This window comes from Anguilla rostrata, chromosome 12 (assembly GCF_018555375.3).
Source record: "Anguilla rostrata isolate EN2019 chromosome 12, ASM1855537v3, whole genome shotgun sequence".
Taxonomy (NCBI): Eukaryota; Metazoa; Chordata; class Actinopteri; order Anguilliformes; family Anguillidae; genus Anguilla; species Anguilla rostrata.
Window position 1 is genome coordinate 39200195 of NC_057944.1, and position 72089 is coordinate 39272283.

Sequence of the window (72089 nt, forward strand, 5' to 3'; positions counted from 1 at the left end):
AATGTTAGCAGAGGCTTTGATACAAAGCCACTTTGATTATGCTGCTTGTTTGCAGCATTAAAGGTCCCGAAGCACAGAGTTGCCTCCATCATTCTTCAATGGAAGAAGTTTTGAACCGCCAGGACTCTTCCTATAGTTGGGTGCCTGGCCAAACTGAGCAATCGAGGGAGAAGGGCCTTAGTCAGGGAGGTGACCAAGAACCCGATAGCCACTCTGACAGAGCTCCAGAGTTCCTATGTGGAGATGGGAGAATCTTCCAGAAGAACAACCATCTCTGCAGCACTCCACCAATCAGGCCTTTATGGTAGAGTGGCCAGATGAAAGCCACTCCTCAGTAAAAGGCACATGACAGGCCGCTTGGAGTTTGCCAAAAGGCACTTAAAGTACTCTCAGACCATGAGAAACAACATTCTCTGGTCTGATGAAACTAAGATTGAACTCTTTGGCCACAATGGCAAGCGTCACGTCTGGAGGAAACCAGCCACCGCTGTGACACCATCCCTACGCTGAAGCATGGTGGTGGCAGCATCAGGCTGTGGGGATGTTTTTCAGCAGCAGGAACTGGGAGACTAGTCAGGACCGAGGGAAAGATGAACGGAGCAGAGTACAGAGAGATCCTTGATGAAAGCCTGCGCCAGAGCGCTCAGGACCTCAGACTGGGGCGAAGCTTCGCCTTCCAACAGGACAACGACCATAAGCACACAGCTAAGACAACACAGGAGTGCCTTTGGGGCAAGTCTGTGAATGTTCTTGAGTGGCCCAGCCAGACCCTGGACTTGAACTCGATCAAACATCATTGGAGAGACATGAAAATAGCTGTGCAGCAACGCTCCCCATCCAACCTGACAGAGCTTGATACGATCTGTAGAGAAGAATGGGAGAAATACCCCAAATACATGTGTGCCAAGCCTGTAGCGTCATACCCAAGAAGACTCAAAGCTGTAATCGCTGCCAAAGGTGCCTCAACAAAGTGCTGAGTAAAGGTTCTGAATACTTATGTAAATGTTATGTTTCAGTTTTTATTTTTAATAAATTTGCAAAAATTTCTAAACCTGTTTACGCTTTGTCATTGTGGAGTATAGTGTGTAGATTGATGAAAATAAAAATTAATGTAATCCATTTTATAATAAGGTTGTAACGTAACAGTGTGGAAAATTGAAGGGGTCTGAATACTTCCCGAAGGCACTATACATTGCACAAAAATCTTGTATGGAGTATCCACATCATAGAGCCATGTCAATACAACATACCATTGCTTTATAATGCACAGAAATATCAGTAGAGTGCTTGGTGGATATATGCTCTGAGAACTGAAATGGTTAAATAAAACTGTTTTCTTTTAGTGTGATGACACCGGAACCAATTCAACCAATAAATAACCGTTTAACAACAACAAAATATTAAATAAAAATACATTTATATTATAAATATATATAACTATGAGATAAAACGACTACTACTTATATATTTTTGCCCCTGCCAACAGAATTTCAATGTTTCAAACACAGTTTCAGAATAACTGTAGGCTTTGTAATGCCTGTAAAACAATGGTTATATTCCCATAGTTATAATCGTCAATGTAATAGTGGAATGTATACATAGTAACATTTGTACATCATCACACAAACCGTAAAAACAACATGTAACCCGTTAAAATAGCGTCAATTCATTAGTTTCACTTTGCCCTCAGTTTTACGTCGTCTTTCATGGAAATAAACATCCCCAGTGCACTTTTACCTCCAGACCATCATCGTTGTCCTTAGAATGAAGTATAGCATTAAGTGGTACTTCTACTAATAACATTTATTTTTGAAACATGTTTCTGAAGTATTAGAACTGCAAGCTCTGTGCTTTGTGTGTGTTTTCACCAGCTAGTATTGCTGGTGACGGAACAGCCAACATTTTCCAAAATGTAGTCGTAGTTTTCAAATGTAAATTTGGTTTTATTGTGGGTCAATTCGACATATTTGACAGACACAAGTCTCCACTGCATAACAACAAAAATAAAAAACGGAGGGAGTGTTTTACGATGCTAATTGTCGTCATCCGGGTTTAATGAGTTCATATTTTTAGCGCCACAAAAAACTTCTCTTATGGACTTTAGACAATTTCTCGAAAGTTTGAAAAACAAGACCACTCTTAATGAGAGATGGGAATAGGTTGGATACCTCACAGGTATTGATTGGTCAGAGCTGTAACGTCACACGTTGGTGTCTATTTTTTTACATGGTTGTGTTGTTATAAAAGACTCAATGGGAGAAATATCACTTTCAGTCACCCAGATGTGGTGTACGACTACACAACTGCACGGACCCAAGTCTTTTCTCTGAAGGCAAAAAACCCATTCAAAAGAAACAGGTATTTACCTAAATATTTGTCGGACTTAGAATGTTTATTATCCATATTTTTCTAAACCATTCTTAGTCACGTTCATCAGTGATATTGTATCAAGCTTTGTTCATTCTAAAAGATGTTTTAAAACAAGAAAATCAATTATAATCATGTAATGGTATATAAGAAATTATTTTTCTGTTACAGTTAAATTGAAATATCTGATTTCTTCATGACTACATTTTAATGAAGCAAGGTACTGTATGCTCTTTTTTTCCACCTGAAATTGTAAAATGCATCCTTGATTACATGAACAGTGTAAAGAAAACATAAGCCGCGTTTCCACCGCAGGAACTTTACCCCGCAACTAGGAACCTTTTGAGGAACTCAGTGCGTTAACATTTCTGATTGGTCGAGTACTCGCAGCATTTTTTTGTGTTTGTTTTCAGCCGCCATGTTTAAAAATATGCAGCCGCAAACCAATTTATTTTCATAATAACGCCAACGTCTTGGAATTATAACGTGTGCTCTTCTGTTCTTTTCTTGCTTTAATAGCCTATTCGTTTTATAAATTTTTTTTATAAAAAGCATTCGTGCTGGGACAGCATATTACGTACCAAAACATTCAAACGGATTAATTCGGTTGCTGAATATTTTCTTCTGGATTTTCTTTGTTAGCCTGTTGTAATTGACTTAACGTAACGTTTGATACAGTTATGTGAGGTATGTGGTAGTTCTGCGTAATTCACATTGGTGATACAATAAAAGCAAACTGGAAATCACCTTCCGCACTTTTTGTCAGGGTAAAATGACAGGTTAATTCTAGTAATCGTACCTTTAGCTTTTTCAGACTGCTGTAATTTTACTCTGCCATTCTTCAATTCCACAAAAAGACCAGGAAGACTATGGACTAATTTTTGGTGCATGGTTCGCATCTGGAGGGCACACTTCGCTGCTCGGCTAGCAGTAACTTCGAAGGAAAGCAAACGGTGGCTGTACCACTACTAATTTAAATTTTCACGCAAGTCCGAGTTTTCATTCTGTTCTTGTCATTTTGCAATTTGCGATATGGAATTGACGATGAGAAAGTAATCAAACAGCAAAATGTTTACAACGTGTGCATGTTTTCTGCTGTTGTTGCCAGTTAAATTGAAATATCTGATTTCTTGATGACTACATTTTAATGAAGCAAGGTACTGTATGCTCTTTTTTTCCACTTGAAATTGTTCATTTAATCAAGGATGCATTTTACAGTGTAAAGAAAACATATTAAGATCATTCATCCATCCATCCATCCATTATCTATACCCGCTTCTCCTGAGCAGGGTCGCAGGGGATGCTGGAGCCTATCACTGCGTGCATTGGGCGAGAGGCAGGAGTACACCCTGGACAGGCTGCCAATCTATTGAGGGGCACACACACCATTTAGAGTCTCCAATCAGCCTATCTGCATGTCTGCATGTCTTTGGATTGTGGGAGGAAACCGGAGTACACGGAGGAAACCCACGTGGACACGGGGAGAACATGCAAACTCCGCACAGAAAGGCCCCAAGTCGAAATTCGAACCCACAACCTTCTTGCTTGCTTGACAGTGCTACCCACTGCACCACCGTGCTGCCCAAGATCATTCATGTCCTTCCTAAATAATTTGCAAGGGATGTTCTCACTAAAGAACAAAATGAAACAGAGGCTTTACAAATAGGTATAAAATATAAAAAATATGGAGGACATGACCCTGGTGGGGGTGGCTTGATGGTGCGATAGGTAGCACTGTTATAAGAAGGTCCTTGGTTCGAATCCCAGTCGGGGCCCCCCTGTGAGAAGCCTGCGTGCTTTCCCCGTACCCATGTCGGCCTTCTCTGGGTAACACAGCTTCCTCCCCCAGCCCAAATGACATGCAGTTTTAGGTGAATTGGAGAGTCTAAATTGCCTCTAGTTGTGTGAGTGTGTGTTTGTGAGTGAATAGTGTGTGTGTGTGTGTTCTGCGATGAACTGGCAAACTGTCCAGGGTGGATTCCTGCCACTTGAACATTTTGAGTGCAGCAACTGCAAAATGCAACTCTCCAAGCTGATTTTGTGAAGGAAAAAGTATAAACTTTACATGGCCTCCTAAGCTAAATTTAAAAGGATGGCATGCTAATTTCATTCTTATCAGTACAATTTCAAGCTTGTTTCCAAATTATGTTCTTATGTAAACGGTGTATAAATGAAAAGCTCTTCAGTGTAAGTGCATCTCCAACACCATATGTTGATTTAATTCAGTGTCAGTAGGATGCAAGTTCTCAGTTCAAAACCCTCATATTCTTCTCCACAGCACTGACTCTACATCCAGGTGACCATGGCAAATGTATCAGCAGTGACGTCATTCATTTTGACGGCCTACACTGAACTGGAAGCTCACAGATATTTATACTTCGCAGGTTTCCTTTTTTTGTACATTGTGATATTATTGGTCAATTTAGTCCTTATTGTAGTAATATTGTCTGAGAAAAGTCTGCATGGGCCTATGTATTTGTTTATATGTAACTTATCAGTTAATGGGGTGTGTGGTAGTACATTTATATTACCATCTGTGCTTAGCCATTTGCTATCTCATAATTATGAAATATCTCTGTCCTTTTGTCTATTACAGATATACTGCATATTCCTGTATGGTATAGTTGAATTTACTATTTTAGCACTGATGAGCTATGACCGTTATGTTGCTATCTGTCACCCGTTACACTATCACCTCCTCATGTCCCCTAGAAAGGTTACTGCAGCCATTGTATTATCCTGGGTTGTTCCCTGTGTTTACTTTGCCCTTTATTTAATATTAACAACTGTCCGATTGTCATTCTGTGACAGGTATATAGAAAAAATGTATTGTATGAATTTCGAATTAGTTAAACTGTCTTGCCGTGAGACAAGCTTCATACGATTTTTAGGAGCAGTATTACTTCTTGTTTGCCCTAGTCCTCAGATCGTCATGATATTATTTTCCTATGCATGTATACTCAGAGTATGCCTGACTGCTTCTAAGGAATCTCAAGCCAAAGGTATTCAAACATGCACCCCACACTTACTGTCTGTGATTAATCTTTCTGTGGGATGCTTATATGAGGTCGTTCAGGGTCGTTTCAACATGAGTCATATACCTCTTCAAGCTCGCATATTCCTTTCCCTACACACGAGCATAGTTCCCCCATTGTTTAATCCTCTTGTTTATGGAATTAGCATTCAAGCAATTAAAGTTCAGATTATCAAATTTCTTAGTAGTAAAAAAAGTGAAACCCACTAATGGTGATGATTAAAAAATATATTCTCTTTCTGTTATTTAAATATAGTTAGTAAAGCTGAACCCTGTATCACTAGGGTTGCCAGATTCCAGATTTGGGCACAAATGTCTAGTTTTTTTATTATTTGTTTAGGTTTGGTTTTTGGTTCCAACTGGACAATATAAATACCCGGTCTGAATGACTGAAATTAGACAGTCTGCCCACTTCATGATCAAGCATCAAGATATACCCCCGCCGCCCCGGTCAGCGAACCCGAACCTCGTCTGTGTGTACATGTTTGATATCCAGTTTTGACAAATTCTAAATCCGGCAACCTTATGTATCACAGAGTAATATAAAAGGACCTGTAATATTAAAAATCACTGAAATATTGAAAATGTCCCCCTGGGTATTGCTTGGTTTGTACATATTTAAATAAATATACGGACTGCAAGCACTAACACTGACATTTGCATTTTTTTGTTTTTGTGAAATTGGGAAACCATCTTTTTCATGTGTGGCCTCCCCAAATACATTTCCTTGGCCCATTACTGGAAGTGTCTATCTGGTCAGGACTATTCATTCTCTCCCCTACAAATAAGTAAAAAGAATGAATTCAAACAAGTATGTGTGCCGAGTGTCATCAAGTGAAAAAACTGCAACAATACCAAGATATCGCTGTAAGGCATTGTAAGGCTGTGGATGTCTTGCACAGTAAGAAATGGACTATATAATTATTCATATGTATTTGTCTGCAGTAGCAGTGTCTTTGAAATAGGGCCCCAATTCTGATCAGTCTCAAAGAAACAAAGTAGGATTTAAATGCAGTTCTCATGGTTTTTTAAAGATAAAAAAAACCCGTAATACAGCATCTATTTCAGGCTGAGTACTGCCTGAACTCGGGGACAGAGATGGAATTTAGAGTAAATTTTACCCTCACATATATTTTGTTGGACACTCATGCCCTACACAGTGAACTGTGAAGTTGAAATGGAGATCACTCAGGGGCTGAAAAACAAATTTAACAGTGTCTAAGCCATGAGCAGTCTTTGTATTCTGTTTGATATGGCACAAAATAGGGGAGAGCAGGGAAATAACAGTAAATTTCTGGGACATGCTATTCACTACCGAACTGACCGAAAAAAACCCAGAAAGTGAAATGTTACATTTAACCCTGAGATTGGGATAAAAACTAACACGGTGGGTGGGGGGTACACCTAACATTCTGAATAGCTTTAAAAGTCAACACAAAATAAGGCAATTCAATTCAGTTCCATGTTGTATGATGCAAACCGTCTTTAATTTATTTTTTGATTACATTTATATATTTTTTATGGGGTACCTATATTGGTGAAAATCTATCACAAGCCTGTACATTATTCTCAGGTTCCCATCTAATCAGTCGATGTCACATCACCACGTAAAATAAAGTTAAAGGTGAGTTATATATATTTACGAAGATCCGGTCTGAGTTGAACAAATCCAATTGTTTAGAATAGCCTACTGACAACAGGCTTATAAACCCATTCGACTTCAGCCCGCAGGGGGGGAGAGGGGGGTGTCTGCACTTTTGCCTGGCTAGTAATCCCAGCAAGCTAGCATGTCATATCAAAACTATGCGATCTGTTAGTCACTGATCGACTGTTTATGATTTCATACATTTGGATTCTTGACATACGCGAAAAATAAAGTAGCCAAAAAGCAATTCCGGTAAAAAAATAAATAAATAAAATAAAATAAAAATCACTTGAATATAACCAAAACAGATCCCCCAAAATATTAACTGAACTTTCCCATCGTTCATTAAATACAGACAGATGGTAATTCTGCATGCTTGACCTGAAATATGTAGTTTAAGCTTGATGCATTTACCTAAAAAGTCCATATTAGGTTTTCCCTGCTCTCCCCAACATGTTGTGTGATTGAGGTTAGCCCCTCTCCTTCAGATCACACAGAAACTCTGAAGCACACGTTTTTTTTTTTTTGCATTAAACATCACCCAAAAGGTTTCTCATACGTATGAGAACACGTACATACGAGATATTAACTCATGCGTACAAGGTGAATTTAGTTTTCTGCTGACTTTTAAAGCATTTTTAAAGAAAGATTTTTTTTTAAACCTAGCCTTTCAGGGCCTCTACCGCAGTGGCGTCACTAGGGTTGGTGACCCCCGGTGCGGTCGACTGTCTGTTGGTGTCACCCGATATTGTGCTGCTGGAAGTTCGTTGACGGGGGGGGGGGGGGCTGGGGTTGGGGGTGCTGGCGGGTGTGGGCTCAAGGAATTGCATGTTATGCATTCAAACGACAAAGTGCTTCTCGTCACATTAACAACGCTAATTAAATCAACCAGCAGTAAACTGCTTTGGAGAAATTCAACTCGTCGCTACACAAAACATTGCACAAAAAAATTACTGGCAGTCATTTCGGTGTCACCCGCCTCTGATGGTGTCACCCGGTGCGTTCCGCACCCCCCGCACCCCCCTAGTGATGCCTCTGCTCTGCCGGTCAAGTCGTAGCTATGACATAGCGCAAGCATTGGAAGAGATGTCCGCAGCCTAAAACAATTTAATGAATACAACCCAAATTGGCTTCCTTTGCAAAAGAACACTGAACTAGGCCATGCCTATCATGAAATCGAATTAGTGTGAGAAATTAATCTACAATTTGATTTATTATGAGCAGCCTGCAGTGGTCACTTGGAGTATTGTGTGCAGTTCTGGGGACTGTACTACAAGAAAGATATAGAGGCACTGGAAAAGGTTCAATGAAAAGCAACCAAACTGATTCCTGGTATGAAAGTTAAAAGCTATGAGGAGAGACTTAAGATGCTCAATCTCTTCAAGCTTAGTAAAAGGAGACTCAGGGGTGATTTGATTGAGGCTTTTAAATTCATAAATGGCATCAACAAACTACAAGAGATTCTTCAGGTTCAATTCTGTTAGTAGAATGACGTCACATAAATGGAAATTAGCAAAAGGTAAATTCTGTACAGACATTAGGAAGAATTTTTTTCACTCAGAGAGTAGTCAATATGTGGAATAGCCTGCCAGGTCATATAGTAGAGGCAGAAACTGGGGATTTTCAAGACTAGGCTTGATACGATGTTAGATATTATCTAATCTGTAGGTAATCAGAGCACTAATTTAGTCAGGAAAATGGCGAGCATTGTTGGGCTGAATGGCCTGTTCTCATCATTATGTTATGTTATGTTATGTTAATGTGTTTATCTTGACAACACCATCTTTGCTTACAAACTTTTCTATAACATGTTTAAGTCACCGCTATAGTAGTATTTGTTTTACCTTTTAATTAGAGAAAGTTATTTCAGATAAGAGTGCAGATTGGAAATATAGTCAGCTATTAGCCCAGTTTCTAACTCGGAACATCTGTAAGGAATTGGAGAATTGACTTTTAGAAAAGAGGACTATCTTCAGCTCTGGCAGGGGTTACATCTACCTGCCCAATGAGATCCTGAAACCTGCACTGAGTCTGTATATATGCTTAAAACATATTATGGCAAATAGATCAAACTTCTGCTTTGCTATATAATGAATGCCTGCTTGCCTTTTATATATCACTTTGTGCTCATCTGGGTGGGTTGTGGTTATTGTTGAGGTGGCTTTGTGTCCGATAGTGTACACCTGGTTATTGTAAGGCAGGTGGGTTTCAGGTCGCAACCCAATCTTAAATTTTGGTTAAATATTCAATGGCCTTTGTGTCATGTACTCTGTACCATTCTTATTCTCACATGAATTAGATCTCATGATAGGCATGGCCTACTCCAGTGTTGTTTTGCAAATGAAGCAAATTTGGGTTGCTTCTATGGATTTGTTTTAGGCTATGGACATCCTTTTCCAATGCCAGCACAACGTTGTACATACAACTTAACTGGTGGAGGCCCTGAAAGGTAAAAAGGTAAAAAGGTAAAGGCATTCGCCGACCGCCGCAGAGACCCGTGTTCAGTCCCCGGCAGCGGTACTTCCGGCTTGGTCAGACGTTCCTAGAAAGTTGGCAGTGTTCGCCGGTGGGAAGCCGTTGAGGGTATGAGTCCTGATCGTTGCATTAGCGACTCCTACGGGTTGGTCGGGGCGCCTGTTCAGCAGGGAGGGGATCTGGGGGAGACAGCATGAACCGCTGCACGCGTTGCGCTCTCCCAGTGAAACTCCTCGCTGTCAGGTGAAAAGAAGCAGCGGGCGACTCCTCATGTATCGGAGGAGGCATGTGGTAGCCTACAGCCTCCCCAGACCAACCGAGGATAGCGCATCGACCAGGACCGTGATACACACGGGGAATTGGTATAACGACTAAAGCCCTATTCACACAGGACTAGTATTACCTGGGGACATCATGTGATTTAGAAATTACCGTAACAGTAAAATACAACCCCAAATCACCGAGATGCCGATGCGCACAGGACTAATATTATCACATGACCTCTGTGTTTGGCGAAATATGGTAGGCAATTTGCGGTGGAATTTTTCATTTACAAATTACGGACATAGCAGATTCGCACGGGATTAAGATCACAGACGACCTCCGCAATTATTACAAGTTACTAGAGGTCCCCAGGTAATACTAGTCCCATGCAAATAGGGCTAAAATTGAGGAGAAAATGTCAAAAAAATAAATAAAAATAAATAAATAAACAATAAAATTAATCTTGCATTTCAGGGCTTCCATAGGATCATGACAAGGGTGTGCCAGCTTTTCCTGCTTGTTGATGAGTGCCTACTTAAACTGAATTATATTTTATTGGGGTTTGGCACCACAACAGCTTTTTCTCATGGACGCATGCAGCTTTTCTGAACAGTCTCAAAAAGAAGACCACTCATAATGAGAGATGGGAATATGTTGGATACCTCACAGGTGTTGATTGGTCTGAGCTGTAACGTCACATGCTGGTGTGTATTTTTACATGCTTCTGTTATTATAAAAGAGTCAAAGGTATAAGCATCTCTCTCAGTCACCCAGATGTGGTGTATGACTACACAACTGCAAGGACTCAAATCTTTTCTCTGAAGGCAAAAAACCTTTCAAAAGAAACAGGTATTTAAATATTTATTTATTTTACATATTTTTATTTAAATATTATTATATTTATTCTCTGTCATGTGCATCAGTGATATTGTATAGATCTTGTTATTTTTTCATGCTCTAAGGGATGCAGCTTTTTTTAAAACAACAACAACAATGACAACAACAATAACAATCATGTTATGGTATACAATAGATTCTGTTGTTGTTATGGTCAAGTTGAAGTATCACCATAAATGTGATCATTGATTTCTTGATGAGTACATTTTTATATACTGTACAGACGTGTTAAAAAGACTTGTAAAAATGCCGGAATCGAAAACTGAATTGGTTCCTGGTATGAAATGGAAAATATTTGAAAAATTGATTAAATTTTAATCAGAAAACTCATAAAAATGATCAACAAAAGGAGCTAAGAAACTATTTTCAGGTTGAGTCAGCAGTGCAGGAGGGTGTAGGTGGAAATTAGTCTGAGGTGAAGTCGCCACTAATATCAGGAAGCATGTTTTTGCACAGACAGTTGTCAATGTGTGGAACAGCCTGCCAGGTCATGTAGTAGAAGCAGAGCCTCTCTGGGTGCTCACTGCTATGCTGGATTTTCTCCAGACTGGAGGCAAATCATGAGGCTGGCTGAGATTAATAGGACGTTCTCCTCATCCTTATGTTCTCATGTAAATTGTGTATAAATGAAAAATTGAAATCTTAGTGCTTCACCAGCACCACACTGTATGTTGATTTAATTCACAGGGCTCGAAAATAACCTTTTTTACTTGGTAGCACTGGTGCTCCCAACTTCAAAAAGTTAGGAGCACCCACCAAAATGTAAGGAGCACCAACAATATATGCAATAGATTTTTTATTGATAAAAAACGACAATATAACAGTACGGTTTACAAGTAACAGTTAAACTGTCACGCTTAAAATGTGTCGACTCTTCAAGGAATTGCGTGTTATGCATTCAAACGACAAAGCGCTTCTCGTCACATTAATACTGCTAATCAAATCAACCGCCAGTAAACTGCATCGGAGAATTTAGCTGTTTCAACCGGGTCGCTACACAAAACACTACGTTAACGTTTCTAAAAGAAATGCCATAATCGTTCGCTTCAACTTTTCAGCTTTCGATAACGCTAATAAATTGAACATAAACTTTTGTCTTCAGGTAACATTAGTTAACGCGTTAGCTCTCTGTCTCGCGTGACAGTGGAGTGCAGCGAAAGGGAGTGATTGAAGGCTAATATTAACAAATTTAAAATCAGCATTAAAGTTAAGAATGTCAAGCTCACGATTGGTTAGAAGGGTCACTGTCAGCTCACAAGGCACACTGAGTGTACTAACTAGCGAATGTACAGAGAAAGAGATGTTCGACTGGAAAAATAAATAAAAAATTTAAAAAGTTGCACCAGAACAATTATTTGCACTCGCACAAATGCTCCCAATTATATTTTGAGGTGGCACAGATTACATTTCGGGAGCATAGCCGACCAAAATGGTTGCAATTTCAAGCCCTGATTCAGTGTCAGTAGGATGCAAGTACTCAGTTTTAAAATATGTTCCCAAACCCTCACATTCTTCTCCACAGCACTGACTCCACATCCAGGTGATCATGGAGAATGTATCAGCAGTGACGTCCTTCATATTGACGGCATACACTGAACTGGAAGATCATAGATACTTATACTTCATATGTTTCCTTCTTTCATATCTTCTGATATTTTTGGGTAATTTGGTTCTAATAGCAGTAATATCCATTGAAAGAAGCCTGCATGAGCCCATGTATTGGTTCATATGCAGCTTAGCAGTAAATGGATTGTATGGTAGCACATGTTTATTCCCATCACTACTGGGTCATTTGTTATCTCATAATTATGAAGTATCTCTGACCCAATGTCTATTGCAGATATATTGTTTACACACATATGGTACTATTGAATTTACTATTTTAGCAGCGATGAGTTATGACCGGTATGTTGCTATTTGTCACCCGTTACACTATCACCTCCTCATGTCTCCTAAGAAGCTATATGCAGCTATTACATTATCCTGGGTGATTCCCTTAATTTATTTTGCCCTTCTTTTCATATTCACAGTACAGCGCACATTTTGTGACAAGATCATAGAAAAAGTCTATTGTAGCAATTTTCCTTTAGTTAAACTGTCTTGTTTTGATACGACCATTCAGAGCTTTGTTGGCCTGGCATCACTTTTTGTTTCACCTTGTTCTCAAATTGCCATGATACTGTTTTCCTATGTGCAGATACTCAGAATTTGCCTGTCTGCTTCAAAGGAGTCTCAAATCAAAGCTATTCAAACATGCACCCCACACTTACTGGCTGTGATTAACTATGCAGTGGGAAGCTTATTTGAGCTCATTCAAAGTCGCTTTAACATGAGTAACGTACCTTATAAAGCCCGTATATTTATGACCCTTTACTTTCTGATATTTCCCCCAATGTTTAATCCTGTCATTTATGGAATTAGTATTCAAGCCATCAGAGTTCAGATTTTCAAACTGTTTAGTGGCAAGAAGCTAAGAGAAGCCCACTGAAGGTAATGAAATAATTTTCTGTGTCTGTTATTTTCATATTCTTAATACTGCATGTGGTACCACTGAGTAATCTAATACATGGTGTAGTATTAAGAGTAACTGAAATATTGAAAATGTGTTGTCTAAATACTGATTGGTATATATGTTAAATAAATGTCTGTACTATAAAGTATCTCTTTGACCAGTTTTTGTTGTATGGCAGACAATTGACAAATTAAAGGAAATATCTGAATAAGTGAGTGGAGAAACATAATGAATGCAGATGCTTCCATACAGATGTACTGCATGATACAATAAAATAATTAACATCCTATTATGCTCTATGGAATGTATAAAAATGTTGAGTTGGTGCAGTTGACGTCAAGATGTCAAGAGTAAATGATCTAAGTGACTTTGAAAGAGGGTGCATTACTGGGGCATGGAGAGCAGGAGCATCAGCCACAAAGACTGCTAACTGGCTAGTGTCAATTGGAACAATGACTAAAGTGACATCTGCTTTTAGATCTATGGGAAAGACATCAGTAAATAGGGTCAAAATTGTGACTCAAATAGTCGGGTTGCAGTGCATAAACCCCTCATTACAAAAACAAATGCACATTTGAGAGTTCAGTGGTGCAAAAACCATAGGCACTGGTCTACAGAGATGTGGAAAAAGTGATATGGTCAGATGAGTCCTCCTTCACCATATTCTCAACAAGTGGGCGAGTGCAAGTGTGCCGTACACCAAGAGAATGGTACAGGCCTGAATGCTTGACCCCTACAGTGAGGGGGTCCAGTGGCACTGTTACGCAGTGGGGGAATTTACCTGGCATGGCATGGGTCCATTTATCCCCTTAAAGGGAAGGGTCACTGCAAATCAACACAACGCTATTATGAATGATCACCTTTATTCTATGATGGAACATTTCTCTCCTGGTGGGAATGATATGGATGAATGGTGTTCCATCCCTCCAGTAGAGTTCTAGAGACTTGTAGAATCTATGCCAAGTGGCACTGAAGCTGTTCTGGTGGCTTGTGGTGGCCCAACACCTAAGAATCTTTATGTTGGGTTTTCCTTTAACCACTTTGCAAAATGCCCCTAGTGGTCGGCACGCCGGCGTGCCTAGATTGCTCAATTCAGACATTCGGTGCTCCTGCAACCAAATTATGAGTTGAAAACACAAACTCGGTGTGCTAGCTTTATTAGTAGATGATTCAGGAAAACTTTGCCAAATACGGAGTTTCCAATGGTCGTGCATTTACCAAGCACCCCCTCCCTGCAGTCTCATCTGTAACTACACCCCCCACGCATAGCACACTGGACAATAATGTCTATCCGAGCATACATGAAAACATTCTTTCACCACTAAAAATTTGTATTCCATCGTTGCTAACAATAAAAAAAAAAGCTAACAATAGCCGAAGGTATGACAGTACAGCTGTAAAAAACGCTGCTCACCGAACACTGAAACAAACAACAAGAGGCATTTTTTCAAAAATTATACCATGTAATTCTACTGTCAATATCTGTGACTAAATCTGGAATAAATATACAACCTTACCAATGGTTTTATGCGTAGAGATGTCCTTTTTGAGACTGAGTGGTCATTCACTGTCTTGGACAATCCGTTTGTGACATATATGCTCATTTGTGACGCCTGGGTACCTTCCAAATTAGCTGTGTGTAATACCACACGTTGGTTACGGTGTTGTCAATTGGCTTAATGGACAATTAATCGATCCAGTAGGTGACAGTATAAGCTTTCTAACGATGTATAATATGTCTAATTTTATCTTTGGAATAACGTTTTATAGCTCAGCGTAGGTTTTGTATTATTATAGCTGCATTACGTATTCAGTCAGTGGTAGCAGTAAAAGACACTGCACCTGGCAAAATATTATCGATGACTTTCATCATTTCTTGGAAAATATTAATATTCTTGAAAAATTCTGAGCATGGTTAAGGCATATGTTTGCTGATAGACCTAGCTGTTTTCTGGACTAAGTTACAACTGGAGAACGACAGCATTCATTCAGTCTCTATCTATATCTACTGAACACCGATAAGGTTTCATCGTCCGAATGTAAGTGTTACTGCTGAAAATATTTTGGTTATATTCATTCTTTTTGAAATTGCGTGTCTTTAATTAGGTTAGCGGTATTTTATAATGAGGATATTTCGCACTGTAATGTAAGCGTTCATTGGTTTGCTAAGTAGTGTTTGTGTATAATGCACTGGATGTGACCTCAACTGGAACATTGCCAAAATGTGGTGGACCGTTGAATATTGTTTTAATGTCGACCCATCCCCATACAAGAAAACATCACATACTGTAGAATACAGAAAAACATACGAGAGTTAATGATTACACATTTAGGTACTCTACCACATAGTGTGATAATGTTTTTGCATTATTTAAAAAAAATCTGATATCAATGTTTCACATTAAACCTTCAAAAGGGGTACATGTATATGCTTTATAATGGACAAAAAGCATTTTATTCATTTTTGGAGAGATTTTGGATATGTTTCAGGACTCCTAGATTTTAGGCCACTATACTGACAGAAAGCTTGTAATTCCCACTTGAAAATAATGCAACAGTGAGTTTCTTGAGATAAAACAGTTTATTTGTAGTGAAATACATGATTATGTTGTGATTTACAGTAATGAATAATATGTGACGGGTGCTGGAGGAAAGGTCCGCAAGTCGCAAATCGCGCTAGGAGGCAAAAAAGGTTTTTTAAATTTTTTTTTACTGTTTTCCTTTTTTTCATATTACGAAAGTTAAAGTGTTGAAGAAGTCACTCAATAGAATAAACAACATTTTTAGGGTCACTAAATACTTTGTAATAATTATAATAATAATAATTGTTTTAGTGATTCTTACAGCCGGGTTTTGGAGGCGTGATGGGGGTGCAGTTTAATTAGCATGTTTGATTTCGTTGGCTATTGTCACTTTGTTTCGGTCAAGCCACCGCCCATAAATAAAGCCGTGTGGTAGTAGCCTATGTTTGTTTACTGTGTGAGGTAGCTACAATGGCGGACGCTCAATCAGTAGGTGAGAGTATAAGCTTTCTAATGATGTATAACATGTCTAATTTTGCTTTTGGAATAGCGTTTTATAGGTTAGCATAACCGAACATTTTCTTACCATGGCATTCGCTCTATGTATGGTAGCATTAAAAGACGTTGCACCTAACGAAACGTTGTCAACGATTTTTTGTAATTCCTTGGAAAATACTATTATTATTCAGGACTTCTGGGCATAGCTAAGCCATATGTTTGCTGATAGACCTAGCTGACATCGTTTTCTGGAGCAAAACAGAAGTGGATAGAACAGTCATTGATTTACTTCATCATTGCTATGTAAGTATTACTGCTCAAAATATTTCGGTTATATATGTTATTTTAGAAATTGAGGTTAGTGGTATTATGTAACATGGATATTTCACACTGTAATGTAAGCGTTAGTTAGTAGTATAATCGTTTTTGTGACACATACAACAGTGATGAGGAGAGTGTTGAAACATTGCCAAAATGTGGTGGACAGCTGAAAATTGTTTTCATATCGTCCCATTCCTATACAAGAAAACATAGGAGTGTACAGAGTATATAATAATTTAGACATTTTGGGTAGATTTGGAGATGCTGGGTACACTGCTTAGTTTTTGCTTCATAGATCTTTAGTAGTTCTACATATGCACCCTTAGATTTTATGAACTTGTGGTCAAGAAGTTTTTGATCCAGGACATGTATACTTTAACCCGCAATCTCCCAGTATTTCATTGCGAACTAAAAAAGGAGCAAATTCATTTTAGATTTTTTGCCTTGACCGTTGCATTTGTGGCACTTTATTTCTTACAAAATTATGAATATAAAGTAATCTAAGCTAGTATTGTAAATGGTACAAATGTATTGCTTAATTTAAGACATTTTTCTAGTCTCTGTGGTGTTCACGCCTGGAGTTATAAAGCTTTAAATAGGGTAACCCCTAAATGGGCAAAGATTGACAGGTACTCTAGTGGGGGAGTGGTTGGGGTGGAGTTAACTAGCTATTGTTCCCACCCATTATCTCCCTGTGAGAAGTGTGAAAAGTTCCAGATCTTTCAAGGGGATTTTCTCTGCTACTTGATTTTAGGAGTACCAACATTCAAATAAGCATATCTTCTTCAACTATTTTCAGATTTCAATGTATGACACATCACTTGAAAGCTTATAATCTGCACTTTCATAATCTGTAAAAAACTGAAAAATGACCTTGCCCTACTTGAGGACCAAAACACCAGCACCTGTGGACTGGTGTTTGGACATTTTGGATAGACACTGGGTACACTGTTTACTTTTTCATTCATAGATCTTAAGTAGTTATACATATCCACCCTTAGATTTGACGCACTTGTGGTCAATGAGTTTTTGATACAGGACATGCATAGTTTAACCTGCTGCATATTTGCAATCTCTCAGTATTTCATTGCAAACTAGTATTGTAAATGGTACAAATGTCTTGCTTCATTTTAACATTACAAAGGGCTTAACCATTTTTCAAGTCTCTGTGATGCTCAGTGGACCATAAACAGTTATAAAGTTTTAAACAGGGTATCCCTTAAATGGGCAAGGAATGGCCAGATTCTGCATGTGCGCAAAGGGGTTAATTTGTCACCCATTGTATTTGTATGCAGCAGCTGTATATTTAAAAAGGGGCCTTGATTTTGTTTCTTTAGTCTCAAAGAAACAAACGTATTTAAATTAGGTTTTCATACAGTCCTGGATCTAGAATGCTGTCATGGGGGGGGGGCATGCCATCCAACTCTGGCAACTTCTCTATCTTTCTCTCCTGGTGCGTTTTCTCTTTTCTCTTTTGAGATCCACTTTTTGTGTTTAGAAGGAATTTTGACATTCTTATTTGTAGCTAAGACTCATCTCCTCAGCTAGCCAATCTCACCTTACAATTTGACTGCCAAAACTAGCTATATAAAACAGTTATGATAAATAGACAAAAGCAAAAGCATACACAGACATATTTCCCAGCAATCTTTGCATAACAGAAAATAACACTAGTACCAAAGAAATGAACACAAATTATTTCATTGAATAGTTTAAACAATATGTTTTATGTAGAATGGGCATCTAGGTTTAGTTCGACATGATCACAGACTATTGTACAAAGAAGGCATATTAACCATGATTGAGATGAGTTTGCTTATTGAATGATATATAAAACAGATGGTACTAAACTTATTTATATGTGTTATCGGATGTTTAATGAGTGTCTCAAACACAAAGGGCTTTGCGTGAACATATTTTCGTCACATACAGCTAGTTCTGGGCTGCGCGTTTTCTTCATGTACTGCAAGTTATTCGCAAAGTTTGGGGGGCGGCGGGGATCTGCCCAATAGTTTTTCAAGGCTTTTCAATTGGAACGCAGCATCTATTTCAGGCTGAGTGCCACATGAACAAGGGAATAGACCTGGAAATACATAAAATAAGTATAAATCTTACCATCACACTAGAACACATTTTGAAAAAATATATATTTTCACCTTGCCTTTCAGGGCTCTGTAGGATCACGTCAAGTAAGTGTCTACATTCCCGCTCAAGCCTTGCTAGACAGGTGATGTTAAACTTAATTATATTTTATTGGGGTTTAGCATCACAACAGCCTTTTCATATGGACTCATGTAGCTTTTCTAGACAGTTTCAAAGACGGTTTCAAAAAGAAGATATTAAAAAATATATATTAATGAGAGATGGGATTATGTTGAATACCTCACAGGCATTGATTGGTCTGGGGTGTAACGTCACACACTGGTGTGTATTTTTCCATGGATGTGCCATTATAAAAGACTCAACAATAGGAACATCTCTTTCAGTCACCCAGATGTGATGTGCGTCTGCAGAACTGGAAGTACTCTGAAAGCTTTTCTCTGAAGGAAAAAGAAACCCTTTTGAAGGAAACAGGTAATGGAACAGCTGTAAGAATTTTAGTGTATGTGTGTTTTTTTATTTTTAACTTTATTTGTCCTATACAAACACATCAAAAGTGTCATATAGATGTGCTTCTGTTTATTCTGTCAGTGATGCAATTGTTTTAAGTCATTTATTATTATGGTTATTATCTGATCTGTAACATCACACCTTGGGTGTGATTATAAACACACCAACACTCCCATCTCACTCCGAATATGGCAAGACTCTCATTATTGAAATGGTTATGTAAAGACATTTATCTGATTATCTTTTTTGGTGAAAGGTCATAAATTGCATATTCAAATCCCAATTAAGATGCCTGGATTTTCCCCAATCTTACGATTTTTTGGTGCTTGTTGACGTCTTACTCTGATTTCATTCAGCTTTTTGTAACTGTGCGTGTCAGGCAGAAGTAATGTTGAAAACAGGCATGGCTGCTACAGTTTCCATTGAGCATATACCGATTATGGAAAGAATCACATAAACTATTGAGTGATCACATTACTAATATCAATGTATATACAATAATCTGAATACTGGCATAAACTGATTACTCCCAATAATTGGGGTATTGGCATGCATGTATGTAAACGTAACCATTGGTAAATTCCATATAAATGATTAACTCTTTCAAATAAATGTGCCTCACAAATTCTTTTTTTAATTCAGTGTCAGTAGTACTGTATGTAAGTCCTCCATTTTAAAATATGTTCACGAACTCTTCTCCAACAACATTCTTCTCCACAGCACTCTATAACCAGGTGATCATGGAAAATGTATCAGCAGTGAAATCCTTCATTTTGACAGCATACATTGAACTGGAAGATCACAGATATTTATACTTCACATGTTTCCTTCTTTTATACATTCTGACATTACTGTTCAGTTCTGTTCTCATTGTTGTAATATATATTGAGAGAGGTTTGCATGGACCGATGTATTTATTTATTTGCAACTTATCTGTTAATGAACTGTATGGAAGTACAACTTTATTACCATCTATGCTAAACCATTTGCTATCTCGTAATTATGAAATATCTCTGACTTTATGTCTATTACAGATATACTGTATAATGTCATATGCTTTAGTTGAATCTACTATTTTAGCAGTGATGAGCTATGACAGGTATGTTGCTATCTGTCACCCATTACACTATCACCATCTCATGTCCCCTAGAAAGGTTTCTGCAGCCATTGTATTATCCTGGGTTGCTCCCTCTCTGTTCTTTGCCCTGTATTTCATATTAACTCTCCAACTTTCATTCTGTGACAGGTATATAGAAAAACTGTATTGTATGAATTACGCTTTAGTTAATCTGTCTTGCTTTGATACGACCATTCATAGATATTTGGGAATAGCATTGTTTCTTGTTTGTCCTAGTCCTCAGATTGCCATGATACTATTTTCCTACGTGCAAATATTCAGAATCTGCTGGTCTGCATCTAAAGAGTCTCAGGCCAAAGCTATTCAAACATGCACCCCACACTTACTGTCTGTGCTTAACTATGCAGTGGGAGGCCTTTTTGAAACTATCCAGAGTCGTCTCAACATGAGTCGTGTACTGTCTAAATTTCGCATATTCCTGTCACTTTACGTTGTGATAATTCCCCCGTTGTTTAATCCTGTCATTTACGGAATTCGCATTCAAGCCATAAAAGTTCAAATTTTCAAATTGTTTCGTCGTGAAAAGTAAAGTGAACACCACTCATGGTGATGATGAAAAAAAGATGTGTTTCTGGTTTTTTTTTAACATATTGTTAGGCTGTACCCTGCATCACAAAACCAGCCATCTGGAAACTCCTGTATCTGGGTTGCCAGATTGCTGGTTTTGGACCAGAATGTCCAGTTTTCAAATTATTTGTACAGGTCCGGTTTATGGTTCTGACTGGACAATATGAATGCTCAATCTGAATAGCTGATTGAAATTGACTGCTGGCTTGTAATTAATTCATTTAATCTCCACAGTTGAAGTTTTTTTTTTTTTCCTAACTACCCCCTCCAGTTCCCCGTTCACTTTGCGATCAAGCATTATGCTGCCCCCCCCCCCCCTTCCCCATGTGTCAAACTACACCTATGTGTCCATGCTTTCTGGTTTACAAATTCTAACTCTGGCAACCCTATGTATCATAAAGTAATAATAATATGAGATAATGAAATGCTGAAAATAGCTTGTCTGGATATTGTTTGGTTTATAGGTATTTAAATAAATATCTGTACTGTAAAGTATTAAAGTGCTTTCAGTCACCAGGCTTTGTTGTTGACACCCACTTAGTTTAGCCCAACTGTTCAATCAACCAATCAATCAATCAATCAATCAATCAAAACCATTTGCAATAGGAAGCACTAACACTGATTTTTTTTGAGAAATTGGGAAACCAACTTAAAATATATATATATGCGTCATAGCGTATGCAAGCAGAAATTAATGGGGTCCAAGCATCATGCGGCAATGATGCATTTTAAGGTGTAATGACACATGCTAGATGAATGGTAAAAATAAATAAATTTCAGTCTGACCCAAAATGTGACATGGCATTCCCTAGGTTTGATGTTAACAAATGCACAAGATTCATGTTGATCAGTTGCTAAGCCTGTCACATGCCCAGTGACAACAGATTGGCTGAAGGCGGCTACATTTTTTCAGATATGGCTTCATGATTGTACATTCAATGGCAGACTGACACAAAGACATAGCATTCAAAGATTAAACATTTGAGGAGTTAAAGGCTTTTATTAATTTTTCTTTTACAGCTATTGGATAAGCACCACCAAAATGATCATGCTGTCTCTGGGTCAACCATTGTACATGTATGCAAACTTTCATGGTCTCACAAGTCACAACTGTTTTAGTAAAAAAAAAAATAGCCACGCCTACAACTGTTTATTATGGTGGCCATGGTGTTTTGAAAGTCTCAAATTCTTTTTGATAATTATTCAATTTCAGACTCCACAGATTATTTCAAGCCTAATTAAGTGACACTAAGCATAATGGCCTAGGACTAGTAGGTGAAAGTTTGTTCTATCAAAAATTCAAAATGGCTAAAGAACAAAATATTTGCTGTTGTTGCTTCTTAAGGCAAAGTTGTTCCCTGGTGGGGTATGAGATGTCCCCCTTACAGCCTGTTTGGTCAAACAGTTGAAGAATTATATCTATTTTAACTTATTTGATTTCATAACGCCAACTATGGGCAGACATGAGCCAAAACGTGCATGCTTCCTCAGAATTATGGACTGTACATTTAGACCACACTTCATGAGGATTGAATGTGGTGTTCATGAGTTGCAGGCGTTTAAGTAAAAATGCCCATGCCCACAACAATGGTTTGCTACATATGTGGTGGTCACATTGTTTTGAAAGGTCGACATTTAAAAAAAATCATTATTAAGCTTCATACTATGCAGCTTCTTTCTAGCCTAATTTGGTGACGATGGGCCAAATGGCCCCAGACTAGTTTGCAAAAGTAGGTTTAGAAATAAATTCAAAATGGCGGAAAAACAAAATGTTTGCTGATGTTACTTCTTGAGGCAAAGTTGTTCTTCTGAAGGAGTAGGATATACAGATATAATTTATAGGATTTTCCCATAACCATATCCAAATATATGCAATTTGAAAACCTGCATATTTGCTATAGCACCCCCTAATGGCTGACCGATACCAGATTTTACATGGTATTACCTTGTCAAGAGGTCACTATACTCACAAACTTTCATGATAATCGGTCATTGCTAAGCCTGTCAATTGGCTGCTGCTGCATCCTCAGAATCATGTCCTGTACGTACATACCAAATTTTGTGAGGATTGGACAGCGTTCATTAATTACAGCTGTTTAAGTAAAACATGGCCATGCGCATGACAATTGATTTACATGTGGCAGCCATATAGCTTTGAAAAGTCAGCATTTATTTTAGACGCCCTCAATTGTACGTCGTCTTTCATGGAAATAAACATCCCTAGTGAACTTTCACCTCTCGACCATCATCTTCATCCTAAGAATGAGTACGGCATGAAGTAGTAGTTCTACTAATAACATTTATTTCTGAAACATGTTTCAGAAGTATTAGAACTGCATGCTCTGTGCTTTGTGTGTGTTTTCACCAGCTAGCACTATTGGTGAAGAAACAGCTGAAATTAAGTTAAATGTAGTTTTGGTTGTCAAATGCAAATCCGCTTTTACTGTCAGTCAATTTGACATATTTGAGAGACAGAAGTCTTCACTGCATAACAGAAAAATAACAATCCTGCATTCAGAAATAAAAGTTATTCAACAAAGGGAGTGTTTCATGACACCAATTGGCGTCCTCCAGGTTCAAGGAGTTAATATATTTTATTGGGTTTTAGCACCATAAAAACGTTTTCTTATGGACTCTGCAGCTTTCCTAGAAAGTTTTAAAAACAAGACCACTCTTAATGAGAGATGGGAATATGTTGGATACCTCACAGGTGTTGATTGGTCTGAGCTGTAACGTCACAGGCTGGTGTGTATTTTTACATGGTTCTGTTATTATAAAAGACTCAAAGGTAGAAATATCTCTCTCAGTCATCCGGATGTGGTGTATGACTACACAACTGCGAGGACTCAAATCTTTTCTCTGAAGGCAAAAACCTTTTCAAAAGAAACAGGTATTTAACTAAATATCTGCCAGACTCACAGAATATTTACTCTTCATATTTTTCTAAACCTTTGTCAGTCATGTAGTCATCAGTGATATTGTATAGATCTTGTTCCTTTTTCATTATCTAAGAGATGCAGTCTGTTAATAATGTAGTGGTACAAAGTAAATAACATTTTCTGGTTATGGTCATGTTGAAGTATCGCTTTAAGTAGTATGTGTGAACGCTGACTTCTTGATGACTACACCTTAACATAATGTGCAGATGTGTCAGAAAGACATTGAAGCACTTGCAAAAATGTCAGGAATCGAAAACTGAATTGGTTCCAGGTATGAAACTGAAAATATTTGAAAAGAGAGATGATTATCTTTGAATTTTAAAACTCATAAAAGTGATCAACAACAGGACCTAAGAAACAATTTTCAGGTTGAGGCAACAGAGCAGGAGGGCTTAGGTGGAAATTAGTCTGAGGTAAAGTCCTCACTGATATCAGGAAGTTTATTTTTACACTGTTTTTACACAGACAGTTTTCAATGTGTGGCACAGACCGGGTGCTTCATATTCTCCTGACTTTAAGTAAATTGAGTGGGTTGAATGGTCTGTTCTTCTCATCCTTATGGTATTTAGAAAATTCATATAAAAAATTAATTCAATCTAATTGCTTCTCTAACAACGTATCTTGATATAATTCAGTACCAGTAGGCTCTAAGTCCTCAGTTTTAAAATATGTTCTCAAACCCTCACATTCTTCTCCACTGCACTGACTCTACATCCAGGTGACCATGGAAAATGTATCAGCAGTGACATCCTTCATATTGTCGGCATACTTTGAACTGCAAGATCATATTTACTTATACTCCTTGTCTTTCCTTCTTGCATATATTTTCATATTGTTGAGCAATTCAGTTCTAATTTTGGCAATATACTTTGAGAGAAGCCTGCATGAGCCGATGTACTTGTTAATATGTAATTTATCAGTTAATGGAGTGTACGGTGGTACATCTTTATTACCATCTATGCTTGGCCATTTGATGTCTCATAATTATGAAGTATCTCTGACCCGTTGTGTGTTACAGCTATATTGTTTACACTCATATGCTACAATTGAATTGACTATTTTAGCAGTGATGAGCTATGACCGGTATGTTGCTATTAGTCATCCTTTACACTATCACCTCCTCATGTCCCCTAGAAAGGTTTCTGCAGCCATTACATTAGTCTGGTTGGCTCCCTTAATCTACACCATGTTTTTTACTGTATTTGCTGCACAGCACACATTTTGTGGCAGGATCATTGAAAAAGTATTTTGTACCAATTTTCATTTAGTTAAACTGTCTTGTTTTGATACAACTATTCAGAGCTTTGTTGGCCTAGCACTTCTATTAGTTTCACCTTGTTCTCAGTTTGTCATGATACTGTTTTCCTATGTGCAGATACTCAGAATTTGCCTGTCTGCTTCAAAGGAATCTCAAATCAAAGCTATTCAAACGTGCACCCCACACTTACTGGCCTTGGTGAACTTTGTAGTGGGAGGCTTATTTGAAATAATCCAGAGTCGTTTCAACATGAGTCATGTTCCACACAAAGCTCGTGTGTTCATGAGCCTTTACATTCTGATATTTCCCCCATTGTTCAATCCTGTAGTTTACGGAATTAGCATTCAATCGATAAGAGTTCAGATTTTAAAACTGTTCAGTGGTAAGAAAAGAAAGTGAACACTTGTAAAGGTCTTCTTCTTTTTTTGTCTTACTTTTAACTGTTTTGATCTGTCTCTTAATGCCTGTGTGTGTGTGTGTGTGTGTGTGTGTGAGAGTGAATGCATTCGTGTGCATATCTCAGAGTGATAATGACTCTTGTAATATTAATTCAGGAAATTCCTCCCTTTTTGGGCTTCCCTTGCATGTTTTCCTTTTTATTCAATTTGTGTATGTGTAAATTGTCTTTTTGGCTTTTAAAAATGTGCTAAATAAAGAATAAAGAAAGGTGATGACCATTTCATTTTCTGTCTCTGTTATTTACATTTTCTTACCATCATGCATTTTTGAGCAATGAGTAATCGGCACAGCTTAAATGGACAGATCACTTTCTGGAGTTTTATTTATTTTTATGGAGATGTTACATCAGTTTTTTTTTTGTTTTGTTTTGCTTTGTTTTTTCAATTCACTCAGCTAGTTTTGTGTTCGATGAAGGGTATTTTAGACACTTTGACTAAGTTTCTGATGACCTTGCAGCTTCGCGCCATTCTGTAGACCATGATTTAAAGCCAAAAGTTGACTTCAGGATGCTTGTACAGAGAGGTTCTTTTACCAAAATCTAAACACATCAGCAGAGTAAGGCTATAGCATTATTCACAGGCAAGTGAAGAACATAAAAATCAGGTTTTATATCATGTTTATATATTTCTTTCCTCCCAGTTTCTCAGGCTGTGTCAGCTCTTCACTCCCAAGGGCCCCTACAGTAATGTTCATGAAGCTGCCCCCACCACCCCCAACCACAGAGCGCAGGTTGCATGGGCCAAGGGAAATCATTTTCAATCCATAACTCAAGTTTTGAGCAATAATCAGGCAGTATATATACGCACAAGCTCCGCAGGCATAACAACGCTATGCAAGCTACTTTGGAGTTACTTCAACTTTCTTGTCTTGAACCAAGAACCTCTGACTACCTTACCTGCCATTACTTGTCTAAGCATCTAAATACCCTGAATTGCACACAAAAATTGTCTTCATCAAAACATGCACAACAAAAATAAATAAATAAATAAATAAATAAATAAATAAATAAATAAATAAATCCAGAAAGAGAACTATCCATTTAAAGTGCTTAGAATCACTTTATATGTAAAATGTAAAATGTTTTGTTTGAATGTTTTACAATAAATATCTGTACTCTGAAATATGGACATGCTTGTATGGTTCAATTTTTGTTGCAAGGTAGATCACATCCACTCAAATCTGACCCAACCATTTTAATAGGACGGAATCTGCTTCTGCTCTGCGAGAATATCACCCAGCCCATGTTACTCTATTTCTCTATTACTCTAATCCTTTAATTTGTCACCCGTCTGAATGTATTATGTGAACTGTATGTGGAAATGTTATCGCTTTAATGGCTTTGTGTATGTGTATTGTACGTGTACTGACTGTGAAGTAGACACTTAAAATTCTAGGTCGTGGTAGCCTGTCCAGCTTTTGTTTGCATTGTTTTCATCGCAATCATTTTAATTGAATGCCACGGGCACTGCATAATAGATTGGAAAGATGTTTGTGTTTCACGGAGTCGAACGCTAGCTTATTATTTAGAATTATGGCAAAGTGGAGAAATATTAAAATATACAGAAAAGAATGGCAGAGTGAGCCTGACTTAAAACAATGTTCCAGGAGATGAATCCAAGGCCCATTGCAAGTACTACAATTCTGAGATTAAGGCCCACCTGGGGTATCTTAACGATCATACTCCCACTAGAAAATATACTACATGCATATATCCATTCCTGGCATTAGACAGCTGCTTCAACTTTGAAAAGCAGGACCCCCCACATACGCTATACATCTCAGCTATACCTGCCATACAACTATACTCAGCAGATGAGCTAATGATGGCCTGAGGGTCTGCTGGGGAGTGCATGACTTTCAGCAAGAGAGAAACACAGTGTAAGACCATTAACAAATCGCATTACAAATGAAGCTCTAAACTGCCTTTTACACTTTATGTGATAGAATACATGTACATAACATTTTGTTTTACCTAAAACTTATTATTTTGCACTTGTATTGTTGTATTTATGTTATTTACCTTGTTTTCCATCTATTTTAAATGGGTTTTTGGATGTTTTCAAAGGTACCAATGGCTTCAATTAGGGTTTAGGGCTCAAACTAGTGTTCAGCTAGGGTTAGGGTTAGGAAAACGGTAAGTCTGAGGGTTGAGGCAAGTTTACGGTTGTGTTCAGCTCCTTGAAGAAAGGTTAGGACATGGGTTTGTTATTGATTTTGAATGAACCAAAAAATTTCTGTGGTAGCATGTGTACCCATGACCATACAAAATGTGTAATAAATGCATATTTGTTTAGGGAAAACATTCTTTATAATACTTCAGGTGTGACTAAGCTGCATATTAATTCAAAGTCTGTATGGTGAACAGAGGCAGTGAGTCAACTTCTCTTCAATTTTAAAGTTGGATTTCAAGAGTTTAAATATTTGTATTCATGCATTCAACGGGGGGGGGGGGGGGGGGGGGGGGGGGGGGGGGGGGGGGGGGGGGGGGGGGGGGGGGGGGGGGGGGGGGGGGGGGGGGGGGGGGGGGGGGGGGGGGGGGGGGGGGGGGGGGGGGGGGGGGGGGGGGGGGGGGGGGGGGGGGGGGGGGGGGGGGGGGGGGGGGGGGGGGGGGGGGGGGGGGGGGGGGGGGGGGGGGGGGGGGGGGGGGGGGGGGGGGGGGGGGGGGGGGGGGGGGGGGGGGGTTAGGACATGGGTTTGTTATTGATTTTGAATGAACCAAAAAATATCTCTGGCAGCATGTGTACCTATGACCATACAAAATGTGTAATAAATGCAAATTCTTTAGGGAAAACATTCTATAATACTTCAGGGGTGTGACTAAGGCTGCATAAATTAATTCAAAGTCTGAGTGGGTGTGAACAAGAGGCAGTGAGGATCCCAACTTCTGCTTTCAACCTACATTAAAGTTGATTTCTAAGAAGTTTAAATATTTGTATTCCATGCATTCAACATCAAATAGGTAGAATATACCACCACAATGCATTATGTGTAATTTGGTGTAACTGGTGTCTATTTAAACACATGGTTGCTAGGGAAATATGTCACAAAAGTGTCAATCTTTGGCAGTGAAAATCTCTGGTTTTCTGGCAGCCCATTCAGGATAAATGTCTAACTTCAAAACACCACAACTTCCTCAGTAATTGTCCAATCTCCATGTATGATACATCTATTTGAAGCTTGCATATGCTATAAAAAACCCAAAATCAACTTTCCTGCATTTAAGCCTGGTTTTCTGGCTCCTGTCACTGCGTAGCAACAGAGATCGCTGTCATGCTTAAAAACAAAATCGCACAGGGCCGAAACCATAAGGAGCTTTTACATGGTGCTTGACTGTAGCACCAAATGTGTGTCCCATAAATGAGGTTCTCCCTCTTTCCTTATGGCCAGGACAAGTGAGCAGCAAGTTTTCCCACTCAAGCCTTGCTGGCCAGGTGATGTTAAACTTCTATTCTATTTTGTTGAGATTTAGCACCACAACATCCTCCTATTCCTCTGGAGTTGTAAAAGTATTCAAATATGACTGTATCTAAACGAGAAATGGGAATATGGCGATACCTCACAGGTACTGAGCGGTGTGGCCTGTAACGTCACACGCTGGTGTGTATTTATACATGGTTCTGTCATCATAAAAGGCTCAGTGGTAGACGTCTCTCACAGTCTGCAGGACAACAGAACTGCCGGCGCTCGGACGATCGGAAAGCTTTTCTCCGAAGGCATCAAAAACATTTAAAAGGAAACAGGTAATTACCTAAATATCTGGCACCCTTTTAGCGTACGTGTTCTCTATATTTTTATGACGCTTTCACTGGGACATCAGCGGCATTATATCAGTCTTTCTTTATTCTTTATTTATTATTATGATTGTGATGATAAGAATGGATAATACTACTACAACTAAATAATAATAATAATAATAATAATAATAATAATAATAATAATAGTCATAGTCATCATAACGTATTCATGCATAAAATAAATTATGTTCTTGTTATGGTGAAATTAGAGTACCTTGATTAATTGGAGATGAGTACTACTGTCAGCGTGATATTTTATTTCAAGATTTTAGATTTATGCAGGGACATTTTATATAAATACAGTTGATAATTGCTTCCTGCTTATCATAATTAGAAGCCTTACACAATCTGCTTTGTTATTTAAATTGTTCTTAATGTTGTGCCCATGAATATATTGTGCAGGAATGTATTGTGTAAAGAAAATATATATGGGTTGTGGAAACTAAATCATTTTCAGGTGTGAAATTTAAAAAGTAAAAGAAGAATGTGACAATTGACACTTATAGGGGGATTCAACCAGACATACTTAGACTATTTTATGGTAAATGTAATTTAATTTAGTCAGTACTATATGAATAGGGGCTACTTTGCTGTCTCAAACTTAGTGCAGAAACCAGAAATAAGAGGAATTTTTTTTTTCTATTGGAACAAACGAGTAAGAAAATGTGAATATAGAATAAGAAAGACATACAAGGTCTAGGGAAAAGTTCAAAGAATGGAAAATGAATTGGTTTCAGGTACAGAATGCAAACAATACAAGGAAAGAGTTAAGATCCTAAATCTATTTGTATTCAGCTTGAGGAAACCAAAGAACTTGACCGAGGTTTTAAAATGTTCCTGTCTCCATAAAGAAACAGGAAATAAGAGATTCTTAGATCTTGTAATTCTTGTATCTTGTTTTAATGAATTATGTTCTTTTGTAAACTATATATATATATATATATGTATATATATATACATGAAAAACAGGTTCCCTCCCCCCTCCGCAGAGGGTAAGCAGCAGCGGTGGTGGGAAGCAGTGAGCCCTGGTGAAAACGAATACTGATGCCAATTATGTTCAATCGCATCACCATGCATTTTTCTCCCCCTCCGCTGAATTCTGAATCTGAAGTTTTATGGATTTTTCTCCGATGACTGCGGAGTTGCTTGTGAATCCAGCACCGTGCAGCACCTCCACCATTAACACCTTGGGGAAATCGTGTGCTTCACCAACGCCACGTGTTAATTTGATTCAGTACCAGCAGGCTCTAAGTCCTCTAAATTTTAAAACATGTTCACAAACCCTCATGTTCTTCTCCACAGCACTGACTCTACATCCAGGGGACCATGGAGAATGTATCAGCAGTGACGTCCTTCATACTGACGGCCTACACTGAACTGGAAGATCAAAAATATTTGTATTTCGCATGTTTACTCTTTTTGTACATTTTCACATTATTGGTCAATTCAGTTCTAATTGGCGTAATTTACATTGAGAAAGGCCTGCACGAGCCCATGTATTTGTTTATATGTAACTTATCAGTTAATGGAGTGTATGGCAGTACATCTTTATTACCATCCATGCTTAGCCATTTTATGTCTCGTTATTATGAAATATCTTTGACCCACTGCCTGTTACAGATATACTGTTTACACTCATATGGTACAGTTGAATTTACTATTTTAGCAGTGATGGGCTATGACCGGTATGTTGCTATTTGTCGCCCGTTACACTATCATCAATTAATGTCTCCTAGAAAAGCTTATGCAGCCATTGTATTATCCTGGATTATTCCCTGTCTGTACTTTGCCCTTTATTTCATATTAACTCTTCAGTATTCATTTTGTGGCAGGTTTATAGAAAAAGTTTATTGTATGAATTTCCCTTTAATTAAGCTGTCTTGCTTTGATACGACGTTACATAACTATGTAGGACTAGCACTGATTTTTGTTTCACCTTTTTCTCAGATCCTCATGATACTGTTTTCCTATGCGCAAATACTCAGAATCTGCCTGTTTGTTTCCAAGGAATCTCAAATCAAAGCTATACAAACATGCACCCCACACTTAATGGCTGTGATTAACTATGCAGTGGGATGCTTATTTGAGCTCATTCAAAGTCGCTTTAACATGAGTAACGTATCTTATAAAGCCCGCATATTCATGTCTATATATTTTGCAATATTTTCTGCAATACTTAATCCTTTTCTTTACGGAATGGGAATTCACGCCATACGAGTTCAGATTTTAAAACTGTTCAGTAGTAGCAAAAGTAAATGAGCACTTCTACTAATGGTGAAGATAATAAATAATTGCTTGCTTTTTTTGTTATTTACATTTTCTTATTCATGCTGCACTGCTGAGCACTGAGCAATCGAAACTGATAAAGTGATATCAATCCATTAATAAAAAGCAGCAACGTTAACAAGCTCTGAAATGTGCTAATGTCAAAATTTGATGGTTTGTCGGTTTATTTATTTATTTTTACATATTTTTACATACCCACTCAAGTTGATCCCATCCAATCAAAAACCTTTTTCATAGCAAGTACCAACACAGCAGTAATCCAATCACATTTATCATTTCAGAGCAGGAAATTCAGAGAAAGCAAAAAGACAGAGTTATCACACCCCAGGAACAAACCCCCCAGGACCAACACCCCCTGGCACCAGCACCCCCTCTAGCTTAATCTCAGAGATTCGGGAACTTGTTTTGAAGTTATGAGGTTCTCAGAGGTCTAGCAACTTAGAATCCATTGCTAGAAACTCAGAGGCCTTATTGGCTAAGATAAACTCAAGAGGTCCTTAAACTAGTTACCTAACTCAGTATTCAGAGGTCTTTGTCTTAGAATCTAGCGTTAAAACTCAGAGGTGTTTTGCAATTTTTAAATCAGTCAGTGCAAATATGAACACTATAGCTGTCAGGAGTTTCCCTAGGTTTTCAGAGGGCATAGGCGCTCTCAGCTATATTTTGGAACAGTGTTTTTTTTAATATATGAAAAAAACGCTTTGACCAGCGGTTTTCATCAGAAAAAGACGCCTTTGTTTAGCACAACTTTGTTTAGCTACCAAGACACATTAGATGCAAAAGTTAGTTCAATCGAGGTATCTTTACGTAACGTAAACTAACTACCTTCGCTGGCTAACGTTGTCATAAATTTTTTCCGACCGTGAAAACTGGATTACTTGTTTACATTTTTGACAGATGCGGCTGGTGGATAAATCTATCGCTGTTTCCGTCCCAGGACTTTCGACACAAGCAATTTGGAAACGCTATCCTAAAATTTCTTTTTATCGTGAGTAAGGGTGTCTGACCCGCAACCGTAGTCATGTGTTAACACAGCGGCACACTTATATAGCAATTATATATAGAAATACCATCTTTGGGGAAAAAAACGCTATATTCTGCAAATGCATTTAGCCTAGCATGCATAAAAACATAAAAACGCTCGTCAGTCACCAACTTCTATTTATAATGCCATCATAGCACGGAGTGTTTAAAACCATAAAGCCAATTCACTTCTTTTTGTGTACATGCTTACATTATTGGCCAATTCAGTTCTGATCCTGGTCATTTGCATTGACAGAGGTCTGCATGAACCCATGTAGCCTATTTATTTATTTGTAATTTAGCAGTGAATGAACTTTATGACAGCACATCTTTATTGCTATCAATTTTTTGTCATTTATTATCGGTTAATTATGAAATATCACTCACAGTCTGTCTGTTACAGACCTTTTGTTTACACCTATTTGGTTCAGTGGAATTGACTACATTAGCAGTGATGGGCTATGACCGATATGTTGCCATTTGTCATCCATTACACTATCACCTCCTCATGCCCCATAGAAAAGTGTGCACACTTATTTTAATGTGCTGGATTTATCCTTGTATTGTGTTTGGACTCTATTTCATATTAACTGTACAGCGTACATTTTGTGCCAGGATCACAGAAAAGGTGTATTTTATGAATTTTTCATTAGTCAAACTGTCTTGCTTTGAAACATCTATTCAGAGCAAAGTTGGTTTATTTGTAACTGATTTGATGATTGTTCCTCTGCTTCTCATGATACTATTTTCTTATGCACAAATACTCAGAATCTGCCTGTTTGCTTCTAAGGAATCCCAGGTCAAAGCTATTCGAACATGCACCCCACACATATTCGCTGTGATTAGCTATACAGTGGCAGGGTTTTTTGATGTCCTCCAAAGTATGTTTAACATGAGTAATTTGCCTCACAAAGCTCGCATATTCCTGTCTCTTTATTTTTTGACATTTAACTCAATAGTTAATCCTGTAATTTATGGAATTTGCATGCATTCAAACCATAAGAGTTCAGATTTACAAACTGTTGCAAGGTAAGAAGAGTATGGTAACTCCACGGAACGTAGTGATGAAATAATTGGCTGCTTCTTTGTTATGTACATTTTCTTTTAAGTCCTGCACTGCTTAGTAATCAAAACAATAAAAGGAACTTTCATTCGGTAGCAAAAACTAGTAATATTTAGAATCATTTAAATATTTTAAATGTATTTAGAAGAGTTTATCAGGTGATGGCAAAGTCCAAACTGTAACAGATCCTAATACTCCACATTTCAAAAGAAAAGTTTTTTTCTACCATCAACCTGTCTGTGTGTCATTGGGTTGGATTGGTGCTTTTATGATCTCAGTCAGAACATGTGTGGGTCTATAGTGGACCTGCGGCTGGGTCAGCATCGAAGAATACCCTAAATGACCACAAGGTGGCCTGATCAGGAGCTAGAACTTGTCCTGTAATGCATGCACTCAACCCCTTTGCGCACACGCCAAATCTGGCCAATGGTTGCCCATTTAGGGGGTACCCAATTTAAAGTTCCAGAAGTGAGCATCACAGACTTGAAAGATGGCTTAGATGAAGCAGGACATTTGTACCATTTACAGTACTAACTTAGATTAGTTTATATTTATAATTTAGGAAGAAATAATGTGCCACAAATGCAACTGTCGAGGCAAAAAATCAAAGAAGAATTTGCTCTTTTTTCGTTTGCAATGAAATACTGAGAGATTGAAAACATACAGCAGGTGAAAATATGCACGTCCTGGATCAAAAACTCCTTGATCACAAGTGTGTCAAATCAAAGGGTGGATATGCAGAACTACTAAAGGTCTATGAATCAAAAAGTAAGCAGTTTACCCAGTGTCTCCAAATCTATTAAAAATTCCGAAATTATGCCGAAAAAATGCATTGCTGTAAATCACAACATAATCATGTATTTCACTACAAATCAACTGTCTTGACTCAAGAAACTCACTGTTGCATCATTTTCAAGGGAGGATTACGAGCTTTCTGTCAGTACAGTGGTCTAAAATATATAGGGGTCCTGAAACATATCCAAAATATCTCCAAAAATGAATAAAATGCTTTTAGTTCATTATAAAGCATATACACGTGCCCCTTATAAAGGTTTAGGGTGAAACATTCATATCAGACTTTTTTTAAATGCAAAAACATTATCACACTATGTGGTACAGTACCTAAATGTGTAATAATTAACTCTCGTATGTTTTTTGCACTCTACAGTATGTGATGTTTTCTTGTATGGGGATGGGACGACATTAAAACAATATTCAACCGTCCACCACGTTTTGGCAATGTTCCAGTTGAGGTCACATCCGGTGTATTCAACACAAACACTATGATACTTAGCAAAACAATGAACGCGTATGTTACAGTTTATTACATTATTAATTGCTACAGGGCTATAAAAAGCTAGGATATTGTTAGAGGTGAATTATATTCACATGATTTTAAAAACTCTCGACGGGCCAGAGCTGTTTTGGCGGCACGAGGGGGACCTACACAATATTAGGTAGGTGGTTTAAATGTTGTGGCTGATCGGTGTATATCTTTTAAACCAGGCAAAGTTGATCCACTAGCTAAGTTAGAGAACTGTCTTAAAGATGTAAAGGCTTGGATTAATCAAAATTTCCTCATGTTACATTCTGATAAACTGAGATTCCTGTGTCTTGAGGCTGCTCTGGCCTAGCCAGAAGTTCATAAGTTCGCCCTTGAAGTTTCATAGGGCCCAGAACAGGCTAAATGGTGAATCTGAGGCCTGGTAGGTGTAAATTAGTGAAAGGTAAATTTTGCCCTTGTACTTGAACATATTTTGTTACACACTTGATAATGAATGGAAGAGCTTAACAAGACACAAGAGTAGAGGGGTGTTAACATGACACTGCATTAAAAACGACTAAGCTCAATATACTGCTTATGCAACACCACACAGGTACTGGCTGGTATCGCCTGTGATGTCACAAATTGGTGTGTTTTTTTACATGTCCGTGTCATTATAAAAGACTCAAAGGTAGAAATATCTCTTTCAGTCTTCCAGATGTGGTGTATGACTGCTTAACTGCAAGGACTTTTTCTTAAGTCATCAAGACCCCTTTAAAGGAAAAAGGTAATTAAATAACCATGTGGCAGAATTGTAAGGGTTTATATGTTCTGTACATTTTTCAGAAACTGCCTCAGTCTTGTACAGCAACCTGTTTTACGTATATCCATTATGACAATGGTAATGAATAAATCATCATGATGTGATTAACGAAGTGATAGGTTTTTCAGGGTCAGTCAGCAGAAGGGGAAATAATTGGAAATTGTATTTTGCTCTTATTTTTTATTGACAGTATTAGAGAGAGAGGCCTCTCTGGGTCGTTCAGGCTTGATACAGTGCTGGTGCTCTCAAAGCTGTAGGTCAGTCACGAGCCTGGATGGGCTGAATGATCTACTCTCGTCATTACTGTACATATTCTAATGCAAGTTCTTTTAAAGAACAACGTTAGGACTTCATCAACACAATAGCAGAGATTAAGATCAGCAATACTAACCTGTCAAACTGAGTTTGTGAATAAAGGGAATAACTATTGCACTGCTTTTAAGTAAACATGAGTACATATGTCGAAAATACATGACAAGATGTTACTTGAGTTCAGTTAATATCAGTAGGCGGTAAGTCCTCGGCTTTAAAACATGTTCCCAAACCCTCACATTCTTCTCCACAGCACTGACTCTACATCCAGGGGACCATGGAGAATGTATCAGCAGTGACGTCCTTCATACTGACGGCCTACACTGAACTGGAAGAGCACAGATATTTATACTTTGTATTTTTCCTTCTTGTGTACATGCTTACATTATTGGCCAATTCAGTTCTGATCCTGGTCATTTGCATTGACAGAGGTCTGCATGAACCCATGTATTTATTTATCTGTAATTTAGCAGTGAATGAACTTTATGGCAGCACATCTTTATTGCCATCAGTCCTTTGTCATTTATTGTCTCATAATTATGAAATATCACTCACGTTTTGTCTGTTACAGATCTTTTGTTTGCATCTATATGGTTCAGTTGATTTTACTATTTTAGCAGTGATGGGCTACGACCGGTATGTCGCCATTTGTCGTCCATTACACTATCACCTCCTCATGCCTCATAGAAAAGTGTGCACACTTATTTTAATGTGCTGGATTTATCCTTGTACTTTGTTTGGGTTGTTTTTCATGCTCACTGTACAGCGCACATTTTGTGGCAGAATCATAGAACGGATGCATTGTCTTAATTTTAATTTAGTCAAACTGTCTTGTTTTGAAATTTCTTTTCAGAGCATAGCTGGGCTTTTTGCAACCATTCTGATGATTGTTCCTCTGCTGCTCATGATACTATTTTCCTATGCGCAAATACTCAAAATCTGCCTTTTTGCTTCAAAGGAATCTCAGAGAAGAGCTCTTCAAACATGCACCCCACATGTACTGGCTGTTGTTAGCTATGCATTGGGAGCATTTTTTGAAGTCATCCAAAGTAGGTCTAATAACAGTCATGTACTTCATAAAGCTCACATGTTCTATTCTCTTTATTCTTTGGTATTTACCCCAATATTTAATCCTGTAGTTTATGGAATTTGCATTCAAACCATACGAGTTCGAATTTACAAACTGTTTAGTGGTAAAACCAGTAAGTTAACTCCAAGGAAGGTGGTGATGAAATAATTTTCTCTGTCATTTATATTTTCTTAAATCTTGCACTGTTGACCACTGGGTGATCAAAACAGGGAAAGAGCTTTTAATCGGTTAGTAAAAAACAGCAATATTAAGAACGACTGAAGTATTTAAAATGACTTCATGTCTGAATATTATGTACCCGTCCATTTTATAAGCTGCTTACTCCTGGTCAGGATCGCTGGGGGGCTGGAGCCTACCCCAGCGTACATTGGGTGAAAGGCAGGAATACAACTTGGACAAGCTGGTCAGTAATATTAGAACAATGCCGTTATGGATCAGGCTGTGTTGTAACGCAGTGAACTCCAACCAATCAGCAAAACAAAAAAAGTCTCCCCACCCTCCAGCTAACTGGAGACTGGTCAATAGCTCAGGACTGCAGTTGTACTAATTACACCTGTTTTGTATCCTGGAAGTGTGGAATAGGCCCTTCCTCCACTCCAGGAGGGGCCTACTGGATGACAGTGTTTGTATGTGACATTAGTGTACTGGTGATTGTACCTGGGCCTGGTTTTTGCAGTAGGTTTGCTTTGCTTTGTACTGGCCATTTAGTGGTGTCTGAAACTGCAACATATTCCCATTCTCGCATTTCAAAATAAAAATAAAAGATTTTTTCTACCACCAACCTGTCTGTATGTCATTGGGTTTGTTGGGTGCTTTATGATCACAGTTAGAACATGTGTGGGTCTATAGTGCACCTGTGTGCACCTAATGTGTTCTTTATAACTTTCAAATTTAGTAAGTTTGTGAGGCCAAAATGTATATTTCCAGTGTTTCCCCAAACATCTCTCCTGCCGGGCCAGAGCTGTTTTGGCTGCACGAGGGGGACCTACAAAATATTAAATAGGTGGTTTTAATGTTGTGGCTGATCGGTGTATATCTTTTAAACCAGGCAAAGTTGATCCACTAGCTAAGTTAGAGAACTGTCCTAAAGATGTGAAGGCTTGGATGAATTAAAATTTCCTCATGTTACATTCTGATAAACTGAGATGCTCGTAGAAGCTCCCAAATCTCTTTCTCCAGTTTTCCTTAAATATAAACGGCTTCTCTGTCTCCTCCAAAGCAGTTGTTAAAAACCTTGGCATAACTTTTGATTCAGATCTCTCCTTTCAGGCCCACATTAATAATAGCATATGTGTGGCCTTCTTCCACCTAAAGAACATATCTAAATTAAGGATCATGTTGTCCCAAGTTCCTGCTTCCTGTGTCTTGAGGCTGCTCTGGCCTAGCCAGAAGTTCAGAAGTTAGCCCTTGAAGTTTCATAGGGCCCAGAACAGGCTAAATGGTGAATCTGAGGCCTGGTAGGTATAAATTAGTGAAAGGTAAATTTTGCCCTTGTACTTGAACATATTTTGTTACACACTTGATAATGAATGGAAGAGCTTAACAAGACACAAGAGTAGAGGGGTGTTAACATGACACTGCATTAAAAACGACTAAGCTCAATATACTGCTTATGCAACACCACACAGGTACTGGCTGGTATCGCCTGTGATGTCACAAATTGGTGTGTTTTTTTACATGTCCGTGTCATTATAAAAGACTCAAAGGTAGAAATATCTCTTTCAGTCTTCCAGATGTGGTGTATGACTGCTTAACTGCAAGGACTTTTTCTTAAGTCATCAAGACCCCTTTAAAGGAAAAAGGTAATTAACTAACCATGTGGCAGAATTGTAAGGGTTTATATGCTCTGTACATTTTTCAGAAACTGCCTCAGTCTTGTACAGCAACCTGTTTTACGTATATCCATTATGACAATGGTAATGAATAAATCATCATGATGTGATTAACGAAGTGATAGGTTTTTCAGGGTCAGTCAGCAGAAGGGGAAATAATTGGAAATTGTATTTTGCTCTTATTTTTTATTGACAGTATTAGAGAGAGAGGCCTCTCTGGGTCGTTCAGGCTTGATACAGTGCTGGTGCTCTCAAAGCTGTAGGTCAGTCACGAGCCTGGATGGGCTGAACGATCTACTCTCGTCATTACTGTACATATTCTAATGCAAGTTCTTTTAAAGAACAACGTTAGGACTTCATCAACACAATAGCAGAGATTAAGATCAGCAATACTAACCTGTCAAACTGAGTTTGTGAATAAAGAGAATACCTATTGCACTGCTTTTAAGTAAACATGAGTACATATGTCGAAAATACATGACAAGATGTTACTTGAGTTCAGTTACTATCAGTAGGCTGTAAGTCCTCGGTTTTAAAACATGTTCCCAAACCCTCACATTCTTCTCCACAGCACTGAATCTACATCCAGGTGACCATGGAGAATGTATCAGCAGTGACGTCCTTCATTTTGACAGCATACACTGAACTGGAAGGGCACAGATATTTATACTTTGTATTTTTCCTTCTTGTGTACATGCTTACATTATTGGCCAATTCAGTTCTGATCCTGGTCATTTGCATTGACAGAGGTCTGCATGAACCCATGTATTTATTTATCTGTAATTTAGCAGTGAATGAACTTTATGGCAGCACATCTTTATTGCCATCAATCCTTTGTCATTTATTGTCTCATAATTATGAAATATCACTCACGTTTTGTCTGTTAGAGATCTTCTGTTTGCATCTATATGGTTCAGTTGATTTTACTATTTTAGCAGTGATGGGCTACGACCGGTATGTCGCCATTTGTCGTCCATTACACTATCACCTCCTCATGCCTCATAGAAAAGTGTGCACACTTATTTTAATGTGCTGGATTTATCCTTGTATTGTGTTTGGGTTGTTTTTCATGCTCACTGTACCACGCACATTTTGTGGCAGAATCATAGAACGGATGCATTGTCTTCATTTTGATTTAGTCAAACTGTCTTGTTTTGAAATTTCTTTTCAGAGCATAGCTGGGCTTTTTGCAACCATTCTGATGATTGTTCCTCTGCTGCTCATGATACTATTTTCCTATGCGCAAATACTCAAAATCTGCCTTTTTGCTTCAAAGGAATCTCAGAGAAGAGCTCTTCAAACATGCACCCCACATGTACTGGCTGTTGTTAGCTATGCATTGGGAGCATTTTTTGAAGTCATCCAAAGTATGTCAAATAACAGTCATGTACTTCATAAAGCTCACATGTTCTATTCTCTTTATTATTTGGTATTTACCCCAATATTTAATCCTGTAGTTTATGGAATTTGCATTCAAACCATACGAGTTCGAATTTACAAACTGTTTAGTGGTAAAACCACTAAGTTAACTCCAGGGAAGGTGGTGATGAAATAATTTTCTCTGTCATTTATATTTTCTTAAATCTTGCACTGTTGACCACTGACTGATCAAAACAGGGAAAGAGCTTTTAATCGGTTAGTAAAAAACAGCAATATTAAGAATGACTGAAGTATTTAAAATGACTTCATGTCTGAATATTATGTACCTGTCCATTTTATAAGCTGCTTACTCCTGGTCAGGATCGCTGGGGGGCTGGAGCCTACCCCAGCGTACATTGGGTGAAAGGCAGGAATACAACTTGGACAAGCTGGTCAGTAATATTAGAACAATGCCGTTATGGATCAGGCTGTGTTGTAATGCAGTGAACTCCAACCAATCAACAAAACAAAAAAAGTCCCCCCACCCCCCAGCTAACTGGAGACTGGTCAATACCTCAGGACTGCAGTTGTACTAATTACACTTGTTTTGTATCCTGGAAGTGTGGAATAGGCCCTTCCTCCACTCCCGGAGGGGCCTACTGGATGACAGTGTTTGTATGTGACATTAGTGTACTGGTGATTGTACCTGGGCCTAGTTTTTGCAGTAGGTTTGCTTTGCTTTGTACTGTCCATTTAGTGGTGTCTGAAACTGCAACATATTCACATTCTCGCATTTCAAAATAAAAATAAAAGATTTTTTCTACCACCAACCTGTCTGTGTGTCATTGGGTTTGTTGGGTGCTTTATGATCACACTTAGAACATGCGTGGGTCCATAGTGCACCTGTGCCTGGGTCAAAATCTAAGTGTATCCTCTTGTCCCTAAATAACCACTAGGTGGCATGATCAGGAGCTAGAACTCGGCCTGTAATGCATGCACTTAAAGGACTGGAGTATATCGATGTCATGTATTTCCATGCTGCAGCTCTGTCTTAAAGACATGGCCCCTGATCTATTCATTGTCAAAGTAACAAAGCAGTGATTTAAATTAGCTATTCATAGTTCATCATGAGATTGAAAACCAAAAACTGATTTTTTTCAGATTAACCCCTTCGCACACATGCCAAATCTTCCCAATCCCTGCCCATTTAGGGAGTACCTAATTTAAGCTTTAAAACTCCAGATGTGAGCATGTGACATGAAAAATGGCTTAAATGAAGCAGGACATTTGTACCATTGTAACTCATTAGCCCATAATACCTCTGCTGAGCCAAAAGTTCCCGAAACAAATTTCTTGGAATTAACAGGTATGTGTGACAGATACAACTCTTGCATTCCAATATGTCACTTGAATATGTCCCCACCATGGTATGCCATCCAGCCCTAGCCCACAAAGAATATGTCTCCCCATTGGTCATTTTAGGTACCTCAACCAATAAAAACATCAGATAATAAACACAAAATGAACACGAAAGTTCTAAAAGGCAAAAGCACTACCCAGTGAGCTAAGAGGGAAGTAGACATCTGAGCTTCAAAGTTGTGCTGTTTTAAACATGCGCACTTGTATATTATTATGGCCACATTTCCCTCGCAGCATGTAACATTCGCATTTATTAACACACATTTATACCAAGAAACACACAACATAGATAAAAATGTACACATCTTGAGGCCTATTACATAAATATAGAATCTAACAAACCTATCCACACATATGTCTGCCCCATTAATGCAATGTATGCTTGTACACACAGGGCCAAGCACTGCATTGCAATACAGCGTGTTTAGTTTGTCTGAGCTAAGATAGACAATATTGTTACATGTAACTTCACACAATTTTGATATCAACACTTTTAATGGCAGGCCTAGATTTGAATGAATGACTTACAGACAGTGCTTTGTATGTGTGAGTAATTTGCCATTTTCTACGTTGAAAACGTGTTTTTCACCAGATCATGTATTCTGGAGAACTGCTTTCGTAATTCTTGCCTGCAAACCGTGGGCCACACTCGGTAAATCAAACTGACCTGGCAACAGTTGTACCTGTATACTTTAGTGAAAACCCAGCTCGTGAACTCATAAGCAGAGAACCATGGCCAAATTTTAGGAAGTGAGAAACAGGATGTGGTGCTTACTGGGTGCTATGACTGCCAACCAATGAAAACACTTTATAAAAATCTGAATCACTATCCTACTGTTTTGAATTTACTCACACAGTTAGCCATGGGTGAGCTTTGCATCTGGGAATGAGACTAGGACAAAACCTAAGACAAAGATTTGTTTAATGTGTTCTTTATAACTTTCAAATTTAGTAAGTTTGTGAGGCCAAAATGTATATTTCCAGTGTTTCCCCAAACATCTCTCCTGCTTCTCCTTTAAGGCACTTGTATGGTGTTGGTGTTAATACCTTTGGGGGAATAGTAGTTAATTATAACTATAACGTCACTGTAACTGTTAGCGTATTGAATGTAATCCACCAACTGACTACAACATGTTTATGTGGGCCCGTCTCTTATAAAAAGATCGAGTGAAGATTCCATTCCTCAAATGTGTTGTCTGAAGAACAACAACAACAACAAAAAAAAAAACAATAGTCATTTTGAAAGAGGCACATACTGAATGAATATCTGGGTATGTACTTTTTTATTTGCACTGACATTTTCTCTCATACGTTATACAGGGTAGGAATGTCCTCATCCACATATTGATATTATAATAACTCTTCCTTCAGTATTATTATTATTATTATTATTATTATTATTTAGTAGCAGCACTAGTAGTAATAAGAGTAATTGTTGGGATGGATGATATGGCAACAAAAAAATCTTTTTTTTTTTTTTTTCATGTCAGTCCATATTCATGATAAAGAAAAGCATTATTTCGGACATATAAATTCCTTTTTACTCCAGTATGAAAGCTTAAAATACCAGGTTAGACGTGGTTCGGATTATAACTTATTTTCAGTCAGACATCAAAATTTACAAACAAGTGCATGGGTTACAAACAGAAATATATTAAAATAATGAATGCATTATTTTAAAAATAACTAAAATCTCAAATTTTGTCAGCACACATCTTTGTCAGATTTTAAAACAGATTTCCAATGTTAGAGGAAAAAACTAAACAAACATATCAGTTCATATCAATTACTTTTATCACTTTTCTTGAATCCCTCATTTTCTAGCGTGCTTAACAGCATCATGTCTTTTGCTAAATAAAACGCTGTTGCCCGTGATGTCTTTGTGTCTTTACATGTGATGTCTTTGTGTCTTTGTGTGATGTCTTTGTGTCTTTACATGTGATGTCTCCGTCTTTGTGTGTGACGTCTTTGCGTCTTTACGTGTGATGTCTTTGTGTCTTTACATGTGATGTCTCCCTGCCTTTATGTGTGATGTCTTTGTGTCTTTACATGTGATGTCTTTGTGTCTTTGTTTTATGGCTCTGATTCTACTAATTCTGCCCTTTTAATTGCTGTAATAGTTCAGTCCTGCAAATATTTCATGACCCTGCACGTCCATATAAATACATTATTCAGCCTTATGACAATGAATGTGTGCCAGTGCAAAATGGGTAGACGTGGATAAAGGATTCAAGGGATTGTTCAGGTTGTTCAGGATGCCCAGGTTCAGAAGCCAAATGCACAGATATACATCTAATAGAAATATGATTAACACCCCAAATGCAGATGCAGAAATTTTGAAAATGGTCTTTACATATATTAGGTACACAAAAATAATAACACCCAAAAAAATCTAGAAAGCTTGTGTATCAAATCCTAACCTGCTATTTAAGTGTGATTTAATTAAATAGAGGACATCTGCTGTGAGAGTACATCCTAATCTGATAATGAACTTGTTAAAATTGCAATGTTACTATTTTTCTTGTTTATCAAAAGCTGCCATGCATTACTAAGTATTTGTAAAGGCTTAATTTCATTTTTCACTGAGTACTCTGTTGTTACATCTTGGAAGATTCACCCTAACATGCAAATAAATAAATAAAAATACAGAACTTTGCTCCTGTTCAAATAAAACATGGCTATTTATTTATTTATTTTTTTAATAATATCATCTCTGCAGGATTCATTGTGAAACTAGACCATGGAGAATGGATCAGTGGTGACGTCATTCATATTGAAGGCATACACTGAACTGGAAGACCATAGATATGTATACTTCACAGGTTTCCTGTTATCGTTCATCCTTATGATATTAACAAATATAATTCTTATTATAGTAATTTACATTGAAACCAGTCTCCATGAACCCATGTATTTTTTTGTGTGTAACTTAGCAGTGAACGGAATTTATGGCACTATATCTTTATTACCATCAGTACTGGGTAATTTAATGTCTCAAACTTATGAAATATCTCTGGCTGCTTGTCTTTTACAGATCTTTTGTATACACACATATGCTGCAGTTGAATTTACTACTTTAGCTGTGATGGGTTATGACCGGTATGTTGCCATTTGTCATCCATTACACTATCACCAATTAATGTCTCATAGAAAAGTGTGCATATTTATTGCATTTTCCTGGATTTGTCCTTGGACTGTTTTTGGACTGTATTTCATGTTAACTGCACAGCGTACATTTTGTGATAGAATCATAGAAAAGGTGTATTGTCCAAATTTTGCTGTAGTCAAACTGTCTTGTTTTGATACTTCTTTTCAGAGCAAAGTTGGCTTTGTTGTAACTGTGTTGTTAATGGTTCCACACCTGCTCATGATACTATTTTCATATGCACAAATACTCAGAATCTGCCTGTCTGCTTCTAAGGAATCTCAGGCCAAAGCTATTCAAACATGCACCCCACACTTACTGGCTGTGATTAACTATGCAGTAGGATGCTTTTTTGAAATTATTTCAAGTCGTTTCAACATGAGTCATGTACCATATAAAGCTCGCATATTCCTGTCCCTTTACTTTCTGATATTTCCCCCATTGCTTAATCCTGTAATTTATGGAATTAGCATTCAAGCCATCAGAGTTCAGATTTTCAAACTGTTCATTACTTGTAAAAATAAGTTATTTACACTGTAGGAGACAATGAAGTAGTCTCATACCTGTTAAATTATTTTACACATTTGTAAGCCTATCACCTCAAGGAGATGAAATGTAATTTCACTGGGCAACAGGCTGAACTGAAGGTCATGACACTTGTTGCTACTGCAGTAGGGCAAGAAAGCTGTCAATACTTCTGCCTGTAGAATTCAAATCCTTTTCTAATTTACATTTTAGTATTTACCAGATACTCTCATTCAGAGTGACATACACCAATTACATAAAAAGAGGTAAGCCCAGTTCGCTAACCCTTATGCTACACTACCCCCCAAATGAAGTTCTTGTTCCCCCACATGGTTTCCAGCATCTTGTTGTCATATATTTGTTTCTAAAGCACCTCGCTATTTGTTTTTACCTTTTCAAATCACATTTGATGCCCATTGCACAATGTTTTTAAATAAAACTTTACTTGATTTTTTCATGGTGTATTCTTGCTCACTAATTTGTCTTAACAGAACACATTTCATCGATACTTCATAGTCATCAGACAGTGTTAAGCAGTAAGTAAATGCATTTCCATGTGGGCTGAGCTGTTGTTAATGGCTGAATCCATTTGATTGGCTCATTCAATTTTTGAATGACACATCGGTCCAGCCAATGTGGGAGTTTAAAATTTTTTATTCCAGTGTGTTGGGCCCATGTAAAGATCTCTTCCACACATGCGTAAATAATCACTTTTTTTTAAATATGAAACAAAACTAATTATGAAAAATGAACAGCTTGTTTAAACTATGGGACTGCAATTGCGTATGGAACAAAATGACCAAATGCAAGTAGTCTGAGCTTTTGTTAGATAAAACTTGGCATATTACTCAGCAAAAGATGATCTGTATTCAATCAACATTTATCCTTAATATTGACTCACGTGTAATGTGATATGTATTTGTATTCATGAATAATTGACAAGGGTTTGTAGGCTAAGGTGATGGGATCAGATGTAGAATGGGATTGCGTGGAGAATAGAAGGACATGCATTAAGTTTTCTTGATGTTTAAAGCCAGATGAGTTTGTTTGAGCCAGGAGAGTAAAGGGTGTTATCACTATTTAGTTTTGAAATCATTTGATTTGGGGTCTTATCCAAGATGTATATAACTCATCAGCATACAGAAGACAGTTTGAGTTTGGGCAAGCATCCGAAAGGTCATTAACTCATAAAAGAAAAAGCAGGGGACCCAGCATAGAGCCTTGTGGGACTCCACGAGAGCAGACGGATGACCTGTATTCAATCAACATGTATCCTTAACATTGACTCAAATTAAGGCTGTCTTTTCTAAGGATTTGCGGGGCTTTTATAGACACTTACGTGTCAATTACCATTTTCCCATATTTTCTAAGGTGCCACACCAGAGGTTTGCGCTGGTAAAACAAGAGAAATGCGGCATCCCTAAAATGGTGTTTTGTGTTAATGCATGTGTATTTTCTGGCGTTCTGATGTAAGACAGAAATAATATGGGAGGATAAAATGGAAAATGTGTGTATATGACCTGCTCCAGATGATTTATCATGGCTGGTGGCCACTGGGCAAAGGCAATTGCTTCTGCTTTTTAACGTCTGCGAAAAGTGCGCGTTAACTTCTTTCCAGCACAAGATCAACATGGCCATTCATAAGAGGAGACATCGTCAGCATATTACAGTTGGGGAGAGTCATCATAAATGTAACAGTTTTCAGATTTTGCTTATGTATTCAGAAAATATATGGCCTAGCATGATTAAATTTGACTTCAAACAGCTTTGACATGTCAGCAGTGTAGTCATTAGCTGTTTCAAATAAATTCATAACTTAGGTCAGGCATAACTAAAACCAAGGTGCAAAAACAATGTAACAGTAATTGAAAATGCCCTATAATGTGCATATGCAGGTTTTTCTGCACAAACTAATATAATCAAGAAAACACATTTCCAATGATAACGTGAGACCAGCCATATCCTCAGACTATGAAGCATGCAACTTCTTTTATGAAAAAAGACAACTTCGTAACATACCATGCCATGAGTGGTGGTAACGTACACATAGATGAGGAGAGCTGCTTTTTTTTTTGTCGTTTCTTAACGCCCAGGTAAGCTATTATAAAGCAAATAGCCGACATATGGACCAATCTGGTGTGTGCTTATTATGAATGCCCGAGACCAGATAGCATTTTTTTTTTTTTCCATTAATCACTTGGAGCATCCAGAAGATGACGCTATGTCAACACAGCGAGCAAATTAGCCAAACACATTTAACATTAAACACTGAGCTAAATTAAAAAGTCAAACACGTAGATGTGCAAAATTAAGTTCTTAAATAAATATTAAACACCATTTAAAATGCCTAAGGTTTCCCCAAAAGGACAGTAGATGGTTTTAAACACCATTAGTGTCCTTAATTTCCTCATCTCAAGCCCTCTCCATGACCTCCCTGGGTACCAACCCTCTCGTTATCTCTTTAGATGGCATTCTGTGAATGTATAGCTAACAGCAAAAAGCACGTTGTTTGTTATAGTAACTGAGAGGCGGTGTAACTGCAACAGCTGTTACATTAATACGGACAGGAACATCCACGTTTTTGGTCATGCAGCATCGAATTCCGGCAAGAATACTTTCCAAAAATCATCCCGACTTTTTGAAGTTTAAAAAAAAAAAATTATGTATTTGATTTATTGTGAATAAAAATATAGCCTTATACCTGAAAATTACTTCTGGAACAGATTTTTACTTAGCTCACACAATAACAGTTTTTTGTTAGTATTTCACACAAAGGCAATCACAGTACTCTGCTCCTTTGGGAGGAGGTAGAGCACTGAATTGCTAATGTATAAACCTGAAATGGCCATGGTAGCTGCATTGTACAATATGTTATTGACTGTGTTACATTTATCAAGCATTACATTTATGGCAACTCTCCCCTACCTTTGCGAAAGGGAGAGAATCTTATTGAAATACATGACTCCTTCATCTTTAGGAACAGTTGCCTGTTAGAGAAGTTGATAGATGGTGACTCTGGAGATGGCTGGCTATTCGGTACAGAAATAAACAACTTGAAATATTTAAACTGTGCTCTGTGGCTAAAGTTTTTGGGTGGAGATGAACTGACAGCGACCCGCTGTGTTTTGGGGTTTGGACAGGGATGACGTCACAGAAAAGACTCATTGACTGGAGAGAGAACCGCAATGTTCTGATATGTAGCGACTGTACTGGTTATACCGTCGCAATCGAAGAGCCACGGAAAATGACTTGTATTTCTGTGTTACGTTACATGGCTGAATTTTCAGGAAGTGAGAAACAGGATGTGGTGCGTACTGGGTGTTATGACCGCCAGCTAATGAAAACATTGTATAAAAAGCTGAAAAAACTATCTTAGACAGTTAGCCAAGGGTGAGCTTTCCATATTGGAATGAGATTAGGATAAAACCAAAATGTGTTCAATGTGTTCTTTAAAAGTTTCAAGTAGTATGTTTGTGAAGTCAAAACGAACATCTCCCCTGCTGCTTCTCCTTTAACTGACTTACGCTGCATGGTGTTGGTGTGAATACCTTTGGGGGATTAGTGCTTAATTATAACTATAGTGTCACTGCATCTGTAAGCGTATTGAATGTAATCTAGCTATGACATCACCTGATTACAACATGCATTTTTACGTGTGCCAGTCCTTTATAAATAGCGTGAGTGAAGATTCCATTCCTTGTGTTGTTTGCAGAACACCAGCAGAATCAAGGCTGTAAGTTACAATATGCACAAAAATATTCATTTTACAGGAGGACAATATGAAATGAAGTATCTGCTGGGTATGTACGCATTTATATTTTTGATGAAATGCTTTGTCTGCCTTAAACATTTCACATGCCAGTTACTTCCTGATGAAAATAGTATTAGTATAATGATGACTTCTGCTATTATAATTATTATTATAGTTATTATTATTATTATTATTATTTTATTTTATTAGATTAAATTTTATTGTACTTTTATGTTTTTGTCCTAATTGTGGAATATTCATAGAAATCATTTTTTTGCTGTTCATATTATATGCTTTAAAACTATGTCCCCCTGTAATTGCGTGAAATAGTTTTCAGGTTCCAGCAAGCATACAGTATATTTACAGTAACCTGTGCACATGCTTATTTAGTGTACACAAACTGTGATGAATCAAGGACTCCACATTTTCTAAACAAACTACAAATTGCTGAGGATCCGTGCTGGAGCTGTGCTGGACCTGAGCTGCACCTGAGCTGCACCTGAGCTGGGTCTTTGCTGGAGCTGTGCTGGGCCTGTGCTGGACCTGTGCTGGAGCTGTTGCTCTTGTTCAAATAAGATCTGAGCTGCCGCGACCTGACCCAGAAACTGTCCGATTTCATTTCGGACCCTGAGACAAATTCCAACTGAGCTGGGAGATAAGAGCTACACCAACTTCAGAATTCTGTCATGAGAACACGCCAGGAAACCAAGAAACAGATGAACGCGTGCAGTCCATTCAATAAATAAAACGCATAAAAACAAACCATTTAGCTAGCGGTATCATAACAAAGACAAAACCTGGAAAAACAGACCCTTATTGTCTTACTTTTAAAATCCGGCTGATTAATCTTGAACTCAGCTTAACTGTATCGGGGAATCATGCATTGTCAACAGCCAGCAATGCTGCACATCAGTGTCATATGTACACCTGTTTTTGCAGGAAAAACCAAAATGCCAGCGTCAGAAATAAAATCAGCCCACCAAGTGTGAATCCAACTGAAAATCCAGCAATACCCAAAATGCACTGCAATGGTGACGACAGTATTTGTTGTACACCATAGCCTCTTAAAACCCTGGGTGTAATAAAAAGCCAATCAAGTGGTGCTCACCAGTTTGGCTCTATTCGGGTCGAATACGGCAGGGTTCGATGTGACAAAAAAAGGGGTACGTGTGGGTAAAGCATACAAGGAACTGTGTAGCCAATCAGATGCGATAACATTTTTGTGGGAATTTTATCAGGACAATGGAGTTAATACCACAACAGTGGTGCCATGGTGACAGTGAGTTTAGACCTGGGTTGCATGGCTCATATGACGAATTTGTGCTAAAACCCTACAAGTGCTTAATAAATCCATGTCATTTTTTCTCTGTAGGATTTGTTGTACAACTACACCATGGAGAATGGATCAGTGGTGACGTCATTCATATTGAAGGCATACACTGAACTGGAAGACCATAGATATGTATACTTCACAGGTTTCCTGTTATTGTTCATCCTTATGGTATTAACCAATGTAATTCTTATTATAGTAATTTACACTGAGAAAGGTCTCCATGAACCCATGTACTTTTTTATGTGTAATTTAGCAGTGAATGGAATTTATGGCACTATATCTCTATTACCATCAGTCCTCGGTTATTTAACATCTCATTCTTATGAAATATCTCTGACTGCTTGCCTTTTACAGATCTATTGTATACACACATATGCTACAGTTGAATTTAGTATTTTAGCAGTGATGGGCTATGACCGATTTGTTGCCATTTGTCATCCATTACACTATCACCAATTAATGTCTCATAGAAAAGTGTGCACCTTTATTGCAGTGTCCTGGATTTATCCTTGTATTGTTTTTGGACTTTACTTTATATTAACTACACAGCGTACTTTTTGTGACAGGATCATAGAAAGAGTGTATTGTATTAGCTTTGAATTACTCAAACTGTCCTGTCTTGAAATCTCTACTCAGACCAATGTTGGCTTTGTTGTAACTATTTTTTTAATTGTTCCACAGCTGCTCATGATATTATTTTCCTATGCACAAATCCTCAGAATCTGCCTGTTTGCTTCTAAGGAATCTCAGACCAAAGCTATTCAAACATGCACCCCACACTTACTGTCTGTGATAAACTATTCAGTAGGATGCTTATTTGAACTTATTTCAAATTATCTGAAATTCAGTCATTTCAACACAGCTCAAGTACCATATAAAGCTCGCATATTCTTATTCCTTTACTTCCTGATCATTCCCCCATTGTTTAACCCTGTCATTTATGGAGTTAGCATTACAGCCATAAGAGCTCAGATTTTAAAACTCTTCACCACTAAAAATAAGTTAAATCCACCGCAGGTGAGGATGAAGTAGCCTCACGCCTGCTACTTTTACACATTTTTAAGCCAAATGCCTAAATGAGCTATAACATTCTTTATAGATAAGCAAGCATTGGTACAGAAATTATCACATTTTAATCAAATGATCAAAAATATCTTTCTATTTTACAGGGATAGGACTTATTTGGGTATTGGCCTAATTGGGCAAGGGACAGATCAATAAGCTGGTCTTAACCAATCACATAGTGGCCGTGGGCCAGTAGGCACTCCTTATTGTCCAGCCCTGCAACCATTGCCTTATAATGTAACACCACCTGATACTCTGTAAAATCAATCGGGTTGTAGGATGTTTTAAATAAAACTTTACTTGATTCTCTCATTGTATATTCTTCCTCACTCATTTTTCTTTACAGAACACATTTCCTCGTGTTACTTCACAGCCATCCGACAGTGTTAAGCAGTAATTAAATTCATTTTCATGTGGGCTGAGCTGGTGCCAATGGCTGAATCCCATTTGATTGGCTCATTCAGTTTTTGAATGACACATCTGTCCAGCCAACGTGGGAGTCCACCGTTCATTCCAGTGTGGTGGGCCTGGGTGAAGATCTCCTACCCACATGTATAAATAATAACTTATTGAGAACCACTGGCCTACATCAATGCTCACATGCCCTGTATCGATTGCATAAGAAGCAATTTTGACCAAATGCAAGCAGTCTGAGCTTTAGTTAGGTAAACCTTGGCATAGTACTCAGCAAAAGATAAACTGCATTCAATCAACATTTATCCTTCATATTGACTCACATTGAGGACATATTTACAAAGGATCTTCTTTCCAGCACAAGATCAACATGCCTATTCATAAGAGGAGACATCGTAAGCATGTTAGAGTTGGGGAGAGTCACAGTTTTCGGATTTTGCTAACTTATCAGACAATACCTAGCCTAGCACTATGAAATTTTTACTTCAAACAGCTTTGACATGTCAGCAGTGTAGTCATTAGCTGTTTAAATTACATTAATGACTTAAGATGGATTGGGATGGCAGGTATGCCATCCCGCCAAGTTAGGCCTTGGCGGGGCGGCATGCCCCATACCTATACAGCACTGAGAGTTTGGCACTTTTCAGCGTTTCCTACAGAAATAACCACACTGACCACAGACTCTCAGCCCTTAAAAACATTCATTTCTGTACCTTCTGAAACCATTTCCACAGACAGAATTCACAAACAACTTCACACGTCTGCAAAATAAAGCCCCAAACTTAGGGGAATTTTCTTTTTCTTCTTCATCTTCCTGCCCGATTACATCATCACAATTCTGCAAGCCCACAAACCATATGTCTCCCCATTGGACATTTAGCTACACCACCCAATCATTTAGCAACACCAACCAATCAAAATGTCACATACACACGCAAAATGGACTTACCTTTTCCTCAAGAAAATTCTCAGTCAGTTCAGCTAGCTAAGTATGCTAGCTAAGTATGATAGCCAGGCCACATGGAATGAAACCAGAGCTCAGATGTGCTAATTGGCCTGATTTCTTTAAAAGCACAAGAACGACAACATTAAGCAACCTCTTCTTTTTGCAAAACCTTTCATGCCCATTTAACTAAGTAGGTGTTTATGAATGAATTCCCTTATGCAATATTGACCTTCAAATTATATCAGAATGTTCAATGATTACATTTCACATACACGCGCTAAATTAACAAATTTCACCAATAAAATTCACACCTTGGACAGCTACTTTGTTGGTCGCTCACTGGTAACATCATTGCCTTGGAATCGCAAATTCATAGGACCGAATACAACCTATGGCTCAGGCAAATCTTTTGCACACTTATTTACTAACTAATAATTTTCTATTGCTTTTAAACTAATGCTGTTGCTGTTTTCAGAATATCAGAATCTTCAATTCATATGTTTAGCAAAAGTCACACACAGGGAGCCACATGCATTTCATGACAGCACATTTATTTCTTCTCAAAAATTTACAACAGCTGACCACTGTGGCATTTCTAGGAACTAATTTATTACTAGGCTACTGTAGAAAACCTTATCAGCGAAGCCCATGTTTCTACATTAATATTACCTGTTCTCTATCTACCAACACACAAACAATTGGTATGCCTGTAGTGTCTACAACACCCTATTAAAAACATGACTCATTCATAATTATAACTACTAGTCTACATGAAAAAAGTACATATGTACAACAGTTTTTTGACACAATTTAGTATTTTTTTTGAACAACAGCATATACAATAAGTTACTAATACCGTCTGTTTTATATACCGATCAATAAGGAAAATCACCTCAGTCATGGACAGTATATTTTCTTTGTACTATGGTCTGTGATCATGTCAAACTTCGCCTAAATGCCCATTCTGCAGAAAACGTATTGTTTCAACTACACAATTAAATCATGTGTGGTCATTTCTTTGGTTCTACTGTTATTTTCTGATATGCAAAGATTGCTGGGAAATATGTCTGTGCATGCTATTGTCCAATGTCAAGTCTTGTATCTGTCACAACTGTTTTTCCTTCTCAAATTAAACACTCAATTAAATTAAAACGTCAAACACGATGTGTAAAATTAAGTTCTTTAATAAATATTAAACACCATTTAAAATGCCTAAGGTTTCCCCAAAAGGACACTACATGTACAGGAGATGGTTTTCAACACCATCTAATGTCCCTAATCTCTAAATCTCAAGTCCTCTCCATGAGCTCCCTGGGTACCAACCCGCTCATTTTCTCTTAAGATGGCATTCTGTAAATGTATAGCTAACAGCAAAAAGCATGTTGATTGTTATAGCAACTCAGAGGCGGCGTAACTGCAACGGCTGTTACATTTAAGTTTAAAGTTACAGTCTCGAAGATTTCCGTTTCGTTCTCTTTGGCGGTACCAATGGCGAAAAGCAGTAATTGCAGGTGTGTTTTTGGACCTCACTTCCCAGAGATCCAACCGGATCCAACCAGTGTCGCCTGTGTGATGTCAGTCAGTTGGCACCTGGGCCACGCCAACTAACACTTACTATTTACTGAATAAAAAATGGTTGTTATAAAAGTAACGTTATGTACATAACTCATTCATTGTCTAACATTAGGCTTACTTAAGCTGTCTTTACACTGCCGAGCTGAACCAAAACCATTTTGGCTTTACAAACAATGTAAGTTTGTAAAGCCAAAATGAACATTTCCAGTGTGTCCGCTAACATCTTTCCTGCTGCTACTCTTTTAACACACTTGCATGGTGTTGGTGTGAATACCTTTGGGGGATTAGTGCTTAATTATAACTATAACATCACTGCAACTGTTAGTGAATTGAATGTAGTCCAGCTATGACATCACCATCTGATAACAACCTGTATGTTTACATGGGCCAGTCCTTTATAAATAGCGTGAGTGAAGATTCCATTCCTTGTGTTGTTTGCAGAACACCAGCAGAATCAAGGCTGTAAGTTACAATATGCACAAAAATATTCATTTTACAGGAGGACAATATGAAATGAAATATCTGCTGGGTATGTACGCATTTATATTTTTGATGAAATGCTTTGTCTGCCTTAAACATTTCACATGCCAGTTACTTCCTGGTGAAAATAGCATTAGTATAATGATGACTTCTGCTATTATAATTATTATTATAGTTATTATTATTATTATTATTATTATTATTATGCTTTGTCTGCCTTACACATTACACAAGCCAGGTACTTCCTGATAAAACAGAATTATTATTTTAAAGATTTCTGTTATTATTATTATTATTAGTAGTAGTAGTAGTAGTAGTAGTTGAAAAGTAATATAAATATGTTGCTTTGCATTTTTCACTTTGTGTTCACATTTGTATTAAGATATTTACAAGTCTAATCATACAGAAGAGAAACCTGTGCACATGCTTATTTAGTGTACACAAACTGTGATGAATCAAGGACTCCACATTTTCTAAACAAACTACAAATTGCTGAGGATCCGTGCTGGACCTGTGCTGGACCTGAGCTTCACCTGTGCTGCACCTGAGCTGGGTCTTTGCTGGAGCTGAGCTGGATCTTTGCTAGAGCTGTGCTGGGCCTGTGCTGGACCTGTGCTGGAGCTGTTGCTCTTGTTCAAATAAGATCTGACCTGAACCAGAAACTGCCCGATTTCAGTTCTGACCCTGAGACAAATTCCAACTGAGCTGGGAGATAAGAGCTACACCAACTTCAGAATTCTGTCATGAGAACACGCCAGGAAACCAAGAAACAGATGAACGCGTGCAGCCCAGTCAACAAATAAAACGCATAAAAATAAACCATTTAGCTAGCGGTAACATAACAAAGACAAAACTTGGAAAAACAGACCCTTATTGTCTTACTTTTAAAATCCGGCTGATTAATCTTGAACTCAGCTTAACTGTATCGGGGAATCATGCACTGTCAACAGCCAGCAATGCTGCACATCAGTGTCATATGTACACCTGTTTTTGCAGGAAAAACCAAAATGCCAGCGTCAGAAATAAAATCAGCCCACCAAGTGTGAATCCAACTGAAAATCTAGCAATACCCAAAATGCACTGCAATGGTGATGACAGTATTTGTTGTACACCATAGCCTCTTAAAACCCTGGGTGTAATAAAAAAAACAATCAAGTGGTGCTCACCAGTTTGGCTCTATTCGGGTCGAATACGGCAGGGTTCGATGTGACAAAAAAAGGGGTACGTGTGGGTAAAGCATACAAGGAACTGTGTAGCCAATCAGATGCGATAACATTTTTGTGGGAATTTTATCAGGACAATGGAGTTAATACCACAACAGTGGTGCCATGGTGACAGTGAGTTTGGACCTCAGTTGCATGGCTCATATGACGAATTTGTGCTAAAACCCTACAAGTGGTTAATAAATTCATGTCATTTTTTCTCTGTAGGATTTGTTGTACAACTACACCATGGAGAATGGATCAGTGGTGACGTCATTCATATTGAAGGCATACACTGAACTGGAAGACCATAGATATGTATACTTCACAGGTTTCCTGTTATTGTTCATTCTTATGGTATTAACCAATGTAATTCTTATTATAGTAATTTACACTGAGAAAGGTCTTCATGAACCCATGTACTTTTTTATGTGTAATTTAGCAGTGAATGGAATTTATGGCACTATATCTCTATTACCATCAGTCCTTGGTTATTTAACATCTCATTCTTATGAAATATCTCTGACTGCTTGCCTTTTACAGATCTATTGTATACAGACATATGCTACAGTTGAATTTAGTATTTTAGCTGTGATGGGCTATGACCGATTTGTCGCTATTTGTCATCCATTACACTATCACCAATTAATGTCTCATAGAAAAGTGGGCACACTTATTGCATTGTCCTGGATTTATCCTTGTATTGTTTTTGGACTTTACTTTATATTAACTGCACAGCGTACGTTTTGTGACAGGATCATAGAAAGGGTGTATTGTATTAGCTTTGAATTACTCAAACTGTCCTGTCTTGAAATCTCTACTCAGACCAAAGTTGGCTTTGTTGTAACTATTTTTTTAATTGTTCCACAGCTGCTCATGATATTATTTTCCTATGCACAAATCCTCAGAATCTGCCTGTTTGCTTCTAAGGAATCTCAGACCAAAGCTATTCAAACATGCACCCCACACTTACTGTCTGTGATTAATTATTCAGTAGGATGTTTTTTTGAAATTATTTCAAATTATCTGACATTAAGTCATTTCAACACAGCTCAAGTACCATATAAAGCTCGCATATTCTTATTCCTTTACTTCCTGATCATTCCCCCATTGTTTAATCCTGTCATTTATGGAGTTAGCATTACAGCCATAAGAGCTCAGATTTTAAAACTCTTCACCACTAAAAATAAGTTAAATCCACGACAGGTGAGGATGAAGTAGCCTCACGCCTACTACTTTTACACATTTTTAAGCCAAATGCCTAAATGAGCTATAACATTCTTTATAGATAAGCAAGCATTGGTACAGAAATGATCACATTTTAATCAAATGATCAAAAATATCTTTCTATTTTACAGGGATAGGACTTATTTGGGTATTGGCCCAATTGGGCAAGGGACAGATCAATAAGCTGGTCTTAACCAATCACATAGTGGCACTCCTTATTGTCGAGCCCTGCAACCATTGCCTTATAATGTAACACCACCTGATACTCTGTAAAATCAATCAGGTTGTAGGATGTTTTAAATAAAACTTTACTTGATTCTGTCATTGTATATTCTTCCTCGGTAATTTTTCTTTACAGAACACATTTCCTTGTGTTACTTCATAGCCATCCGACAGTGTTGAGCAGTAATTAAATGCATTTTCATGTGGGCTGAGCTGGTGCCAATGGCTGAATCCCATTTGTTTGGCTCATTCAGTTTTTGAATGACACAACTGTCCAGCCAACGTGGCCAACCGTTCATTTCAGTGTGGTGGGCCTGGGTGAAGATCTCCTACCCACATGTATAAATAATAACTTATTGAGAACTACAGGCCTACATCAATGCTCACATCCCCAGTATCGATTTGCATAAGAAGCAATTATGACCAAATGCACTTGGTAAAACCTGGCATACTACTCAGCAAAAGTTGACCTGTATTCAATCAATATTTATCCTTCACATTGACTCACGTTAAGGACATATTTACAAAGGATCTTCTTTCCAGCACAAGATCAACATGCCTATTCATAAGAGGAGACATCGTAAGCATGTTAGAGTTGGGGAGAGTCACAGTTTTCGGATTTTGCTAATTTATCAGACAATATCTAGCCTAGCACTATGAAATGTTTACTTCAAACAGCTTTGACATGTCAGCAGTGTAGTCATTAGCTGTTTAAATTACATTAATGACTTAAGATGGATTGGGATGGCAGGTATGCCTTCCCGCCAAGTTAGGCCTTGGCGGGGCGGCATGCCCCATACCTATACAGCACTGAGAGTTTGGCACTTTTCAGGGTTTCCTACAGAAATAACCACACTGACCACAGACTCTCAGCCCTTAAAAACATTCATTTCTGTACCTTCTGAAACCATTTCCACAGACAGAATTCACAAACAACTTCACACGTCTGCACAATTTTCTTCTTCTTCTTCATCTTCCTGCCCGATTACATCATCACAATTCTGCAAGCCCACAAACCATATGTCTCCCTATTGGACATTTAGCTACACCACCCAATCATTTAGCAACACCAACCAATCAAAATGTCACATACACACGCAAAATGGACTTACCTTTTCCTCAAGAAAATTCTCAGCCAGTTCAGCTAGCTAAGTACGTTAGCTCACTGGTAACTTCGCCGCCTTGGGACTGTTGAGCCACAGGATCAAATACCACCTGAGGCCCGGGCAAATCTTTCATTTATTATGCACACTTATTTGCTCACTAATAATTGTCTACTACAGGGGTGTCCAATCTTATCCGAAAAGGGCCGGTGTGGGAGCAGGTGTTTGTTTCAGCCCAGCACTACAACACCTGATTCAACTAATTAACTAATCATGGTCTTCAATCAAGACCTCGATAAGCAGAATCAGGTGTGATAGTGCTCGGCATGAACAAAAACCTGCACCCATTGGCCCTTTTCGGATAAGATTGGACACCCCTGGTCTATTTTTTTCAAATATCGCTTTTGCAACTGCATAATTCTTCTTGATCCTTGTGCACCAACTCTAGCCGGTCTTTCACTGAACGTATAGACTTGTATTATGACATACCATATACATGTTCAGTTAACCGGCTACATTCGCTTTCAATGTGAAAGTTTTCTAGCCGGCTACAATATAGCGAGGCCACATGGAATGAAACCAGAGCTCAGCTGTGCTTATTGGCCTGATTTCTTTAAAAGCACAAGAACGACAACATTAAGCAACCTCTTCTTTTTGCAAAACCTTTCATGCCCATTTAACTAAGTAGGTGTTTATGAATGAATTCCCTTATGCAATATTGACCTTCAAATTATATCAGAATGTTCAATGATTACGTTTCACATACACGCGCTAAATTAACAAATTTCACCAATAAAATTCACACCTTGGACAGCTACTTTGTTGGTCGCTCACTGGTAACATCATTGCCTTGGAATCGCAAATTCATAGGATCGAATACAACCTATGGCTCAGGCAAATCTTTAATTTCTTATGCACACTTATTTGCTAACTAATAATTTTCTATTGCTTTTAAACTAATGCTGTTGCTGTTTTCAGAATATCAGAATCTTCAATTCATATGTTTAGCAAAAGTCACACACGGGGAGCCACATGCATTTCATGACAGCACATTTATTTCTTCTCAAAAAGTTACAACAGCTGACCACTGTGGCATTTCTAGGAACTACTTTTTTTACTAGGCTACTGTAGAAAACCTTCTTATCAGCGAAGGTCACATTTCTACATTAATGTTACCTGTTCTCTATCTACAAACACACAAACAATTGGTATGCCTGTAGTGTCTACAACACCCTATTAAAAACATGACTCATTCATAATTATAACTACTAGTAGTCTACGTGAAAAAAGTACATATGTACAACAGTTTTTTGACACAATTTAGTATTTTTTGAACAACAGCATATACAATAAGTTACTAATACCGTCTGTTTTATATACCGATCAATAAGGATAATCACCTCAGTCATGGACAGTATATTTGCTTTGTACTATGGTCTGTGATCATGTCAAACTTCACCTAAATGCCCATTCTGCAGAAAACGTATTGTTTCAACTACACAATTAAATCATGTGTGGTCATTTCTTTGGTTCTACTGTTATTTTCTGATATGCAAAGATTGCTGGGAAATATGTCTGTGCATGCTATTGTCCAATGTCAAGTCTTGTATCTGTCACAACTGTTTTTCCTTCTCAAATTAAACACTCAATTAAATTAAAACGTCAAACACGATGTGTAAAATTAAGTTCTTTAATAAATATTAAACACCATTTAAAATGCCTAAGGTTTCCCCAAAAGGACACTACATGTACAGGAGATGGTTTTCAACACCATCTAATGTCCCTAATCTCTAAATCTCAAGTCCTCTCCATGAGCTCCCTGGGTACCAACCCGCTCATTTTCTCTTAAGATGGCATTCTGTAAATGTATAGCTAACAGCAAAAAGCATGTTGATTGTTATAGCAACTCAGAGGCGGCATAACTGCAACGGCTATTACATTTAAGTTTAAAGTTACAGTCTCAAAGATTTCCGTTTCGTTCTCTTTGGCGGTACCATTGGCGAAAAGCAGTAATTGCAGGTGTGTTTTTGGACCTCACTTCCCAGAGATCCAACCGGATCCAACCAGTGTCGCCTGTGTGACGTCAGTCAGTTGGCACCTGGGCCACGCCAACTAACACTTACTATTTACTGAATAAAAAATGGTTGTTATAAAAGTAACGTTATGTACATACTCATTCATTGTCTAACATTAGGCTTACTTAAGCTGTCTTTACACTGCCGAGCTGAACCAAAACCATTTTGGCTTTACAAACAATGTAAGTTTGTAAAGCCAAAATGAACATTTCCAGTGTGTCCGCTAACATCTTTCCTGCTGCTACTCTTTTAACACACTTGCATGGTGTTGGTGTGAATACCTTTAGGGGATTGGTGCTTAATTATAACTATAACATCACTGCAACTGCAAGTGAATTGAATGTAGTCCAGCTATGACATCACCATCTGATAACAACCTGTATGTTTACATGGGCCAGTCCTTTATAAATAGCGTGAGTGAAGATTCCATTCCTTGTGTTGTTTGCAGAACACCAGCAGAATCAAGGCTGTAAGTTACAATATGCACAAAAATATTCATTTTACAGGAGGACAATATGAAATGAAGTATCTGCTGGGTATGTACGCATTTATATTTTTGATGAAATGCTTTGTCTGCCTTACACATTACACAAGCCAGGTACTTCCTGATAAAACAGAATTATTATTTTAAAGATTTCTGTTATTATTATTATTATTAGTAGTAGTAGTAGTAGTTGAAGAGTAATATAAATATGTTGCTTTGCATTTTTCACTTTGTGTTCACATTCTTATTAAGATATTTACAAGTCTAATCATACAGAAGAGAAACCTGTGCACATGCTTATTTAGTGTACACAAACTGTGATGAATCAAGGACTCCACATTTTCTAAACAAACTACAAATTGCTGAGGATCTGTGCTGGACCTGTGCTGGACCTGAGCTGCACCTGCGCTGCACCTGAGCTGGGTCTTTGCTGGAGCTGAGCTGGGTTTTTGCTGGAGCTGTGCTGGGCCTGTGCTGGACCTGTGCTGGAGCTGTTGCTCTTGTTCAAATAAGATCTGACCTGAACCAGAAACTGCCCGATTTCATTTTTGACCCTGAGACAAATTCCAACTGAGCTGGGAGATAAGAGCTACAACAACTTCAGAATTCTGTCATGAGAACACGCCAGGAAACCAAGAAACAGATGAACGCGTGCAGCCCAGTCAACAAATAAAATGCATAAAAATAAACGGTTTAGCGAGCGGTAACATAAAATTTGGCTGTTTAATATTCATATTCTGTGTGTAAAGGCTCTATTTACATATTTTTAAATACCCCTAATGCTTGCTTTATTTTATCTGGGGATCATGCAGTGTCAACAGCCGACAAGGCTGCGTGTCAGAGTCATATGCACGCCTGTTTTTGAAGGATGTTGGCATAGTCAATCAGATGTACTGGTCAGGTCCCCAAAGACAGATATCATTTTTGTGAGAATTTTATCAAGACACTGGAGTTAATACCACAACACTTAGAGTGCTGTGTGATGTCTGAAAAATATGTTCTTTAAATATATGCACACAAAAAGATTAGTACCCAAACCAAACTTGGCAGCTTTTATATTCACTCTTAATTTGCTGTTTTATTTCTTCAGGTCATTTAATTAAACAGACTATCTACTGTGAATGGTAAATGGTAAATGAACAATAACTGTGAGAAGAAACATCTTAATCTGCTAATGAATTTATTACAATACGAGTGTTATAGTTCCTTAAGTGTCCACAGTTTACGGTCTATTAAAAGCTGCCATACACAGCTCAGTATTTGTAAAGTCTTAAAATCATTTTTCACTGACAACTCTGTTGCCATGTCCTGGAAGATGCATCCTAATATCCCAATTAAAAATAAATAAATAAATAAAGCAATTCTTCTTTCTCTTCAGACAAAAAGTGGTTAATAAATCCATGTTATTTTTCTTTGTAGGATTCAGTGTGAAACTAGACCATGGAGAATGGATCCGTGGTGACATTCATATTGAAGCCATACACTGAACTGGAAGACCATAGATATCTGTACTTCACAGGTTTCCTGTTATTGTTCATCCTTATGGTATTAACAAATGTAATTCTTATTACAATAATTTACACTGAGAGAGGTCTCCATGAACCCATGTACGTTTTTATGTGTAATTTAGCAGTGAATGGAATTTATGGGGCTCTATCTTTATTACCGTCAGTACTTGTTAATTTAACATCTCATACTTATGAAATATCTCTGACTGCTTGTCTTTTACAGATCTATTGTATACACACATATGCTGCAGTTGAATTTACTACTTTAGCTGTGATGGGCTATGACCGGTTTGTCGCTATTTGTCAGCCACTACACTATTGCCAATTAATGTCTCATAGAAAAGTGTGCACCCTTATTGCATTGTCCTGGATGTATCCTTGTATTGTTTTTGGACTATATTTCATATTAACTGCACAGCGCACTTTTTGTGACAGGATCATAGAAAGGGTGTATTGTATTAGCTTTGAATTACTCAAACTGTCCTGTCTTGAAATCTCTATCCAGACCCAAATTGGCTTTGTTGTAGCTATTTTATTAATTGTTCCACAGCTGCTCATGATATTATTTTCCTATGCACAAATCCTCAGAGTCTGCCTGTTTGCTTCTAAGGAATCTCAGACCAAAGCTATTCAAACATGCACCCCACACTTACTTTCTGTGATAAACTATTCAGTAGGATGCTTATTTGAACTTATTTCAAATTATCTGAAATTCAGTCATTTCAACACAGGTCAAGTACCATATAAAGCTCGCATATTCTTATTCCTTTACTTTATGATAATTCCCCCATTGTTTAATCCTGTCATTTATGGAGTTAGCATTACAGCCATAAGAGTTCAGATTTTCAAACTCTTCACCACTTGTAAAAATAAGTTAGGCTAAATCCACTGCAGGTGAGGATGAAGTAGTCTCACGTCTGCTACTTTTCACATTTTTAAGCCGATCGCCTAATTGAGCTCAAAATGGAATTCCACTGGGGGATAGGTTCAATGAGAAGTGTCAACACTGGTTGTTTTACAGCTGGCAAGAAGACTAGATTATTTATTATTATTTCTGCCTGTAGAATTCAATCACATAGGTTTGGGCACCTTGTTGTCAAAAAATACATGACGACTGTACATTCCTCTGTGTTCTAAACCATTTTAAATCATATCTGATGTCTGTTACATAATGTAAAATAAACCTTTCCTTGATTTTGTATTCTTGCCGGCTAATTTGTCTCAACAGGAAACAGTTTCATGACAATACTTCAGAATGATAAGATCTTAAGCAGTAATTAAAAGCATTTCCACATGGGCTGAGCTGTTCTTAATAGCTGAATCCCATTTGATTGGCTCACTCAATTTTTGATACATCTGTCCAGCCAATGTGGGAGTTTGCCCTTCATTCCAGTGTGTTGGGCCCATGTGAAGGTCTCTTCCACACATCCTCAAAAATGATTGATATGTTAGTCGGTACAAATATTAATGAATGTTCACGCTGTATGGTTTAGTTTAGTCATTGATAAGCAAGCGTGAGCATAAAAATGAATGTTACTTTTAAGTTGTTAAGTTTTTGATAAGCAAGTTTCAGTAAAAAAAAAAGGATGGCTGTAACATTATTTGTAAGAATAAAATGTTGGTATAAATATTAATGAATGATCAAGCTATAACATTCTTGATAAGCAAGCATCGGTAGGGAAATGATCAAGTTTTAGCATACTTTCCAGGACAGTAAAAATATCTTTCTCTTTTACTCGGATAGGACTTATTTGGGTACTGGCCCAATTGGGCAAGGGACAGATCAATAAGCTGGTCTTAACCAATCACATAGTGGCCTTGGGCCTGTGGGCAATCCTTATTGTCGAGCCCTGCAACCATTGCCCTGTAATGTAGAGTGCGGTTCAGGTCGGATATTTGCGTCCGAAACCGAAGAGAATAGTATCCGACCCGACACGAGCCCGACGAGCATTCTGTATTTTGGTGTCCGAACCAAACCTGATGCAATTTAAAATATACATAGCTCACTGCCTAAAATCATTGATGTTAAGTACATAAGTATGTAATGCTAGCTACGTTGTAAACAATGGAGTGTGTGGGGGAAAGACGTCCGTCACTTTCCAACGTGCTGCTGCTGGCAGCAGACTCACTGATTCAGTTGCTAAGTAACCACCGTCAGCAAACCATTCTAGCCTTGCTTGGCTAGCTAGCTGCTATCGACAAGGTAAAAACGTTAGCCAAACACTGTTGCTAACGTTAGCTAAACATGCCATAAGTACGTAATGTCCTTGCAACGGAACCCGACGCATTTGAGGCAGTAACGAAGGCTGTGATTGCAGTTTGACTTGTACCTGCTTCAACGTGCACCCTCGGTCCAGATGACACTGCAGGGACGAATTTCCCGTCTTTTTGCTGTCATTTTTTGCATTTAACAAAACCAATTGGTTGTTTTGCTTCCGCAGTTACAACCAAGTGGAAGTGTTTCCATACTGGTGATTTGCCATGGTTTTCGGTAATAATTAGCCCTCCCGATGAGTGCTTTCGCTTGACTTCATCCATGGTCGCTTTTTTTGTCTTTTCTGCCAAAAACATGCGCAGCAGAGGTAGTGACACAGATTCAACAAAACACACACCCACGTCGCACGCACAGGCAGGCAGCAGCACAGGCAAGATATCAAGTCATTTTATTGAATTAAATAAGCCACGCAATTAAAATTAATCTTAAAATAATTTAAATAAATATGGCCTAAACATGAATACAATCATAACCGAACCCGACCGAGTCCAAGCATTAACAGTAAATCTTCGGTCCGACTCAACCCGAACACGCCAGGTCCCGTCGGGCCCGGGTCGGGTATCCACACTCTACTGTAATGTAACTCCAGCTGATATTCGGTAGAACCAATCAGGTTGTAGGAAACTAATCTCATATACTAATGGGGAAAGCAATGGGCAATGGGGGAAAGCAATGATTTGCCATGTTCTGTCTCAGGGTATTAGTCACTAATGTTACCTGTGCTGTCTTCTCTGGCTGACTGGAGGTCTGAGATCTGCACTGGTTCTATTAGCCGTGCTGTCCGCCTGTGCAGTAACTGCACAGTTGTAGTACACAGTCTGTTCTGGTTTGTTAGCTTTGCTGTCTGCCTGTGCAGTAACTGCACAGCTATAGTACACAGTCTGTTCTGGTTTGTTAGCTTTGCTGTCTGTGTGCACAGTGACTGCGCAGTTGTAGTACACAGTCTGCACTGGTTCTACTAGCTGTGCTGTCTGCCTGTGCAGTAACTGCACAGCTGTAGTACACAGTCTGTTCTGGTTTGTTAGCTTTGCTGTCTGCCTGTGCAGTAACTGCACAGCTGTAGTACACAGTCTGCGCTGGTACTGTTAGCTGTGCTGTCTGCCTGTGTAGTAAATGCGCAGTAACATTTCAGCAAACAGATGGACTTACAGCTTCCAACAAGATTCTAAATGAGATTTTTTTTAAATAATGCTGAGGCCTACACAGTTGTTAGCCCTGCCAGCTAGGGTAGACCACAGGCAACTCTCAACCCATAAACAAATCCCCTCATTCAGCCAGGAGTTCACTTACCCAGCATGCCACTTCATGCCCTGGGATCCACTCCCTATCTGCTACCTCTGCTTTACCCCTGTCTGAATATTACAAACTGGAGCATATTCAGGGCAGACTGCCTACTGCCTACAAAAATTTGAATGGTATGATTTTTTGACTAAAACTAATTAGTGTTTTTATTAGTCTTTAATGCCTTTAACACACACTGTACTTTTTATGGTTTCTAGGGTTAGGTTTGTGTGTGGTTGGGGGATTCTAGTTCTAATATTCTGCTGGGCTTGTCGTATGTCAACACCCTCTTACGATCATTATGAATGTGTCCCTATGACAAGTAATATAGGCCTGAAACACAACAGAGGTTGTGATCTACCATTCATATAAAAAAAACATAAAGGTTCCAAATCTTTTTTATCTGTATTTTCTAATTCTCTAGGATGCCTCAAAGGCATTTGCTGAAGAAAATCACCAAGTGGAAGGCACACAAAATAAAACATCAGTGCGGGTCATCTAAACCCGCTCATAACAGGAAGGTTGAATAAAGCTTAAAGATAACGTTATCCCTATTTTTATTTTAACATATTAGGCTACAACTATTTAGTTACACCTATAATGGGAAATTAAAACCGGGCCATAATTATTAAACATTTAGGTAACATTTACTGCAATGTTGACCGTAAAAAATTTAAACAACTTTGAACAAATTACTCTATTGTGAGATTTGTTCAAAATGTGTTCAACATGACAGCTCTAATAAATATTTACTGTGTGTGTTTGTGTGTCCTTCATACATGCATTTCTTTCCTCCATCTGTTTACTGTACATTATCCACATGCAATCTGTTTGCAAACTGCATCATTCCAGGCCGTCTCCAGATGGAAAAAGAGAAATGCAGATGATAATGATGTAACTTCTCTCATCAAAGTGAGAGTGGCCTGAGCCTCCTCTCCAGCTCACAGGGAGACCGTATGAAGCAATCAGGGGTCAGAGTCCCCAGGCTGTCCAAAGGGAGGTCATTATTCCCTCTCTCTGAGACCCATCGCCCTCAGCTCCTCCCTCCATCCCCACTATAATCTACAGGGAGCTGCTGTTGTTCACTGTGTCCTTTTGGTCTCAGGTGTGAAGGGCTCTAAATTGCTATCCAGGGAATGGACATGTAAAGTGGACTAATGACCTCCTGTAATGTCTAATGACTAATGAATGATGGACTAATAAACATGTTTATCACTTAATTGGCTCTGTTTGCTGTTGACCCTCAGAGAGAGAGAGAGTCATCAGATCCATCTACCAAAGGGAGTAATCAGTTCACAAATAATTTTTAAAGAAAGTTACATCACCTGGCTTTGGCCTTCTACTTGTATCTGTTCAAAAAGTGCAGCGTGCAGCCAAATTCATCTTAGTTCTGACAACAGAATTAGAGAAAATGGTGATATTAGTTTAAAGTTTGATACTCGTTTCTTCACACAAAGTAAAAAATAATTGAATAAATGCACAAGCTTTGTGGTAAACTCATACTCTTGAATTGCAAAGCCAAACTCAAACAATGTCACTCTGGGTTATATAGTTTATACATTAGATTATACAGTTTGCCAAGCTAGAAAGCGAACTATTTCAGCATCCAGCTGAAAAAAAAAAGAAATAGACAATGGATTACATCAGTTGTCACAGTAATTGTGGTTCCGTCCTAACATTAGTTATAACTGCAGTATCTTTGTGTTTGCTACATTGGCAGTTTCTTCTTAAAGTACGCCACCATCATGTTAGCTAACTACTTAGCTTGCAGTGCTATAATTGCTTATTTAACTAGCAGGCTAGTAATGCAATAATGTTCTATGTGAATAAACACATATGTACGGCAGTGTCAAAGTGCACAGCCATGTAATAGTGTTACATCCGATAAAGATTCGATGCATCACAATATGACAGAACCGGAGTCGACCGTGCATGGGAAGCCGATGGTGCAGTAACATCGGTTCAAGCACCAAGGGCCCTGTAGGAACTGTCCAAATTGTAAGCTTTTTATGTCTAATTGCAAACTATTGGCTACTTATTGCATTACTAGCTAATTAATTAGAGAGCTGTAATGTACATGGAAAGCTTATGTCAAAGCACTATTACTATTGTAGCTGATTAACATTGTAGCTGGAAAACTTGTAGCTGATTAAAACCCCATTATCTCCAAAATGATATACAGTACAGACATGGTTCAATGCTTGACATAAAGAGGACGTTTGTACCAAAATGACCAGAAATTACTCTCATAGAATCCCTGCTCCTATGGGAGTCTCACTCCATAAACATACAAGACATATTTAATTTGAAAAACAACAAAGAAATACAAAATTTGCTTAGTATTTACTTTATCCTGTCGAGAGTATGTATTTCTGATACTGGATGAAACTGACATGTTTTTTTCCTGAAAACTGCTCCAAATGGCACCAAACCTCTCCAAATTGTAATACTGCACATATCCTACTTTCCAGATGCTAATTTTATTTATGGTGGCACCCTCTGGGACCCCACAAAACAAATATATACATAAACTCTGCCAAGACTATGTCCTTGAGCTACATTTGCACCATTTTAATAGGCAGTTTAAGTGTAGCAAGCAGAAAGAAAGGGTGTTAAATCCTCCATGCCATGATAACTACGTTGCCTAAACTTAACAGCCTTCTAAACAAATATTGTTTGATGTGACCTGAAGTGTTTCGAATGTGGAAAAGACACCCATTCAGGAAGCTTTTCCTGGAGTCAGAAAAATGATTGCCTCTTGCATCACTCACATTTGTACTGGTGAACTATGTAACTATAGTTCATGGAATTTACCTCAATGACTATCGATTATTCATTCGTTAACATTAAAATTACTTGATCAAAGGAATTACTGTAAATTTGCATCCATAGTTTAATGTATTCTGGTGAACTTTCAAACAAAATTCTGCATGTTTGTGTGGTCAAATTAATATTTTCTGTGTTTTTTAGAGCATTCTTCTGCTGCTTCTCCATTTATATACATACCCTGTATGGTGCTGTCATCTCTGGGGGATTAGTGCTTAATTATAACTGTAGTGTCAATTTAAGTGTATTGAACATAACCCAGCTATGACATCACCAACTGACTGCATCCAGTATGTTTACATGGGTTAGACTCTTATAAAAAGCTTGAGTGAGGATTTCATTCATCAAGTGTGTTGTCTGCAGGACACCAACACGATAAGGGTTTCAAAAAAAGATGCAAAACAACTTTTAGTAGAGGAAACTGATACTAAATTACCAACCTGCTGGGTATGTATGCTTGTTGTGCTTTTGCTGAAATTTTCTCTGTTAAATGTTACACATGCCAGGTACTTCTTGACATAAACATAATTTGAATAATAATAACTTCTGCTTAATTATTATTATAATTTGTATTATTATTATTATTTAGTAGTAGTAGCAGTAGTACTAGAAGCAGTAGCAGTCATTTTAGTAGCAGTACAGTAATATTAGTATAATTTAGCTGCTGTGGTTTTAAATAGAGTCCGACCGATATATCGGTTTGGCCGATATATCGGCCATTATTTGACTCGGGATCGGCAGTTATGCCGCCGATGTGCCCCGATTTTTAATAAGTATAATAAACAAAAAAACAATGATTATTTATCTGTACTTGTCTGTTCGAACGTTGTAATTGCTATTTACTAGAATTATCCAGTAGAGGGAGCTCTAATACAAGTGTGAACTGCAGCAGCTGACGCGCTACTTCTCTAATAAGACGTTTGTCACTCGTGCCTCATCCAATATTCTCCACTGCAAGACTTCTCTGTACAGATTCGATTGCCGTAATAAAGGTATGTATATTTCGTGAAAGTTTTTAATTAAATGCGTTTGTATGACCACTATGTTTACCAATCCTCATTCTCAAGCGAGTGAGCTAGCTAACATATTTGGTTCACTTTAGGAAGCTAGCTGGCTAGCAAGCCTTTATGAAGTGGCAGTGAGCACATAAGCAGCGTAGGATCTACATTTCCTGAGGACATTGCTGTATTCTCAAATAAATAACCAGCCAAAATAAAATGGTGATTGAATGTATCACACATCTTTTTTTATCTGAGGTAATGATATTAGCTACTATACGATGCTGTGTAAATAGCCAACGCGTGATTGCAAGCGAGTGTGCCATCTAGTCACGCGTCATCGTAGCAAGCTAACCAGACAGTAAAAACGCAGATAAAACACTTCTAACATGGATCATTTTAAGCCATGTTATCTAGCTTTGTCGTGATAACATGAGAGAAGGATTGTTGTAGGAGAAGTGAATCAACCAACAGTTAGCGCGGGTAACCTGCACGAAAGCGCATTGTAGTTTTTTTCACGTATTTCATCCAGTCAATTTAATTTCATCTAACGTTACACTTGATTCACTCTTTGGCTCCGCTAGATAATGTCTTACTCTTTGAGATCATGTAGTAGAAATAAAATAAGAAAATATAATTCATTTAACTTACTGAGAATATATAATATTGAAATAATGAGGCTGTGTCAATAGCTAATGCGTTATTGCGAGCAATGTCATCTAGTCACGCGTCAGAGCGCATTGTAGTTATTTTCACCACCGAATTCTTACGGGCAGGGAAGCTCGCTAGATAGCCTTACTCTTTGAGATCACGTAGTAGGAATAAAATAAGAAAATATAATTAATGTACTGAGAATAGTTGATATAACTAAGTAAATAATAACAAATTATAAATACAAAACAACAATATAATAATATTTTAAAAATACTGTTTAAAGAAATGGAAAACGACTTTTGATTATTTTATTTAATAAATGGTGGAAAGAAGGAGTAAAAGCAAGGTGTGGAGTTATTTTGATTTCACACACTTATAAGTTAAATGTTCTTAAATATAGAAACTTTAATAAAATATAAGTTTTTCAAATTGATTTGAAAATGTTGCACTTTTTGACAAAATATCGGTCAAAACATCGTTAATCGATGGGCTAGGACTCTCCAAAATCAGGATCGGCATCGGACCCAAAAATCTGGCATCGGTCGGGCTCTAGTTTTAAAAGCTTTATTTTCCCTTTAATTGCTGCAATAGTAACAACAGCAAATGTAGCATTAGCTTGCTCTTTCATATAAACAACAGATGATTAAGCCTTAAGTATGATAATGTGTCAGTTCAAAAGGGGTAAAAGTGAGTGACAGATGCACACCAATCAGTATCTGCAGCCAATCAGATGTGCTGGATAGACAGGCATTTGCACATATAATTTTTGTGGGAATTTGATCAGGACACTGATCCCTGGCTGCCCAATACTCCTAAGTGCCCACGATGGGTCAAATTCAGAGGACAAATGACCCTGTGGGTCAGTGCAACATGGCCAAAAGTATGTTGACACCTGACATACAAAATTTCATCCAAAATTATGGGCATTAATATGGAGTTTGTCCACCCTTTGCTGCTATAACAACCTCCACTCTTCTGGGAAGGCTTTATACTAGATGCTGGAGCATTGCTGCTGGCATTTGCTTTCATTCAGCCAGAAGAGCATTAGTGAGGTTGGGCACTAATTGGGCAATTAGGCCTGGCTCGCAGTTGGCTTTTCAACTGACTCCTAAGGTGTTGGATGGGGTTGAGGTCAGGGCTCTGTGTAGGCCAGTCAAGTTCTTCCACACCATTCTCGACAAAACCACTTCTATATGCACCTCGCTGTGTGCCTGGGGGTACTGTCAGGC

General features: G+C 38.0%; 8 protein-coding genes and 1 long non-coding RNA gene across 9 annotated transcripts; all 9 read left to right on the forward strand.

Moving 5' to 3' along the window:
- Positions 1 to 2287: 2287 nt before the first annotated feature.
- On the forward strand, positions 2288 to 6034 carry LOC135236594 (uncharacterized). Its single transcript, XR_010324622.1, has 3 exons — positions 2288 to 2358; positions 3476 to 3524; positions 4646 to 6034. It is a non-coding gene; the product is annotated as an uncharacterized LOC135236594 (long non-coding RNA).
- Positions 6035 to 12228: 6194 nt separating this feature from the next.
- Positions 12229 to 13324, forward strand: LOC135237003 (olfactory receptor 52L1-like). Its single transcript, XM_064303703.1, has one exon. The coding sequence runs from the start codon at positions 12229 to 12231 to the stop codon at positions 13168 to 13170; it is 942 nt and encodes a 313-aa protein (XP_064159773.1). The 3' UTR covers positions 13171 to 13324.
- A 6543-nt stretch (positions 13325 to 19867) lies between these two features.
- On the forward strand, positions 19868 to 20879 carry LOC135235648 (olfactory receptor 1E16-like). Its single transcript, XM_064301337.1, has one exon. The coding sequence runs from the start codon at positions 19886 to 19888 to the stop codon at positions 20810 to 20812; it is 927 nt and encodes a 308-aa protein (XP_064157407.1). The 5' UTR covers positions 19868 to 19885; the 3' UTR covers positions 20813 to 20879.
- A 3508-nt stretch (positions 20880 to 24387) lies between these two features.
- Positions 24388 to 25712, forward strand: LOC135236975 (olfactory receptor 52L1-like). The gene has a single exon (XM_064303633.1). It carries the CDS (start codon positions 24514 to 24516, stop codon positions 25444 to 25446), a length of 933 nt encoding a protein of 310 aa, XP_064159703.1. The 5' UTR covers positions 24388 to 24513; the 3' UTR covers positions 25447 to 25712.
- A 4903-nt stretch (positions 25713 to 30615) lies between these two features.
- On the forward strand, positions 30616 to 31625 carry LOC135235484 (olfactory receptor 4B13-like). The gene has a single exon (XM_064300932.1). The coding sequence runs from the start codon at positions 30627 to 30629 to the stop codon at positions 31557 to 31559; it is 933 nt and encodes a 310-aa protein (XP_064157002.1). The 5' UTR covers positions 30616 to 30626; the 3' UTR covers positions 31560 to 31625.
- A 12871-nt stretch (positions 31626 to 44496) lies between these two features.
- Positions 44497 to 46152, forward strand: LOC135236391 (olfactory receptor 52K2-like). The gene has a single exon (XM_064302707.1). It carries the CDS (start codon positions 44512 to 44514, stop codon positions 45454 to 45456), a length of 945 nt encoding a protein of 314 aa, XP_064158777.1. The 5' UTR covers positions 44497 to 44511; the 3' UTR covers positions 45457 to 46152.
- Positions 46153 to 49159: 3007 nt separating this feature from the next.
- LOC135236889 (olfactory receptor 51E1-like) lies at positions 49160 to 51942 on the forward strand. The gene is made up of 2 exons (XM_064303477.1): positions 49160 to 49241; positions 50565 to 51942. The coding sequence occupies exon 2, from the start codon at positions 50586 to 50588 to the stop codon at positions 51555 to 51557; it is 972 nt and encodes a 323-aa protein (XP_064159547.1). The 5' UTR covers positions 49160 to 49241; positions 50565 to 50585; the 3' UTR covers positions 51558 to 51942.
- A 2879-nt stretch (positions 51943 to 54821) lies between these two features.
- LOC135236892 (olfactory receptor 1M1-like) lies at positions 54822 to 57748 on the forward strand. The gene is made up of 2 exons (XM_064303479.1): positions 54822 to 55054; positions 56436 to 57748. The coding sequence occupies exon 2, from the start codon at positions 56457 to 56459 to the stop codon at positions 57426 to 57428; it is 972 nt and encodes a 323-aa protein (XP_064159549.1). The 5' UTR covers positions 54822 to 55054; positions 56436 to 56456; the 3' UTR covers positions 57429 to 57748.
- A 4919-nt stretch (positions 57749 to 62667) lies between these two features.
- LOC135236596 (olfactory receptor 51E1-like) lies at positions 62668 to 63996 on the forward strand. The gene has a single exon (XM_064303063.1). The coding sequence runs from the start codon at positions 62759 to 62761 to the stop codon at positions 63707 to 63709; it is 951 nt and encodes a 316-aa protein (XP_064159133.1). The 5' UTR covers positions 62668 to 62758; the 3' UTR covers positions 63710 to 63996.
- Positions 63997 to 72089: the final 8093 nt, after the last annotated feature.

What these genes read in the sequence shown, in the direction of transcription:
- LOC135237003 (XM_064303703.1), top strand. Translation starts at nt 12,229, where the DNA reads ATGGAGAATGTATCAGCAGTGACGTCCTTCATATTGACGGCATACACT.
- LOC135235648 (XM_064301337.1), top strand. Translation starts at nt 19,886, where the DNA reads ATGGAAAATGTATCAGCAGTGAAATCCTTCATTTTGACAGCATACATT.
- LOC135236975 (XM_064303633.1), top strand. Translation starts at nt 24,514, where the DNA reads ATGGAAAATGTATCAGCAGTGACATCCTTCATATTGTCGGCATACTTT.
- LOC135235484 (XM_064300932.1), top strand. Translation starts at nt 30,627, where the DNA reads ATGGAGAATGTATCAGCAGTGACGTCCTTCATACTGACGGCCTACACT.
- LOC135236391 (XM_064302707.1), top strand. Translation starts at nt 44,512, where the DNA reads ATGGAGAATGGATCAGTGGTGACGTCATTCATATTGAAGGCATACACT.
- LOC135236889 (XM_064303477.1), top strand. Translation starts at nt 50,586, where the DNA reads ATGGAGAATGGATCAGTGGTGACGTCATTCATATTGAAGGCATACACT.
- LOC135236892 (XM_064303479.1), top strand. Translation starts at nt 56,457, where the DNA reads ATGGAGAATGGATCAGTGGTGACGTCATTCATATTGAAGGCATACACT.
- LOC135236596 (XM_064303063.1), top strand. Translation starts at nt 62,759, where the DNA reads ATGGAGAATGGATCCGTGGTGACATTCATATTGAAGCCATACACTGAA.